Source organism: Bremia lactucae, linkage group LG13 (assembly GCF_004359215.1).
Source record: "Bremia lactucae strain SF5 linkage group LG13, whole genome shotgun sequence".
In the NCBI taxonomy this organism is placed as follows: Eukaryota; Oomycota; class Peronosporomycetes; order Peronosporales; family Peronosporaceae; genus Bremia; species Bremia lactucae.
Window position 1 is genome coordinate 1,334,057 of NC_090622.1, and position 55,615 is coordinate 1,389,671.

Consider the following 55,615-nt stretch of genomic DNA (forward strand, 5'->3'; position numbering starts at 1 on the left):
AACTCGCATGGAACTGCTTCAGGGAATACATCCCTGAATTCTATTAAATCCTCGTATAGAGGATTTCCCTTGAGTGACTCCCAAGATTGAGTACTGTATCTTTCAATCCGAGTCTTCACATCGAGGACACTTTCGTCCATCGATGAGCTGCTGAGAACCCGTTCGTTCTCTGCAAAAATTACCGCTGACCGAATGTCGGTTACGTAATCGTCCTCTGTGACGAGTACGCAGATCTGCTTGATTTTACCACCATGCAGATCTCTCAAGAACCGCTTAGGTTCTAGGGTTGGTAATTGAGTTATCTCCGAAGTTAATTTCGGAGGCGCATATAGATCAAGAGTATAAGCGCCTACTCTTAAACCGTTATTAACCTCAAGGTGATGAAAAATACCTCATCACCAGGTGCAGAGACACATAATGATTGTGTGTCTGGAGCAACTTTAGTCAAGAGATTTGCAAATTCTCTTCAGGTTGCTGGATCAGTAGGGCGTTGTGCCCTACTGACCCCGTCCTTTTTTTGGCGGTGGGCCTCGCTGTTGCGATTTCGCAACAACGTCGGACCCGCGACCGTTGCCCCTTTTGGCATCCGGTCCAAAATTTCGTTCAGTACCTTTCGGTTGTGGGCGTGGGGCACTACACTCATAAGCGTAGTGTCCTAATTTTTGGCAGCGATGGCATTTCTGCTGTCGCTTATTGCTCGAAAAACAAGTTCTTTCGCTTTCGACGTAAGAGAGGTCCATGGGTTCTCGACCTCCTAACCCGTGTCGTCTTGGAGGACGATACGATGACGAACTAGCTTGAGCCTAACTCAAGCTAAAGTCCTTCTGTTCCGCAACGGATATTGCTTCTTCAACCGTATCCAGTTCCAAGCGGAAAACAGGTGGGTCTTTACGGGACCATCCGTAAGACCTTGCATGAACACCGTAATCAACGTGTGTTCATGGACTGGGTTATTTGTTATACAACTCGCTAAGAGTCGCATGTGCTGGGCATATGCGTGAACATCACGCTGGCCTTTCTAAAGTCAGAAGCTCTGAACGAGCTCTGAACTCAGCTCTTGGCGGCTCAAACGTCTGTTTGAGTCGGGCTTTAAAGCCTCTAGCGACCCAAAGATGTATGAGTCGCGCAACTTAAGGCCCAATGCCCAAGTTTTGGCACGACCTGCCAAATTTGATTGAGCGAATGCGACTTGCATTTGCTCGTCGACGATGTGACGTGCCCTTATGGCATCGTCCAACTCGACAAACCATCTCAAGAGGGAGTCTTCTTCGACTCCCCTAAACTTAGAGATGTCAATCTATAAGTTTCGGGACGACGCGTTTGCGTCATCTCAGGTACCGGGGTCTGTACCTGTTGTAACCTCAACAGTTCTGCCTGTTGAGAGCCTAGCTGATTTAGCAAGGCTACCTTCTCCTTCATCTCGTCAAGTTCATGTTGTATGAACTTGGCGATGGTTGAATAGAGGGCATCTCTGTCCAAGTTGGACAGCAATGCCAAGATTGCATCGTTTCCTACGGTCGAACTCATTCGTTCAACCGCACTCCTTTCTATATCACTTAGAAAGGAGTAGCTTTCAGGGGAAACGTGATGCGTATTCCCACTACCATCTAACATGTCCATAGTAGATGTGGAATATGTGGTCCTTAGACGGACTACAAAGTGCTACCAGGTGTATCGGGGCACTATGACTTGTACTGTTTCAGTACAAGTCCACTACTTCTGCTTCAGTTGCGAGTGGTGCCTTACGTTATTTCACGTACATCAGTAGTGCAGAAAAAGAGTTCTCGTTATGGTAACTAGCTTAGAGAGAGTAAAATGAAAATTGTATTAGTATAATTAAGTATCTCTTTCTTTCTATCTGTTAACTCTACCTTAATTATACACTAATACTAAACATGCAATTGAAATCTTATCTTATCTGTCTCTCTCTTTTGTTTTCATCTACAGTTGATAAGTCTGCGGGATAAATAGATATAATCGTATTTATGGATATGATTTCTGAACATTACTATATAAAGTAATATCCTCCAAATATTATCTACCTTTTTGATAATATATTAATCAACAACCTTTAAGTGTATATTTCATGTAACGATACACCCCGTTACAATAATGATGGCTACAAGTGAAGCCCAAAAATTTAGAGGAGTAAAATCCGAACAAAAACGTATTTTGTATTGAGGTCAAATTTTTAATTCAAAACATACACAATTGGACTGGAATCGACATGGCGGTCTCTCTCCGCTTATACGTGGGCGGTCTACCGTCGGACATCACAAAGCAGGAGCTGCTGGAACGTTTTGGTCGCTTTGTAAATGCTGCGGCCAACTGTCATCTAGAAGACGTGGAACTTCCTATGCCCAAGCCGTTGGGAGCTATTGTGTTATCCCGTGGGTTTGCGTACTTGACGCTGCAGGGTACAGATGCAGCATTACAGAGCGAGAAACTTCAAAAGACTTTCCACCGTACCAAGTGGCGTGGCTCAATGCTCAAGGTGCAATTGGCCAAGCCCCATTATAAGCTCCAACTCGAGGCCGAATGGGCGCAAATGAAGGCAATGCGGGCAGCAAATAAGTGCAACAAGCCACTTGTTGCAGATGCCGATACAATTCAGCCCTTAAACGTAGCACTTCCATTTCAGGGTCGTAAAACGACGGAGTTTGATGAAGTTGAGGAGGTTGCACAGAATGAGAATATTCTTTATGAGGAGGATGTGGAAGCGTATGTGAGGCAAGTCGAGCAAGACATGCCGCGTGCAGTAGAAACAATGGCAAAGTTAACGAAAGAAGAGGTCAATGCTCGTCGTTTGGCAGCTATTGAGGCCAAACAACAACGAAAGCTTGCAGACAAGGCCGTGCTCGGAAATTTTAAAATCGGTCATGGCAATACCAAGAAAGTATGGTCTGATGCAAGTGATACTGACCACGAAGGCAAGAGTGATGGTGCCGTCGTGTCTAATTGGCTCGATTCGAGTGATGACGAAGTGGATGTTGAAGGCAAGACGTATACTTTTATGAATCCAGAGGAAGTTGACGCGGCGTTTGCCATTCGTCCAGAATTAATGGGTGAGAAAGGAAAGCAGCTGTTTGAGATGCAAAAACGATTTCAAGGAGATGCCCGGTTTCGATTCGATGCGCGCTTTGTTGAAGATGACGCGGATGAGTTCAAGGGCAACGACGAAGTGGATGCGGAACAGAGTGATGGTCTGACCGCATTGAGTGCGGAATTGAAAGTAGTTGAAGATGATATGGAGTATGCACTTGAGATGCAAGAGGATGATGCGACGGTCGCGCGTGTCGTGGCGACGCTCTTTCCGGGACTTGACGTGACGCGGCGACTGGACAAACAGCTCGGGGGCAAAGACCCGTTGAAAGAGGCTGCGTGGATGGGACAGCTTCAACGATATGATCCACGCGACGTGCATGCGTGTCATGAGTTTGAAGTAGCCATGACGAATAATGTCGTCAAGGATGACGCGACGACCACCGGGCGTCGGGATGACTATCCGACGGGGGGAGACCGATTCTTTTCGACCACTGGCGCTCTGAGTACCTTGTTTTCCCGTGTACGCGCAAATTCGGAAGATGGCGAGGCAGGAGAAGCTGCATTGGATGGTGTCGTGGGCCGTAGTCTGGCTGCTGGTGCGACTGATGGCACGAATGGGTTTAAGCTCAGTTCGCTCTTTGCGTTCCCTGAGGGTGAGGATGAGGCATTACTGTCGACGAAGAGCGAAGATGTGATCGAAGATGAGGCAAATGAGAATCAACCTCGGATGGGAGACTGGGAATTATCGCAACGAGTTTGGGAGGACCACGACGAGGATGCAATGGCGACGGACAGCGAAGGTGGTGACGAGATCGAAGAAGACGGCAAAGGACAAGCCGATGAAATGAAGACGCGAACGAGGAAAAGCATGGAGGATTTCCTCGCGTTTGGACGGACGTTTGCCGGTACGGGAGACGACATTGCTGATTGGCCTGAGCGCCGGAAAAAACTCACGCTTGACTACAAGCGCAAACGCCGTGATGCCATCAAGATGAAGAAGCGCACGATTAAACAGCAGCTCAAGAGAAAGACGGACGGGACGACCGGAATAGGAAGCACCGAGCGGAAAAAAGCGAGGGTCTAAGAGGGGAATAAATAAGGGTCGACTTGAGGTCTCCCTGTCAATTTTCTATTCACTATACGTGCAAAGTCGCGTCCGTAGCCGTCGTCTTGCTGGTTCTAGTTGCTTGTGGTGACTTGTCTAGTGACGTGGTAAACCTACGTCTGGACTAGGCAACATTGTCGATTGTTCTTGTAGGAACTCCGCTCGGCTGCGGAGATGAAGGAGTGTGCTGCAGAGGATTATAGTACGGCTGCTGATACGCTATCGTTGAGCCGTGGTGGTAGGCAGCTGCTGCGACTGCCTGTTGCTGTAATTGCTGATGCTGGAACAAGAGAGCGTTCATCGCACTAGCATCTACGGATGGCAACAACGATTCCCAACGGCGGCCTTCATCCTCATCAATAGTGCCCAGCGCTGAAGTCGCGGGATGTCGGGAAGTCGTTTTGTTTTTCTTTATAGACGACGACAGGGCCATCCCGTGCCAAGTTTGTCTAGGGTGAGTTAACAGATCTGGACGCCAGCCATCGCCACGACCATATAAATGCCAGCATTGCGCAAAAAATACCTTGCTTCCGTCTTCGTCTAGTAAATGTGCACTTCCGGGTTCCAAATTATTTTTCAGCAATGCAGCCAATTGGTCTCGTGCGAGTCGAAACGCACGCTTCAAGACGGGAAAGCCTTCAGCTGATACACTTCGAGCCAAATTGTTCTTCTCATCAAGTGGATCGACAATGTTGCAAACCCGGACGGGAAACGAATTACCTTTTTGACTCGTCAGCATCGCATCAAATGCTCCAAACTCGTCGCAAAGCGCGTCACGAATAGCTTCAATATCCTTCGCGTCCAGTTTTGCACAATGCGGCTTATACTTGAAATGCGTGTACTCGTTCGCTGGCATAGTCGCTAAACGACATAATGACACAGCACCATGCAATGACAGTGCAGACTCATGCCATGGAAACTCTGCAAGTCGATCCAAAAACAAATACAAGGCTTGAAGTGGGTGAATGAGCGCGTCACCGTGTTCATTGAAAAGTGCCATCACGATCGTGTTGACTGCGTACGTCGAGAAACCACCGTGACTTGCCCCCATCACGGTTTGTGGCAAGCTACTAAGACCCAAAGGTATGTTCAAACCACCAGTTTCTGCAGTTGCTGTCTGCACAAAGGAACTCGACTCATGTGCACACCATGCCTTGATGAGAATGAGGCTCTTTTTAAATAAGTTTTTGCGTCCAACACGAGTTGACATGGCATCCAGAAGCCGCACAGCGCCGAGTGCTCCCACTCGATTGGCAGTCAAGTCTACAGAGATATTGTCAATCGTGCACTTGACGACACGAACGTCAGCATTGATAAAAGTCACATTTCGAACGGTATTGGTCAGCAGTAGAGACCCGCTACTACTTCCACTCGCAGTGTGAGGAGCAGAAGGCGAACTTGTTCCACTTGCTTCGCCGGATCTGCCCATGTGTCCTAAGTCAAGCACCGTTCCAGCACCACCACTTCCCCCAGCGACACATAGAGCCTGCATCACAATGTAGTACCACGATGTTTCCAACGCTTGGGGTACTAGCAAACAAATATCCAGGTCAGAGCCTGGCAAATACGTTTTCATGGGGTAAGACCCTGTAGCAAAAAAAAGTGGTGCGGCTGCAAGTGGAAACTGTGCGGTGATAATTCGCTGGACAAAGGAAAGCACCTGTTGGCGGACGCTGTCAGCGGTATCACTTGGGCCAATCCATTCAATCAGCGCTTCGGCTTGGCGCGCACAGGCCTTTTGCACCGGAAACTGCGTTCTCAATTGAATTACATAACTGGCAAGGCCTGCTGCTTTAGCCTGAGAGCGAGCTTCTTTACTCGTGACATCCTCTTGGACACATGACTCGGTTTGTGCCACTAGCCTCCGCAATGAGATAATCTCGGCTTCTTTTTCTTCAAGCAGCTTTTGGCAAATTTTTAACTGCTGCTGTTGTTGCTCAGCAGCTTGCAAGGCCTGGCCATAGGCGATCGGCCGAATTGCTAGCGAAGGAGATTTTGATAATTTTATAGGTGACGTCAAAGAAGCCACATTTTCATTCGACAAAGGTTCCAAGCAGTCGTGCGATCGCTGATCTTCTGCTGCCGCGAGGTCATTTAAAACATTGTGAGCCCGCTGAATATCATCATACAGCGCTGCGCTCATTTGTTTGCGCTCGGCGCGAGCCAAAGCCTCATTGATCGCGTCCTTATCACGCTCATCAGATGCGTGTTGGAGAATAGCACGCAGTTTTTTTAACTGTCGTTTGCGCTTTTTCAAGTACTTTTCATCCATCAACACTGTTTTGGGCTGATTAGAAGGGTCTTTGCCATCTTCACTGCTTCCAGAAGCCTCGTCATTGATTTTTTCAATAACGGGGGCGTTTTCAACATTGCAGCACGACGACGGATTCTCAACCTCTTGACAAAAAGTCTTCTTGTCAGAAAGAGATATCTCTTTGTTCCTGGACAACACATCAACAGACTGTGGTGAAGTTGTCATTCCTTTGAAGTCGCTTACAGCAATTTCTTCAGCTTCTTCGTCCCACATACTGTCCCACGCTTCATCTCGAGTCATGACGTTGGTCACTACTATCGGACGTGGTCTCTCACAACCACTAGAAACTTCGTACGAGACTGTTGAAATATGATCACTACCTTGCTTCGTATCCCTCATTTTCTTCTCTGTGTCACTAGTTTTATCAGGCACAGGTTCTGAGAGCCTCTTGACCTCGTCACAGTCTATGATTGTCATCGTCTCGGTCCCTTCACCCTCCCCAGTCTCCTGCGAGCTCAAAGCTTTCTCTTCCTGCTCGGTTTTCAAGAGTTCCTCTTCGTCGTCTTCTAGCAGCACATAACCTGCAGGAGGTCGCTCACTCGCACTTGGCTGCAAACTCGTCGTTTTCTTCTTCTTTTTCCGCTTCTTCCGTTTACTCTTGCTACCCGAGACGTTTCCATTAACATTCACCCCGTCCGTCGCGTCAGCATTTTGCTCCAGCCACGCCAGTGCTTCGCGCTGTTTTCGCTGCGTTAGCATTACTCGACGCTCCCGAGTCTCTTGCAACTCCAACTGAGCTTCCATATTGTTCGCAAACGACGACAAGATCGTTTGATAATCCTCTTCCGCGGCATCAAACTGTTCACGAACGAGTCGTATGCGTGCCCGACAAAGTAGCGCTTGTGCAGCCACTTCACTTGTAATCTTGCCACCCGCTTTTTCATGCTTTCCCTTCCCGTATGCACTGACGTGCCACGTCCCACCGGACGCGAGCTCAAGCGTTACATTGCCCGTCGATGCAGTCTCCGCTTCCGATTTGTCGTAATGCGCGTGAATGATCGACGAGTAATCGTTCTCCGCTTCTTGTATTGCCCCGGATTCTTCATACAATTGCGCTCGGAGCTTGAGTCCATTGATAAAAAAACCATTGACGCGCAGTACGGCCGATACTTCGTCAATTGCAGCTTGAAGATCGCCACGTTGACGATACAAATTTGCTCGCGCCATGGATACAGTAAAATCGAGCGGATCCTCTTGTAGTGCCCGTTTAAAATCCGCCAGTGCTTCGTCGTAGCGTCCAAGATGCATTAAGGATTCCCCGTGGAGTCGCAATGTCTCGACATTTGTTGCATCAATGTCCAAAGCTTTGGAATAATCCTCCAGTGCCCGGTTCTCGAGTCGACGAGATTCAATACCCCGATAGGGCGTGGGCGTAACCGCCCCGTGTACCCCAGTCGTAACCTTTACTTTCCCTGTCCTTGTCGCCTGTCCCTGTTCCACAGCTGCTAATTCGGCATCTTTTCGTTCCCGTGCATATTCTTCAAACGCCATTCTTTGAAGTAACTTGGCTCGTTCCAGGAACACGTCAAGAACGCGCGTCGTTAATTCCGAATCTGGAGGTGCCACAAATCCCGCAAGTCCACCAACTCCTCCGGAGGCATCAAAATGCCGACTCTCTTCGGCTTCGTCTTGTAACTCAAGAAACCGGTCAAAATCCTGCAATGCAAGGGAATCCTGATGACAATGTAAATACAGCTGGGCCCGCTCGTAAAAGAGCTCGACATCGCGATGCCCACCAGCCGAGTGTTCTGCGTGACACAAATCCTCCAGCGCATGCGAAATATTGTTCATAGCTTTATACACTTTTGCACGAGCCAAATACAAGCTTCTTAATTGGACCAAGCGAGACGACAGACCATCGCTTTGCATGATCATGCCCTTATAGTCGTGGAGTAACCCTTGCGTTGCAACAAGACTAATGGCTTCATTGTAGTCGAGCATCGCAGCGTGATGCTCACCGAGAGCAGCGTACGCTTTGCCTCGTTTTGCAAACAATTCCGAGCTCTTGGGAGTCATTTGCATGACTCGCGAGAGATCCTGGATCGCACATTTATACTTCTTTACCGCTAAGTAGCACAGTCCACGTTGGTGGAAGAGCTTCACGATACTGCTCACCGTACTTAATTCGGAAGACGAGAGCGTCTCTATTGCTTCAGTAAAGAAAGGAATTGCAGCACCATACTGTTTTCGCTCCATGAGTGAGACCCCGCGCTCCGTAGCGCGCTCAGCTGAGCCACTAAACCGCCGAGCAGTTGGTGCGGTATTAAGGTGCTGCAAGTTACGATACTGATTGATTCCTGTGCGTAGAAGACGCGTGTCTTCATTCAATGAGTTGTTGCTATTAACATTCATCTTGACATTCATTTCCATCTTCAGTCGAGTGGCCACGGGGATCTGTATCCTCTTGTCCACCTCATCAAAGTTCTCCTCCTTCTTCTTACTACTAATTGCGGGATTGCGCGGTGTATCCACTTTCATAGCCTCTTCGTAATAGTATGACTGAGTATATACACCTGAACGTAGAGAAAGCGACGCACAAGCCCCACGCGCGCCTCGCAATTAAGTGGAAGGGGGTGACGTGTGACTGTGCCGCCGCTTGGCTGTCGATGCTAAAAAGCTTTTGCTGCTAAATTTATTTTAAGCCAATCGATATTGCGATTCGAATATCTTAGCCAATCATCGCACGCGGATACGCTACTCCATCGGATTACCTATAATTCGAGAAGTAGCAATGGCAGCACTAGCTCTGGCACGTAGTTTGCGCGTATGTACGGGGCAGCCGGCACCACTTTTAATGCGCACCTTCGCGTCCGCTACGGAGCCTAATATTCATCCTCGATTTTCTGTGGTGGATCACCCCGTGACGGCTGACTCGATCAAGCCCGAGGACTATTTTGCCATCATTAAGCTCGCGGGGACCCAGTATAAGGTGGTGCAGGGCGACATTGTGATTGCTGAAAAGATTAAAAACGCCAAGGTGGGCGAGATCATGGATATAAACGAGGTGCGTTCCAAGCGGCTCGTTGAATGTAGACCTTCGTTCATCTAACAGTTCTTAATTCTGTGCTACTTCTTTTGCAGGTTCTTTTACTGGGAAATGTAAATCAGACCATTGTAGGACGGCCTTTAGTGGAAGGTGCCAAGGTGCGCGCACGTGTCGAGGAGCAAACAGTGGATGCTAAAATTGACATTTTTAAAAAGAAGCGTCGAAAAAATTACCGCCGCTGGAATGGCTTCCGTCGCCAGATCACTGTTCTCCGAGTCACAGATATAGTCCCGATTAATGCTGAAATTGCGTAAAAATCGAGAGGAAAACGAACAAATAAATGGATTATGTAAATAGATTTTGTGAAAAGACCTTGTGTGGTAACTACGCTCTTTATCAAGCCAAAAATAGTTTTTTTTATAATAATATACTTAAACGTTACTTCAAAGACTAGAATGAATACCTTTTCGACTGGTCCTCACGCCTTCGACACTTCCCAAAAAAGTCAGCGACTATTCTTCCTCCGACTTCTTACGCTTCCTCCGTAATTATGGCCAACCCCGAGCACGACCACGCACATGACCATGATCACGCTCACGATCATGACCACGATCACCACCACGAAGATGCAGACTCAGATGACGAGATTCCGGGTCTCGAGGAAGCCCCAGACGCTACGGATGCCGAGAAGGGCAAGCACAATCGGTCCGAGAAGAAGTCACGCAAGGCGATGCAAAAACTTGGCATGAAAGCAATTGGTGGCATCATTCGCGTGACAATTAAAAAGAACAAAAACGTTTTATTTGTCATTTCCAAGCCAGATGTATTTAAGAGCACCGTGAGCGAGACCTATGTGATTTTTGGCGAGGCCAAGATTGAAGACCTTAGTGCTCAGGCCCAGTCCATGGCGGCCCAGCAGTTTAAGGCACCCGCTACGGAAGCACCCGCTATCGATGTGTCTGAAGCGGCGCCTGGTTTTGGTGGTGAAGACGACGATGTTGACGTTGACGAATCAGGTATCGATGCCAAGGACATCCAGTTAGTCATGAGCCAGGCTGGCGTGAGCAAGAACAAGGCCATCTCCGCTCTGCGCTCGAATGACAATGATATTGTCAATGCTATTATGGAGCTTACCATGTAATTTTTGGACAATTGCCATGGATAGACAGACAGCCATAAGAAGTAGTCGTGGGGTTCGGTAACTAAAGTACATTGTAAGTCATTTTGTTACTTTGAAATGTTTGCATGGTATAAATTAAAAAAAAAAATTTTTAGTGACCCAAAAGCATCAATATATATATAAGTTTAAGGTAGTCGAAGGCGACTCTCTTTTGAAATGAATCGTCGAGTTAGACGACGCCATAGAAGCCCGCCGTATTAGTGATGATGCGACGACGAGAGTTAAAGTTGGCCTGTTTAACTTAGCAGGACGTGCCAAATCTTGGGCCTTGGCGCTCAAGCGTTACGACCCATTAGTCTTGGGTCGTACCGGCACAGACCACCATTTACGCTGCCACGTGCCGGATTCAGGTCTCGAGCCGAGCTCCTGGATTTAAAGCAGTGCAAGCGTGACATTCACGCTTAGGCCCAACATACACGATGATTGGTCAATTGTATCGTTTGTCATCCAATTGATGATCAAACACAGGGAACTGTGTACATGAAAGGTCTTGTAGACGGCCCCGTCAAGTCCCATTTGTTCCGGCTAGAATGAGAGTCACCCGGCCAAGCAGTCTCAATAGCGGAACAGGTGGACTTCAGCTTGAAACAGTCTTCTATCCACTCGGGTGCATATCGTCGACCGAGACGACAAGAAAACGGAGGTCTAGAACTCATGGATCTCTCGTATGTAGAGAGCGAGAAACCTCGGTCTTCAAGTTACAATCGAATACAGAAATGTAATCGTTGTAAAAAGTTGGCCACTTCGCCTATAAGTGTAATGCCCCACGGCCAGTGCCTAAAAACACTGAGCGAAAAGACCGACCCCTCGCTAGAAATAGTGGAGGACGTGGATCCGACGCTTTATGCGAAATCGCAACGGCGAGACGATCATAAAAAAGTCGGGGTCAGTAGGTGCGGGGCACCCTACTAATCCAGCAACTTCAAAAGAATTTGCAGGCCTTTGACGGAAGTTGCTCCTCACACACAAATATTGTGTGTATCTGCCTAAGGGATTAGGTTGGCCTCATCACCCTAAAAATAAAACTGTCAAACAAGTTGTCACTTAAGTCACTAACCGATTGTGGGGCGTCAAACGATGTTATTCGACGCCAATTGCTAGAAGATCGTAGACTCAAATTTATTGAGCGCAATATCCCTCTAACGAAAATGACAGTGCGCCTAGCAACAGGCGTATCTGTAACAGTAAGCAAACGTATACATGGAATCCAATACACGTTTATGGAAAAACAGTACGATGATGGTTTCATCGTACTATATTTGGATGACAAATTTGGCATCTTGGATTACCATAGCTCAGAAAATACGAGCCATGTATAAATTGGCGGCATCAAGCCGTGCCGATGTCTGTCTCATGTTCATCAGATGGCCAACTGATGAACGTCATGGAGCGTCACAAGCGTGTGGATGTCCTACGAGTAAGTGCGATGGCCACACTTGTGGGTCGGTCGTTAGCATGACTCAGTGTGAATTCCCAAAACATTGTGGATTTAGATCGCGACGGCTGTGCACAAGCACAGGCAACGTCGAGGTTCGACCACTCGAATAAGTTGAGTGGTACGAAACAAGGATGCTCGCTTGAAAAGCTGCATCCAAGAAAGTTTGAGAAGCCCGTCTATAAGAGACAGTGCGAAAGTTCTATAATCGACTGGAGAGTCGACCGTAGAGGATCTCACTGTGATAGCGCAGCCATAGCTAGGGTTGCTGGGAAGGATACTTCCCAAATAATTGCTGTGGGAATAAGTCCCTGGATACCTGTGGTGAAAGGTCCCAGGTACCTTTGGAAAATGGTTCCAAAGAAAAACTGAGACGATCAATGTCTTAGTAGATAATTGATCAAGCAAAGGCGCTTATACACTTGATCTAGTAGCACCTCCGAAGAGATTACTCAATTGCCAACGCTAGAACCGAATTGGTTTTTGCGTGATCTACGTAGTGGCAAATTCAAGGAGATCTGCGTACTTGTCATAGATGACAACCATGTGACCGATATTCGGCAGGCAATAGTATTTCCTGAGAACGAACGGGTTCTCAGTAGCTCAAATTTCTCGATGAGAAGACTCGGATTGAACGTCTTCGTCCCAATTATGGAAGTCTTTGAAGACAAACTCTTTATATAAAGATATAATAGAAATTAAGGATTTTTTTCTTTCCTGAATCTGTACCGTGCAAGTTGCTTAAGAATGAAGGCAGTCGACACGAAATCGACCTAATCTCAGGTTCGTAATATCTGTAACATGAAGCAATGGCCATTGCCTCAATACCGATCGACAAGTTCTTTGCCGAACGCTTAGCAGCGAGCCATTTGAGGAAATCAACATCCCTACAAAACTCTTCGACCTTCTAAGTGCGTATAGCAACTAGAGGATGGCGGATTTTGTATGTTATTAATAAATTGAACACTGCAACTGTACCAGCTCAAACGCCGATACCACGAAAAGACGTAATCATTGATGGTATGTCAAAAATAAGAGTACTATTTTTTCGTCAACGGATCTGAACGATAATTTTCCTAATGCGTGAACAAGTTATTTCGTTCACAGCAGCAACCACCTCAAGCGGTATGATATGGGAATGGCTCACTCATGCCACAGAGACTTAGTAGTGCCCCTGCGGCATTTAACAGATGTGTAACTAATCTGTTGAGATCGGTGCGAAATTTCGAATCGAGCTATATAATGATGACGTCTTCGTCCATAGGAGGGCCATAAACGATAAGTAGAATGTTGAAGTACATTGTACTCACGTCAGAAAGGTTCTTACACTTATGCGTGAGCACAAGTGGTATACAAATCGGAAGAAGAGTATTTTCGCTGCAAGCGTAATACTACTTCTTCGGTGCGTCGTGGGTAAACCCGATGTACGCTCGGATATAGAAAATATCAAGGCGATTACCGATTGGCCTGTGCCAGTTGATGTAGTGCAACTTCAAAGTTCCTCGACTTAGCGGCGTAAACTCAATGTAAAGTGGCCATGGAACGCTGATTGTCAGCGTTTTTTTAAAGCGTGATGCAATTGTCAATGTTGTCGGTTCCTGACCATGAAATACCATTTTATGTGGTCTGTGACGCCAGCGATTTTGCAATTGGCTGTGCATTAATGCAAAATGACACGGACGGCGCAGAGCGTGTCGTCTGTTGTCAATCGCGTCAGCTTCAACCAGCTGAATTATGACAAGGAACGCTTTGCCATGAATTACGCACTGGCTGAGTTTAGGCTATATCTCTTCGAAGATAGACTGTTCATTGTATATGTGGACCATGCGCGTTTCTACTTGTGATGTATACAGATCACGCGTAAAACACGCATGGTGTGGAATGTATACGGCACGCCGTAAGCAGTCCACTCCTCCCGCAAAGAATGGCGACATGGTTGTCTTTCTCGCGGAGCATAACTTCTCGGTGAAATATAAACCAGGACGACTTAACATCGTCGCTGGTGCCTTTTCGTGCCGGCCCGATTTTAAGCCGGCTGCGCAAAACAACAGTGAGATAAGATCACTGTTGCAGCATTGAGGGTTTCGTCGTCAACATTTTAAGGGGTTTGTCAAAATTGTATACATCCTGAACAGATCGATACACAACAAGCATTAAATTACTGTATCACAAAGCTGTTGCTGGTGACACACAACGTATCGTCATCGCCACCCATAATGATTTGCGGTTATGCATCATGTATGAGTGCCACGACCCATTAATAAATGGTCATCATCTCCGTGAGAAGCTTTATCTCAAGATAAGTCGCGACTTCTACTGGCTACGCCAGTATGAGCTCGTATACGTGCTTGCGAAGTTTGTCAGCGGGTGAAGCCCAGTGCTTCAGCCTGTTACAATTTCTACCTGTTTTAGCAAAGTGTTGGTGGTCGGTATCTATGGCCTTTGTCTTCGGATTTTCTGAAGACAATCACAAGAATATTGGTATTCTTCTTTTGTTGATCGTTTCAGCAAAAGTGTACATCATGCCGCAGTGTCGGAGTCGATCACAGCAAAAAGTTGTGCTCGTGTCTTTGTTGACACGATATTTTGACTCCATGGGTTACCCCGCGAACTGATCTCAGATCGAGAACCTATTTATATTCATGGTGGAATTTTCGCAATTTGAGTTCAAATAACTGGGAACACAGTAGAAAATGCCAACTTCTGCTCATCCTAAAACAGATGGTTAGACGGACCGTGCAAACCATACGATACTTGCCGATGGTAGAATTGCCATCAACAGTTCAGGGCATGCTATTACAAAGCATACGGGAACGGCTTACTTAATCCGTGTATACCCACCCACCCACCTTGTTTGAGAGCGTTTTTTTTCAAGGGTGAAGAATCTCGCTTGAGCAAAGAGCTTTCTAGCTCTTGTTCATCAAGCATTGGCTCAAAGGTCAATGCGAGGGATACCGACCTAATTTTCTTAACATTGAAGTGGACTATCTCAGTAACACCAATAATGCTATTTACTGACTCTTAACGATGCTGAAGGACTCAGCATCCAGAACAATGATATTAGTGAACACAACAATGCTATCACCGAAGAGGAGACTGACGTCTCCGCTGTGTGATTTGGTCGCACCGAAAACAAACAAAAAATCGAGCCAGCAGTGATTTTCTGCTAGCTAGAGAAGCAGTGGTCCATTTCGTACAGGATTCCAGCGCTGATGCGGTGGACCGACAGAAACTGAACTCTGACAAAAATGGGAGAGCAAACGCTCTCTCCTTTAATGTTAACGACCTAATTCTAGTGTCTGCGGTAAAACTACCAAAACATGTAGTGACGAATGTGGGCAGTAATAAATTACTTCCGAAATATATCGGCCTGTTCCGTATACTGCACCGCCGAGGCAATGCATACACGGTCTAGCTGCCTCGTAGGATGCATACGCATCCTACGTTTATGTTGGGCGTCTTCGCCCTTACCATCAGTACAAGGTTTTTTTCCGATCCCGGATTTCACCGGAACAGTCTAAGGCGTCTGCGAAAGCCTGATGGTCTCGAGCTAAAGAATGATAATGTCGGGACAGAGTCTCGTTCTTATGAACCAGACGATTTACTCAGTCCTCCAAGAATAAGATCTTCTGATGACCTGTCACCAGATCGCTTTAAAGGGACTGATGTCTCCTTTCGTTCGCCAGCTGATAAGTCGCAACTTGCGCACAATTTCTCAACTGGTCGCGAGAAACATTATCAACCGTCATCGCTAACTCGCTGGGACGGGATCGCTCGTAATTATTGTCCTCCTGCAAATAGTAAGGGTGCAATCCAAATCACGATGTTTAATCGAGTTTGTCAAACGAGGCGAACCCGATTTTTCCTCCCCCTCCACATCCATAGAAGGATTCGAGTGTTGAGACGTGTTTTCTTGTTCAACGCCTTTCGAACTTCCGTGAGGTAAAAGGAGTACGAACGAGGTAACTCGTTCGTTGCTGAGGGTATCCACTTATGCATGATAGTAAGGAACCTCGTTCACAACTGATGATGGACGTTCCGGGTCTCGTTCGACAGTACGACTGACCCATCCTCCTCGACAGAGGGTCTTCGGAGAACGAGCACATTCCGCGCTCGTAAAAATTGGTGTTCTCAATCCGCTGACCATCTTGTAAGAGATGAGCGTCCTCCAATAAGGATCTTTAAGGTCTTAGGGAGCATGACCTGCGCCCTTTTAACAGCATGGACATGAGCCCCCCCCCCCGCGAGAGGCAAAGTATCCCTGCCTCTAGTGACAATGTCGCGTGCACCGACTACGGTCCATTTTTCGAATTGGTCACGGAAAGCATTCAGTTTGTCAGGCCGGGCCTCGCTGCCTATGCTTTGTACAAATGCTTCATCAGCTTGGAACCAAGAAGTGACATCCTTTGCTCGCTAAGAAGAGGACCACCGATGCCGGAAAAAGGCATCGAGGAAAATTTCCGTCTCATCATTACCAGGCTTGTGAAGTCTGGATAAGTCGAATAGCGGAATATGATATCGATTGTTGGTCATACCAAAACCAACGAGTTAGGTTGCCCTTAGAAAGAAACTAAGGCTTCTTTTCGCAAGCAAACCGCAGAACATTGCGGTCCGTCTACCGTTGAGTCATGTTAAATGTTAACGCTAGCATTACTCACGGAGTGATCCTTAGAACTACCTCGTCCTTGGTGATGTATACTAGCCCATCAATAGCATATGAAGTTGGCGATCACGTCGTTCCTAGTGATGCATACTGACATCACTATAGTTATCGTCATCCATGGAGTCATCAAAGATGACTCCACACCGAAAGGCTCTGACGAAGAGTCGAACAACTTCGTCATCACCTGTCTGGTTGACACGTTTGAACCCGTAGGTTTAACGGACGTGGCCCCGGTTGATCACGAGACCTTAACAGTTGCCGCCAATTCGGACGATGACGCCGACTCGGCCGAGTCACCTACAATAGGAGCAGCAGGGGAATTGTCACTGTCACCTGCAATGGAAGCTTATAACAAGCACCTTCAATTGGAGGAAGAAGTGATTTTTGGTAGACGCATTAGCGTCTATTGAAATATTTACATCGCTAATAGCTGCACTGATCCGTGCAGCTGCCAGCTTTGCTGCCACACAAGCGACGCGCAGGTTAAGTTGAAATTAAAGTAATTCGACAGGTGCTGATCTACAGAGAAAGACGAAATAGTACTATCTGTCACTTAAAATCAGTCAGTAATGTGACTATTGTTTAGGGGTGGTAGTGTAACGAGTGTCCCGCTACATCAATATTATTTCCTATTGGAGAAATAATAAGCAGTATTTTCTATGAGAAGAAATAAATAAAGAAGTACAAACTTATTATCTTTAGTTATCTTGACTAAATATTCCCAATATTACCAAAGTTGTTAATATTGACGCAATAAGTCACTTGTATTTTTAATTCGTTAATTTAGGTTTAATTCAACCCCGCCAATCGTTACAAGACACGATTAGGTTTCGCGTAAGGAGGCGCATTGCAGAGTAAGCTATTAATGTAATAAAGGCAGAAGATTGAAGATCGTTTCAAAATAACTTATTATTAATGAATTTTACTTTTCTCTATTCCAAAGCCTTGAATTTACCTCAAGTAGGTAAGAATTCTTAGCTACCTAGAGCCTTCCTCTGCACGTCGTGTACGTGACGTAGTCGACGCACCACACCTTCACTGTAATCAGTGTGGGTTGACTAGCAACGTTATCAGTACTAGCAAAGGTGACCCGTTATACTAGACATCATCCCTTTTAATGTAAATGCACCAATGTGCATCACATACACAAGGGTGGGTCACAATGTGAGCCACACCCAAGTGGTGGGTCCATCCACCACTTTGTGTATGTAACGGGGATTGTGTAACATAGGGCAACTTTAGCCCGTTACACCATCCCTTTCTCAAAAAACAAATTTTGTTTTGATATTAGTCAAAGAGGAACAAGGAACTGCGAGCTGCTTTACGCGCCGCCGAGGTCTCTCAGTCCTAGTAGCGACCTGTGTTCACATACTCGGCGCCAAAGATGCCACCTAGAAGGGGTCAAGCTGGTGAATCATCTACAAAGATGATCTACCTTTTTAATCACGCACGAAGCGCATGTGCCGCGTTAACACGCCGCCGTTGCTCAGTGCCACTGTTACAACGCTGACAGCTACTGCTGCTGTCACGTTAACTGGACTGAATGATCCATCCCACTTTCAAAGTGAGGATGTATATCCGTCGCTCATTGTCGACTACAATAAGTCGACACCGTTGTCATCACCTCATAGTACTAATGCGGACAACGAGCTAATGAGGAAGGATGATGGCGTTATATTGCCCATCCAAACATCACTCATTTCCTTTATCATGAAAATTACTGAGTTCTATAATGCTGTCTCGTCGTCTGCGCTGGCTAGCGCAGCGACCATTAGCGAGAGCACTACCACAGAGGTGCAGGTGCTTTTCCTTGGGTAAAAAAACAACATTTGCTCTCAGATCGTTAGTCATAATGGTTCTGATATTGAAAAGTCAGAGAAAAGGCTTCGCCGACGACACGTGAGCGTGTTCAGTCGGTGTCACAAGCCAGTCGTTTCGAACATGGCTATGAGACGGGTGACATGCCAATTATGCCCTCTCCATCTCAATGCCTCGTATTAACGAGCAAAAGCGTCGCTCCTAAAGCACGCTATTGTAGACGCTCATAATTATTATGGCGTCTATAATTCATGAAAGGCTCAGGAGAACTCGCTTGGACGTATTTTTCCAATCCCGGACGAGTTACGTTCAAATGAAACGCCCGACCAATATGAGGCGAATTCACGCGCCGCTTTCAGCCGTAATCTGATCCGATGAAACAGCGGTCGCAGCGAATTAATTTTGCCCGCTTGCGTGTGAAAGAAATCATGGGCGGTACTGTATCCCCTGTTACTTTTTACGCCATCAGTTTGAGACTAGCGAAGTTTTCTCAGCTGGTGCTATTTTTCGTCGGCAGTCACCATGCCAGGCGCGTTAATACGTATAATATCGATCGGTTCTAAAGAGTCAAAAAATCTTCGAGTATCCTTTGAGACTCTTTCCTCACGGAGCGGTGGGCAAGCAACCATCAGCATGGAAGCGCTGGTTCCCACCCGCATCAATCAATTCAGGTGGTGCCCAATAGAAGGGGAGATTTTGCCCACCCACTCGCGGCTGCCTTAACCGCGTCCATTCAGTCACAGGCGTTAAGGACTGATGAACAGCGGATTAAAGATCTCGAGGTCAAGTCTCGCGACTGGCGTCGGATCTTCATGATGTCCGAGCGAAGGATCGTCGGGTTGCGAACGCCTGAAACTTAAGCTGGACATCTTGGAGAAGTTGATGCGGAGAATCCCGCATTACGCGCGTGGTATCCCTCGCTCTCCGAATTCGTTACGTTCTTATGTGAAGAGAAAGTTAAAGGCAAAGTTTCCGCCTTCCTTATCTCCCCCATATGTTTGACGCTCGACCCAGGGTCGGTGTCACCATATAATTTAGGTCATCCAACTCGCCATGGACACCGCCGAGAGGTCGGTCATAGGAAGTAGTTGTCAATAACGAAACATTATTATTGTTTGAAGCACAAGCATTCCTTGCCGTGACTTCATACTGACCGCTGCCAACCCGGCAGGGTCACTAGGGCACGTTTCTGTCTTGGACATGATACCCTCGCGGGTTATTTACGAAACTGTGTCCATTTTTTGCACCGATCGTAGTGAGGGGCCCTCCCCACTAAGACTCGGGCTTTGCACAAGCGAGACTGACATCCGAGAATGGCGCAGTCCATTTATATGAAAGGTGTCTTAAACGTACTGGCGTGACACTGTTATTTATTGCAGCACCCACGAGGGGAATTGTCAGCTCCATTCTTTGGGAGTCGCTATCGTGCGCAATACATCCACCACGACCCGATTGGCACGTTTGTTCTGGCCATCGGTCTGGGGATAATCTGGGGTCGACATGTAAAGCTTGCCACCTAACAGCTCAAGCACATGACGCCAAGAACCAGACGTGTAACGTAGATAGATCCTGGTCCGATACTATATACTCGGGCATCCTGTGAAGTTGGTATACGTGGTCCAGGGACAAAAGAGCTGCCTCCGTGCCTGTGATCGATGTTTTACATGGTGCTAAATGCACCATTTTGCTCAGTCTGTCTACAAAGACGACTAGCGCCGTACGATTCTTGTGATCGGGCGGCATGCCAAACATGAATTTCAGACTTGCTGACTTCCAACAATCCGTTGGAATCGGTGGCGGCTTCAGTGGCGCACTGCTGGATGGTGCAGGCTTAATGCGCTGACACTGTTCGCAAGAGCAAATACAGTTTGCAACCCATCTATATTGGTGTGGCCACCAAATTCTTCTGACACTCGTGAGAATGTCTTTTCACTGCCCAGATACCCACTTGATGGCGCAGCATGGAGTTCGTGAAGGATCATCAGCTTGAGATCTGTGTCAAGAGACACATAGATTCTTAAGGATCATAAGGTGACAGCTGATGCCACAACAGGCCATCACTTTAGCTAAAGTGATTTAGCTTAGCTTTCAGGTGCGACGGAAGGCTTACCTTTCGTCCAACGAAGTTATCTAACAACAGGCGACAATGTTCATCCTGACTGTTGCTCTCCTATTTTGGAGGCCAATGAGTTCGTCGCGTGACGTGACTGCCAACGTTGACGACTCAACTTGTGCCTTAGCACGAGACACACTTTTCTGGTGTCTTGCCTCGAAGTCTGGTCTGCGCGATAACGAGTCAGCCAAGCCATACGACTTACCTGGCTTGCATTCAGCTTTGAAATTAAATTCAGAGAAGACTGTAAGCCATCTTGCCATTCTAGGCGAGAGGTGCGGGGAGTTTATTGCGGTCCGAAGTGATGCGTGAACCGTATAACAACAAATGGCGCGGTGCCCAACAGGTGCACTCGAAACATAACAAGAGGATACTTTATTGATGTAGCTACTTGTCATGCACAGAGTTATTCAGTTCCGCGGCTTCAAAAAGCCGGGACTGATAAGAAATGACACGGTCAACGCCGTCGTCATCCTTTCACATGAGCGCGCTACCGATTGCAAAATTTCTTGCATCGCAGACGACGCTTAAGGGTTTATCCGCGTCTGGCAATGCCAAGACCGGTGCCTCTACATGAGATTGCTTCACTGATGTGATCGCATCTTCTTGTCCTTTTAACCAAACCGATTCTGCTTCCTTTAAAAGGAGGACGCCAATTGTACGTCAACTTGCAAGCGTGCGTCATAGGGGTCCCTGAGATACCCATGCTGGGCTGCATCGTATGGACACATGGTGTTCGAGCAGAACAAGACAATGTAAAATTGGTAGGGAAATGTCCGATCCACGACATGTGAAGCATTTGCGCCAATTCCTAGGGCATGCTAATAACTTGCATAAGTAAGCAAGAATAATGCTAAGCGAGCTAAGCCATTTTCTGAACATCCAAATGGATCTCGGCTGATGCGTTGAGGCGGAGAGCATCTCAACAATCCTGTTGAGACTGAGTGACGGACTCCGCTGCAGCATGACTCTGTGCCTCGGACGCCTCAAAACTGCTCCAACTGAGCAACATTTTGCTCAGGAGGACTGCTCAAGAGTCTGGCCAGGGCTTGTTCACCAAGTACCTGCACATGTGCTCAGCCAACTCCCGATGATGATCGGAGAGATGGGGAAATGAGCCTTATCGATATTAAGGCTCATCCGCACATACACGGTCAGAGATGCGGGTCGTGGGAAGGATTTCTAGTGCTACCAAGTGTACGCTCTACTTAAGCACACACCCTAGCACTGCGAGGAAGCGGATTGACCGTCGTCTCACGTGAAGTGAGGTAGTCAGTTGGCGCCTAAGCGACCCTCATCTAACGAGCTAAGTACCTTAGTACAAGGGACGTCACGGGACCGGTAATCCGGTTCTACGAGCGCAGGACGAACCAGAAAGTAGTTTTTAGACTGATTTATATTTAATCGTATTTAATATTAATACCTTTATTTAGCAATCATTAGTGCACATCTCTGTCGATATGCACTTGAATGTATTGCGAGCGTATTATTCTAAATACCTCGTATCTTGGATGACGCTAGCCGTCATCCCTTGCATGTGAATGCACCCATGTACATCACATAGACAAGGGTGGGTTACAATGTAAACCAAACCCAAGTGGTGGGTCTACTTACTTCACTGAAGTTATTGATCATCACCTTAAGTACACAAAGTGCTTTTAACGGGAATTGTGTGACATAGGGCAACTTTAGCCCGTCATCGACTTTTTGTAATATTTTAGGACGTTGTAAAAATTTATCATTTTTTTGATTAGTTATAGGTTTTTGACTTGTTTACTAACTTGTTTTTTTTTTTATTACTTTTTTAGGTTCAATAACGGCTGGGATATTTGGTTTTTAAGATACTTTCTTCAATAAAGACCCTTCAGTTATAAAAATACCTATAATTTCAAAGGCAGCATTTTAACTTTACATTTCAAAAGCAATTAATCCTTAAAATTCAATTTTTTCCTGCAAATTCATTGTGCCCATTTAAAAGCTCGATATACCTTCTTAAACCGGACTCTTGCGTAATCGCGGCGCCAATCGATCTAAGAATGCCAACGCATCTTCCAACGTTGCATTTGGATGCACTTTATAATAAACCTGCAACACGCCAAGTGCTCTTGCAATAGCTTGACTCGCACCAGGGCCAAGACGCGTTTGCACCGTCTTGCCGTCGAGCTGCCGAGTGGGTTTAACCGTATCTGCAGAAGCCTCATCCTCTCTCGTGACGTACGTATTCGCAAGATCAAGATACGCCTGAAGCATCGTTTCCTGCAATAAGGCCGTCTTCTTCTCCACCGACTCGGTGTCAAAAGAATGAGCCGCAATAAGAATTGTTAATGCTGGTGTAATGACCGAGTAATATTGTGTCATCCACATAAATTGCTGAATGCAGTGGTCCACATCATTTTTTTCGACCGAATCTTCAGGATACGTCGCAATTGCTTCGATAATAAGCGCCACGCGCTTTCCTGCAGGCTTTGGCCACTTGACGTGCTCTTTTAGCATCTCAACGATTTCATTTATATTTAACGCGGCCACGATTGTTTCACGCATGTCAAGAAAGTCAAGGGAACACGCAATCAGTTTGGTTTCCGGAAGACTCGGAAACGTTGCGCAATGCAAGCTTCCATGCTCGTGGCACAAAATCTTCGGCACGGAAGTCACAAACAATGGCGTCAAGATTGCTGCCATGGATTCCACATTCGAGATTTTATATTTTGCAAGTGCCCAACGACTTTGTTGCAAATATTTTAAAATATGAGACGCGCGCTGCTGAATCAAGTCAGTCCATGGGCGAGGGGGATATTTTAGTGCCTCCCTCGAACCCTCGCTTGAATGACATGGTGGTGTACCAAACACCACATCCAATAGTTTAAACGTTCTCAAGAAGTCAAAAGCACGGGCCGGGTCTTCTCCGGCAAGCATCTTGCGCACTTCAATGCCAATGCGTTCACGACTGACTTTTCGAGTCATTGCGTGCACGATTTCGCGCTGACTTAGAAGAGCAGTTTCAAGAGTTTTGTCTAATGTGAATTGCAAGTCACATGCGAATCGTAGAGCTCGTAATACGCGCAATGGATCGTCGAGAAACGTTCGTTCCGGGTCTCGTGGTGTGCGAATGAGACGCTGGTTTAAATCCATGACTCCTTGACCGGTGAAATCCTCAATTTCACGGGTGTGGAGGTTATAAAAGAGTGCATTAATGGTCAAATCCCGTCGATTCGCATCGTCTTGCGGCGACGCAAACGTGACGTTCGGGATGCGACTGTTTAGACTATACGCTTCAGCTCGTAGATGCACGAAATCCACTGTAAAGCCTTGAATTGCAATTGTTGCGACTTCTAAATGTTTGGATTTGTTTGAATTGGCCTTCACGAGACCTACAGAGCTTGGTGGGAGCTTCCGATCGCGTTGGAATTTCGTGATAAAACGAGCAAATGTCGCTCCCATGACATTGTCCAGTGCAATGTCAATGTCATCGCTCTCAGCGCCACGCAATTTGTCACGCACCCATCCACCTGCAACGCGCAAGTGCGTTGTTGGAGCATACAGTCGCTGAATGTACTCGAGAAACGAGAAGAGCGAGTCTTCCGCCGGAGTCAATGCAATCGTTAGATTATTCGACGAAGGCTTCTCATTCGAACAGAGCGATTCATGCGCAAAGGACCGTATTGAAGGAGGAAGTATAGTCTGAAAAGGACTTCGACGGATGCAGGAAAGTCCTCGCACTTGGCGCGAAAAGAACGCGCACATGGAGATATTCGTGGCGTGAAAACTGCGCACTTAAAGACATTACGAACTTATGAAAAACTTAACTTTTGTACCAATCAACAAGAGCGTGGTTTGTTTTATCCACTCAAAATCATTTTACACATTCTACAGGAGCTACCAAGATCAACGCAACGGTACTTGCGCGCTACTCTCTATAGACACACGGACACTCCTCTCGCGTCGACGTTCACTCCGTGGCCGTTCCCTGCGGTCTCTTGCATCTCGATCCTCGCTTCCTTCACGCCGTGAAGGTCCATATTTCTCCATATTTTGACTTCGACGTCGATCCCGACTTTCTCGGCGATACGACGCTACAATTTGCGAATCGGTCAAGCCCGTACGACTTGCGGTACGTGGCGGATGAAGGGGCTCCAAAGACGCACCTAATCGAAGACTCACCTCGGAAGATGGGTACATCATCCGGTGACTGCTGCCCACGGATTGGTCCATTGCTGGCAGAAGGCTACTATTCTGGACATTACGGTAATTCGAATGTGCTTGCGAGACAATACTCCCGCGTTCTTCCATCACTCGCTTCGTGTACTCGGCGGGAACGGCTTTTAAATTGTCACGTGGTGCTTTTGCGCGCACGCGCCATATCAACGCAATGACAAACAAAAGAACCAGTGTACCTACTACAATGGCGCCAATGGTCATCCATGGTTGCCAGAACGCCGCGTCGAGCGTGTCTCTTGATGACGCCGACGTGGTCATGGGGGTCGAGGAGGCCACAATTGCAAATTTTTGACCAATCGTAGTGGCGGATTCACCAGCTTTGACACTATGACCGCGCACAATGGCTTGAACCTTAATGTACCCATCCGTAACCGTTATGCCAGCTTTTGTAATGGCTTCAAACACCGTGTCGTACGACACTTCGACCATTTCGACATTATTCACGGAATCCCGGGACCCGTTCCCCGAGAGAGGGTAATAAATGGCCGACGTATTGGCAATTTTTAATGTCAAATCTAAATCGTTTTGCAATGTTGTTTTACTCCCGACAGAACCCGGTGGATCTGTCCAAGCAATCGTAACCCGAAGATTCACACCTTCCGTCAACATGAAATGAAAACTTGTTTCCGCGCCTTCCTTCACACTCGGCTCGGAACCACTCGATGAATTTGGAAAGAAATAAATCGTATTTGTATTTCGATTGGCGAGTTCGGATGTCTGGCCTTTATCGCCGGCAAACGACACCAGATTTAATAGTGTCGGTTTACCGTACCCTTGGTTCACATCGGGGTACGATGTTAGTGTCTTGGCCGTAGCTTCCAAGGCTACACACGAGGTTACACCCGTACTTGGCTCCACAAGTCGTCGTGACATGGCTTCGCCACTATGAAGTAACAAAGCCTTAAGTAACGACGCGGGAATCACTTCCATGCCATATCGTGGATCCGCCACACCATGTTTCCACCATCCATCCCGTAACCATTCATAAATCAATACCGCCATTCCTGCAATCACAGGGGTGGCCTGTGATGTCCCTTGCAATGAACACATCGCAGACGATTTCGTCGTTTCACCTGGTTTTTCCGATTGCGCGGATGTAATCGACATTCCCGGGGCTACTAAGTCCGGTTTCTGACGACCATCTAAAGTCGGACCTATCGATGAAAACGATGCGACCGTAAGTTCGTTTAAGACGGACTCACATGGTGTGGACACAAAAGATGGCCCAGCATTTAAACTCGCGCCAACGGAAATGACATTTTTCGCGCCAGAAGGACTACTAATGGTAAATTCACCCTTATCGCCACTATTCCCAGCCGCTACAATAATTAAAATCTCGGGATGATCGTATAAATATTCATCCACTTGTTGAGTTTGTGTATTGTAATCATTTGCACCGGTACCCCATGAAAAACTAAAGATCTTGGCCCCCGCAGCCACTTGAGCTTTCATTAAGTTCGCCACTTCCCCCGGAGTTTCTAACGACACGTCACACCCACTGGTACCAATACAATGAGAGGCTTGTTTTCCAATGTCCATAAATGCAATACGTGCACTGGATGCAATGCCCAAGTCGGGATACTTTTTACTATACGAACTTCCAGCCACAATTCCCGACACGTGGGTCCCATGCCCACACGTAATCTCTGCAGCTTCATCGACATTATTGGCAAACGTTTGGTAATACACAACTTTACGAGCTTGCAAGTCTTCTTGGTCGTACATATCCCGTGATTCTTGGTCAAATTGATCGTGGTCAATATATAACCCCGTGTCTGTGACACCAACGACAATAGAACTGCCGGTAATGTTGTTTTCATGCATGCGGTGGACCCCCACGAGGTCTTGTACGTATGCATCCAGACGTCGTGATGGGTCCATTACGGTACGATCGTCTTGTGTTCGTACAAAAGAAGAACGTACCGTCCACGACGGATAAGGTACGATACTACTCGAAGTGACAACTTGCTGTCGATCGACCCACTCGACAGCGTCATCGTCAAGAATAATCGCGACAATTCGTGTCCATGTATCGTAGTCGTCCACGGCTGCTTGCAACAAGACACCTCCAGTTTCGGACGTGGCACTTTTCATTGTCAAGAGGTTTTGTATCCCCGTGGCGTGGGTTACTTGGGCGGCGAGACGTGCAAGCGTAGGCTGTGTCTTGGCGACATGGGCCAATCGAATTTCGAGTGCCGGACCTTCCATTGTCGTGTGTTTTGTTCGTGCAAACGCGTAGGAACTCTTGGCAAATGGCATGAGTTTTAAAATGGCCGGTAAAATTGTGACACTTTCAACACACTCGAGGGCAAGAATGGTGTCACCAACGGTACTACTCACATGGACAAGAAGTACCGTCGAAGACGCAGTAGTACTGTCACTTTGGGTTAAAAAGGGGGTATGAAGTTCTTCTGTAGAGGGCCAAATTGCTTTAATCTTTTGAATACACTCCAATTCCGAAGAAGACGGAAAAAGCTTGATAAGTGTTGGTTTCACCTCCACCACATCGTTTTCGTCAATTAACGCAGCTGAATAAGTTGATAAGAGCTCTTTTTGTAGAAATTGTAGTTGACACGCATCGAAGGTGGCGTTCGTGCCCGATAACATGGCGTCGTACGCAGTTGTAAATGCAGTATAAAAGTTGGCAAACGCATCGGTTTCAGGGTCACCGATCGCTAACGTCACGTCCGTGACATTGACACACGATACGACACTAATTATGGTCACGTCCTTGCCATCGTGGGCTGCATGGACGTCTCCTGTCTCGGCGGAGTCCGTGCTGCTGCTGTCTGGGAAGGTAAATGCAGGCCGGAGACGGCGCTCGGGTTGGTGTGTCCGGAGATAAGTGTCGCAATTACGGGGTACACACTCGGAGGTCGCACTTAAGTGACGGTAGGCAACTGCCACGTGCACACTACTACAGTGGTAGGCACAAAACGCGTCTTGCGAGACAAATTCAAGTCCCCTTTGGTCGATTATTTCGGAAGACGCACTTGGCTGGACAATGGCGGCCAAGACCAAGCTTAGGAAACACACCTGCATGGTCCGACGTCGCAAGATGTCTTGGGTCCGAAAGTCGCTGTGCTCTTCACTCGCTCGGTATTGTGCTATCGTGTCGAGGCACCATGTGGTCGCCACAAAGACCGCAGCACCTCTACCCCCTCCCGCGAGATGGGGTTTTCTTTGATGGGGCTACAATGTCGTGCAGTTGCAGGCACCCTTTTTCATACGGAAAAACCTCTGACTTAGAATGTTTGATTGTTGCGGTCAAGCGAGGTTTTGTAGAAGACGGGACACTTTTATTAGGTAATTGGTGGCATTCACACTCCATAGACGTAAAAGGCAGATGCACATAGACGGACGAGATGGTTTCAAACAAATATAAGAAAAAAGAAATGACCTTGGAAGAAACAATAAAAACACGTGTGTTCACTTGGAGACTTTCTTGTCGGACATGAATGGGACTTAGCTGTCTTAAATCTCATTGTTGACAATAACGGGAGAGAGGGACACACCTGCGTGAATATGATTATTCTGTCCACATCAGGATTGTTCGTAAAGGTCTCGGCGCGCTTCACGTGGTTGGGATGAGCAGATAATGTCAGGTGGGACGGAACGCGACTTTCGGCTGTGGAGAGGCATTGCTTCAAGTAACACATGAGTAGAGAGGATCAAAGATGAGAGGTTACAAGCAGTCTTAGTGTCTGAAAATCCTGTAATAGAACAAATTAAAAGAAATTGAAAAATCACTTAAATATTCATCATCGAAACGCAAGCGGTTTTACCACGTATACCGCGTGCATGTGTGGCACTTCATTGCGCAGTTCAATATGCAGTTTCACTGGCAAATTGTAATTTTAAATCGCAGGAAAGTGCTCCACATCAATCATTAACACGACTCCAACGTGGCATTGTAAAAGTTTAGCAGCCACCTGTGCAATAAGATTCAAAGCCGATCGATCGTAGTGAATGCAAAGCACCCGTTGTTTTAATCAACTTGATGCGACGCGTGCCATTGTGAGCTTTGGGCTGAGAAGCCAACGGAATGTTCTTGTGCGATACTCGAGTTGCGTGAAATTTGTACTCGTGGTCTCGCGTGCGATCGCAGATTTTACGGTTTGAGCCTTCGCGAGCTTCTTGATCACGTAGTTTTCAATGCTTGTAAGGATTCACCGCATGTAGGTCGATGTTTGGAGTGCTGATGACGTTTCGGTATCCTTCGTCAAAGAAGACGACAGTGGTAAGTTTAACAGACTTGCAACAAGCTTTTCAACCTCTTCCAAAGCGTGGCGACAATCTATCGAGTTACGTGACGAAAGCTGTCGTAAAAACACATCATTATCTTTCGGTCCTTTGCTGCCATTGGGTCCGTGAATTTCGAACATGTCGAATTCAATATTGAATCTTCTATTGGCGAATAGGACTCTACAAGAATCGGTCCCAAGTCTACCACTTATTCTTCGCTATCAAACGTGCACGCATCAACTCGTGTTTTACTTGCTAATACCGGCCATGCATGTTCATTTCTTAAGTAATGCGCGCTATCCCCGTGTAAGTGATATCTAACTGTCATACTTGGTAGTACTTTGTGACCGTTTGCGACCTCCGTAATTAGTAAGGATGAGTTCATGGTCAACCCCCCACGCTTCTAAATCAGTTTACATAGTGCTTTGTTGACAAAACTCAATAAGATCGGACTATTATGTGTAAATTTTTAATGACTTCACACGATTAAGCCGGTATAACAGTTGCCACGGGGCACCCTTCGTTAGTATCATTAATAGTACTGGTCAACATACACTGATTACAGTGAGGTGGGTCGCCTCGGCTGCTTCACGTACACGACGTGCATAGGAAGGTTCTAAGTAGCTAAGAGGTTTTAGCTACTAAAGGCTAAATACAGAGCTTCAGAATTGATAAAAATATTAAAACTGCATATATTTGTCAAGTTCCTACGTAACGATCGTCTATCTAATACAACTGTTTGAATAGACGCTAATGCGCCTACTGTGAGGAATACGTCCCCTCCTACTCTAATTGGAGGTGTCTGGTATATGTCATCTGCTACTCCCATTGCAGGTAGCAGTGACAAATCAACTGCTTCTCCCATTGTAGGTGACTGAGCCGAGTCGGCGTCATCTTCCGACTCGGTGGCAACTTAAAAGGCCTCCTTACCAATTGGGGCCACGTCTGTTAAATCTCCGGGTTCTGGCGTGACAACCAGATAGGATATGACGAAGTTGTTTGAAATTTCGTTAGAACCTTTTTGTGCGGAGTCATCTTTGGATGACTCCATGGACGACGACATTTCTGGTGATGTGAGTGTGCATCACTATGAGCGAAGTGATCGTATAGGTCGCTTTAGTAAGCATGATCCTGGTAAATCTTGTATGCATCACCAGAGACCAAGTGTTCTTAAGGTTCATTCGCAAGTAATGTTCGCGTTAACATTAACATGAGCCAACGGAAAAGGAATCGCGATGTTTTGCGGTTTGCTCCCGGAATGAAGCATTGCTTGCCCTTTAAGGGCAACCTGACTCGTTGGTCTGGTATGAACAACGATCGTAACCATATTCCATTATTCGACTCATCCAGGCTTCACAAGCCTGGTGCGGACGAAACGAAATTCTTCACCAATGCCTTTTCCGGCATCGGCGGTACCCATGTAAGCGGACAAAGGATGTCACTCCTTTGATTTGGAAGCATTTCTACAGAATATGCAAAGCATAGGCCGCGAGGCATGGCTTAACAAACTAGATGCTCTCCGTGAACGATTCGAAAAACGGACCGTAGTCGGTGCACGCTACAAGATGCACCGCTTGTCTAGCGAGGTGGGGAAACCTTGCCTCTCGCGGGGAATTCATGCCAGTGCCATTTTTAGAGTGCTGGTCATGCTTCTCAGGAGCCATACTCTCTGAAAGACCCTCGTTGGAAAACGCACGTCTCTTGTGAGATGCCCGAAGGGATAAATAATCTATATAACTTTTACGAGCGCATCTCGCGCTCGTTTTTTAAAGGACCCTCCTTCGAGGAGAATGTGTCTTGTTGTGCTGTCGAACGAGACCTAGAATGTCCATAATCATCTAGGAGCGAGGTTTCCAACTATTATGCGAAGGTGCGTACCCTCGCCATTGAGCGATATAACTCGTTCGAACCTATTTTACCTCACGATGATTCAAGAAGCGTTCAACTAGAAACCGCTTCTTTCCACTCGAATCCGTCGATGGATTCAGAGGGGGGAGTTGGGCCAGCCTCATTCGCCGAACATGAGTCAGCATCGTGACTTGAATTACGTCCTCTACCATAAACGGAAAGACATTGATCGCGTACGATCTCATCGTCGCGAGGAAGCGGTAAAGGTCGACAATGGTTTTGTGACCAATTGAAAAAATATGCTTAAATTGCGGTTGATCACCTGGCAAACAAATTGAAACCCACCAGACCTTTCAAGACGAGCTGATGACAGCTCGTCAAAAGATATCTTCTTTAGAGGAAAGAGGGGATCGCCAGGATTAGGCGAATTAGACTTTGACCCGAGACAATCAGGCTATGCGTCGGGACTAGTAAGCTTAGGCGGATGCCCTAGACCGTGCCGATTTTAATTCAGAAACCCGTACTGATGGTACGGGCGAGGACGCGCCCGACAAAAAATGTAGGATGCGTACGCATCCTACGAGGCAGCTCGATCGTGTACGCAATGCTTTAAGGTGCAATACACGAAACAAGCTGATATTTTATGCCAATGATCGATTACTGCCCACATTCGTCACTACCTGTTTTGGTAGGCCTGAATTTAATTAGCTTCGTTCGCTGAAATATCCTACTAATTGCAGCAGTTCCGCGATCATTTCTCTGAGTCGATGCACGGGATTTCGTACCATTTCGCAAGTTGGCCACAGTGGCAGTTTGAGGTTCAAACCGCTACTGTGCAATCAATTCGCCATCTTTGCAAAATTTTCACGCAACATCACGGATTTGGATGCATTCTCTGACATCAGGTCCCGTTTTAATTTCAATGGTGCTAGCAGAGTAGTGTTGTGTCGCGGGATCCTGGAGCGCTGCTCGGATCCTCTTTAAATGTCCTGGAGGTGGCGTCGGTGGTCATTTCTTGTTTACGTCGAGCTCGTCAACTCGCAGCGTGTTGTAGAGCCCGTTCGCGCACGACGCCATCAAATCCTCTTTGCTTTTAGTGTCGTGTCATGTGCGTTGTCGTCACTTAAGCTATTGATCTTGCTTGCGAGAGTACCTGGCCAGCTGCTTCTCGACTGCTTCATCCATCGTTCTTCGCTCGCAAATGCGCTACCATCTCGTCAGGCGACATCCCGAAGACAGCTGCGTTGCGAGCTGCATCCGTCGTAGCGCTTTTGCGTCCGTCGCCTGTTAGCTTTCGCTTAAGTGTTAAACCCGTTTGCTGCACGACGAGTTCCGTGGCTTTGATCGACTTTGCAACAGCTGCATTCAATCGGAAGGAGGTCTCAGATTGCTGCAAGCTTTGCTTGAGATTGTCCGTGCTCGTTTGTTTGGGTCCTGCGGACGATCTCGTAGAGATCTTCCCAGAAGATCGTACATTGCGGTGTGACATGCCGCCTTGCTCGCAGTGGCTATGGTGTGTCGAGTCGCCGACTCCGCTTGCAATTGTGTAAGTCGCGCAGACATCAAATCTGATTTTGTGCTAAGGTTGGTCGCGTTTCTTACATCGGGATCAGTTGTGTCGTTCTCGGTTGTACTCGCAATACGTTTCGATAAGTCTGAGCCTCGCAAAAGCTTGAGCTTAGCTATTGTGGCTGCGTTATTCGAGACTGTCTTGCGTCAGTCATCTTGAACTTGGTGCTGCCTGCAGCGTATCCCTCTTTGCCGCTCTGTGGCGTCTTCTACGCCTTGCTAGATTTAGATTAGCTGCTGAATTCAGAAAATTCCACTTTTAGTTGCCTTTGACCAAACTTCATAGTAAACTTGCTCGTTTTAAGACTCTTTCGGTTAATTTGACTTGTGCTTTGCTTTTTCTTACCATGATCGAACTCCTCGTTGGCATCTGTTTTTCGCTCGTTTCTCGTGCTCTTGCTGATCTGCTTTGTTGTTGGCGCCATGGTGTGACTTTCAGTTCCGTCATTCACCATTATCATAAACTTTGATGCTGATCTCAATTTCCATCTTGATAAAGGGGATTGCTTGTTACAATCGCACATAAATATCACAAAACTTTCATGCCGCTCTCATTTCCTAGTCGGCAGCCGTAAGTTGTATATTGAGCGGTGACTTGCATGCCGCAGAGTGTAAGCCTTATGCGTATAGCGTCAATACTATTTCCCGAGTGTTTAATGTACCGCTCATGTCTAGGTGACCAACTGCCAGTTCTTATCTAGTCTTATACACTGGCGTCGTGGCGGCGAAACTTTGTGTTCATGTTCGATGTCGCCGCTCTTTTGTTGCACCGCGACCAGGGATAATTAAGTTGCTACCACACAAACTCAAGCTATCCTCCACCGTGCCGAAACCACTTCAAGTCCAGGCATCGACGGGATTGGCTATGTCATCTAGGCGCCACTGTATCCGTCGCTGCCAATGGTCGTTGGCTTGTCGTATTCGAGCACTGCCGGGTATACGACATGCAGCGAGACTCCGCGGTAAACGATATGTATGTCAAGCCAGCTCAATGCAGCTGCCTTGTCGTGTAGAACAAGCGTGATCCGGCGAGTCGTAGCTGGTTTGGTTGTTGCTTGTCGTAACGAATTTTCGGTTGTTGCTCCGTGGAATTCATGATGCGTGCATCGTCTATGCTACGTACTCGGCGTCGTCGCCGTGAGCGTCCATGCATCGCGCGACTTTTTGGCACACTTCCGGGTACCCTAGCGGCTATGTTTGCACTTTTCGGCGCAAATTTAACTATTAAGCTTAATTATTGGTGCAAGTCACGCGTTTAGGCACTCGTCAAAAGTGATAGAATCGTTGTATAGTATAAGTTAATAAGCATAAGGATGATTTTTCTGACCCTTTAGAATGAAGGCTTCGTCGAAATAGACTACATATTTATCTGGATTAAATCTTAAAAATTGCATATTGAGAAACTTCTATACTCATTTAGCAGCGTCACTACCAGATAGCAACATTTATCACTTTAACGCTTTTCATATATAACAAGAGTGAATTAGATTGCCACTGCTTTTAGTACTTGATTAGCAAATTGGCAGGACCCGAAAGAAAGATACAATGATTTCACCATACTCAACAACTTACAATTTTATTATTTTAGTCCGATCCAATCCTGTTTAATATGTAGCGGAGCTACCTCGCTCCTAAAGTAAGAGAGGGACTTTCAGACTCAAAGAGTCACTTAGTTCTATTGAACTTATAAATTTGACAAATCAGGGAGTCGTACAAGCTATTAAATCATAAATAATCCTAGTTCAAGGGATTCAGGGGTTCGTAGAACCAAGTGGCGCATAGTACCCAAGAGGATATACCTTAGAAAGGCTTCTATCTCTTACAGATCAATGCGCAAGCCTAAGAAAGGGTAACTGCATTTTATTTAATTATTTAAATCTTAAAACCTTACCCTAGCTAAATCAAAATAGATTTTGGCCGCCAGAGTTATATCTGGCGGTATCACATTTGTAACCCATAATAAACGGGATTAGGTAACTAACTATTTTAAAATGAGATAAAAGGTTATTTTAACCATAAAGTTAACGTACTACAACAACTGTTCTCCAACCGATGTGTGCCCCATTACACCATCCCCCATCATACTATCGATACCGAGTGACAACATTCGCTTCATCTCCTCTTTGAGGTTGGAAACTTAACAGCTTACCGTTCGTTTTTTTTTTGCTTTGTCTCATGACAATCAAGCGTGAGTACAGACTCTAAGCACCTTCCACGAAGATAAGAGAATGGTGGACTTTGAAAGTCACTCTCCATCAGAGGAGGAGGAGGAAAAAGAGCGTCGTTCTCTCACGCCTTCTCTCCAGATGAGCGTCGGCGGGTCCCGAATCCGTTCCCAGGACGTGGTGCTGCTGATGTCTTGACTGCATTGAGCAGGACACGGGACCCTGAGCTCATAATTATTACGAATTCGCTCGATGAAGAGCAAGAGCGGATAATCCTTATAGCGGAAAGAGCTCGTCATCGGGCTGCCGAGATAGCGAAGCTACAGCTCATAGTGAATATAAATTCACCCCGCTTAGTGCGGGCGAGTGCCTCAAAGAGATAGCGGGTCACAGCTTGGCCACCTGGATCTCCGGTGACCTGACGAGGACGGTGGAGGAGATCGCTGCCCGTGACGCTCTTCATGAGCAAAAAATTACGCAAAAGGTAATGACGCAAAGCCATATCTGACGCCATTACGTGATCAAGCCGTAGGGCTTCGGTGACCTCCACGAGGAAAATTCCGATCGTTTTGTTTCCAAACGAAACAAGGAGTGAAAACGAAGTCTTATTTGAAAACTTGGTCCGTCGGCTCGTCGACTTCGTAATATTTGGAATATCAGAGAGTCTGCGGATAGAGATGATGTTCGTTTGGAACGGAAGCTTCGCTTCTATTTCGCTAAGCTTAAGGCCAAAGGCCAGTTACGTTTGGCGTTTATGCCACAAAACGAAGAAAGACCTAGCCAATATTTCATTGCTTCGGTTGACCGCACAACCATGGATCGAAGCCGCACTGAGGCTATAGATCCACCTTATCCCAGGTTTAGTGGTGGGAGGCGTCGTTTGACGCGAGTTGACCCTGAGCTTGGCGCTCAAAAACTTAACGGCGTACGGGCAATCTTGCCGAAGAGGTATTTCGGACTCCCAAGAGTTTTCAGAAGAGGGGTACCCTAGCCACTTCACCAGATACTGGTATTGACCCTTACGACGACGCCGCTTAAAAAGTTTCTTCACATGAAACTGAAGGTTATTCCACGCATCAAGCAGCGCGGGAGGGGGCCGAAATTTCGGCGGAAGCATTTGATGCTTTAGGCACGAGGTGCAACTTCTTCGTGAGGTCCTTGCTCGAGTCGAGAGCTCTTTTGAGACGGTTCAGAACCGTCTTTTGCTGCTGGACCGTCAGCAGCCTCGTTTAAGGGGCCAGCTGGATATCCTGGTGAGGTCGCAGCAATCTGCGGCACGTCCGCCTATCTCGGCGCAAGCACCTTCAAGTCCACGTGGAAAGGTCCCGATAGGCTTAAGCAAGCCAACGTAGAAGACTGGGTGTGTACGCAGCTTGCTAGGAAGGTTTAGCGTATAAGCTAGGCCCTTCTTGGCCACGACCATAATTGGTCCAATAAAGCTCGGGCGCAATTTGGTCTTGAAGACCGCGGACACAAAGTTGGTAGGTAGATTTTTAGGGTTTAGTAAAACTCGGTCTCCGACCATAAATGTATAATTACAGCTTCTGCCTTTCACATCTGCTTGTTCTTTTTGTCTATCTTGGCTATCAGCCGTTGTATCCCTTACATGTCTTAAGACACTAAATCGCGTCGCGAAAAATTCGCTTCCTTATTTCCAAACGGTAAAGGGCTGATACCAGCAAGCCTATCGGCTAATTCTCCCCCGCCAAGCTTTAAATCACGCAGTGGTATCGTAAATGGAACGCGTGGGTGGGTAAGACCGTTGATATAGAGCGAAGTTTAGCCTGTTCAGGCATGTACAGCGTTATTTTACGCAAACTCCACAACTGGGAGAATTGAGCTCCAGCGCTTTGGTGTCTGAGCACACACGCTGCGTAAAACGTCTTAAATGATGCAATTAACACGTTCAGTTTGACCATCGGTCTGCGGATGGTCCGCAGGGGACATGTTCAATCTGTTGCCAAGCACTCGGAAAATTGATTTCCTGAATTTGCCCGTAAAACGGGTGTCCCGATCAGAGACAATTGCCTCTGGCAATCCATGTTGCCGAAACATGCGATCATAAACAACTTAGCTGTACCTTCACCATCAATTGAATCCCGCACGGCCGCTAAGTGAGCCATTTTGCTCAATCGGTCAACATAGACCACTATGCCGAAGTTGCCGGCTAAATCTTTCGGTAGATCGAAAAAAAAATCCATAATAATGGAGCCTCAGCAACCTATGAAGACGGAAAGGCTCGCCAGTGGCGCAGCAGCATGCGCCGAGGGTTTAATTTGTTGGCAAGTTTCGCATATGCGAGCATATGGGCTGATCCATTAATAAAGTTTGGGCCACCAATAACTCTGGCTTACAGAGCCGTAGGCCTTTTTTCTACCGAGATGACCACCAAGGATAGTATCGTGTGCCTCATAGAGGATTCGGTTATTCAAATCCTCGTCATGAGAGATAACGACACGCGGAGGGTCCGCGATGTCTGAGCAATAAAGCAGCAGATTGTTATCGACAGAAAATCGATGTAATTTTGCACGCAAACGTGTCGGCAATTTAATACCTTAATCCGAGTTCCTTAAAGCTCGTAGCAGAGCTACACACTGTTCAACCTTGGCGTAAGCCGAACAAATTAATTCAGCAATAGGCGACAAGTTAATCGTTAAATGAGAAAGCTCATAATCTGGCCGGCGTGATAACGCATCGGCCAAAGCATTCTGCTTGCCGGGCTTATACTTCACCTCGAAGTTGTATTTCGCGAAAAAAAATAGCCATCGGGCCATTCTCTGTGAGAGATGGGACGACTTAATCGCCGTGCGTTATGACGCGTGATCTGTCTATGTCACAAACGGCTTAGAGCCGAGCAGATGAACTCTGAGTTTGACGAGAGCATACTTCATAGCAAGTAATTCTTTGTCACGAACATATAGATCTTTTTCGTAGAATTAAGCTGTCTTGACTCAACCGCAATAACACTTTCATGCCCATCAACATCTGTTTGTAACAGAGCACTACCAATGAATGGCAAAATCTGATGCGTCAGACGACACTGAAAGGCCAATTTGGGTTTGACAGTGCCAGAATCGGGGCATCGATAAGACTAACCTTCACTGCTCGACAAAAAATAATTTCGGTGCTAGTCCAGCACCATTCTGTACCCTTTTTAAGGAGATTAGATAATAACCTAGCCAATTAAGCGTAATTTTCGCTATATTTGTTTTAACAATTGGCGAGACCCAACCACTTACGCAAATCCTTTTGGTTTTTAGGAACCGGCCAATTTACTATGGCTCTTACCTTAGCGGGATCCGCTTTTAAAGCCTCGCTTTTCAGTAAAGCATCCTAAAACATAAATTACGCCTGCGCCAAATATGCATTTCGATGCATTGGCATACAATTTATTTGTATGCGAATGCATCGAAATGCATATTTGGTTTATACAATCGAGCAGTGCTCGCAAATGGTCCAAATAGCCATCCATATCCGACCGACGCTGCTCTGCACGACTATGGACATAAATGTCATCGAAATAAGTCTGTACATAACCTCAATGAGGGCGCAATAGTTACGATTAAATGTTGCCGGTGCGTTGAAAAGCTCTTGTGGCATAATTAGCCAGTCCCATACATGCCGCTTGGGGTGCTAACCGCTATAAGCGGGATATCGCTAGCTCGCATGAGCAATTGGTAGTAACAATCGACTAGTCCAACGAACTGTACATTGTACATCCCACCATATTGTTCTGAAGAACATCCTTTCTAGGAATAAGGGTTTGAGCTGGCATAGTGACAGCATTAAGCTTATTAAAAGCATGTATAATGCGCCATTCACCATTTGACTTTTTGACACAAAATTTCGGTGATGAAGTGAAGATTTATTCTCGCGTACCATACCATCTTCCTCAGCGCGAAAGTTCTATGAGCTTGGCACGGAAGGAATCGTCAACGACGTCACACTGTTCTTTTGTTAAAGGCCACTGTGCGGGTAACACAGTATTGGTTCCAGGAACCAAGTCGATTTCAAGACGGACACCTCTATCTGGAGGTAAAACCGATGGTGGGTTGGTACAAACCCTTTCTTGAAATTCCTCAACAATAGAATGAATCGATGGGATCTGTAATGACCGATGGCCCACTCCGCGCACAATGTACAGCTTTTTATGTTCTCCCGGACGGCTTCATCCAGAAGAGATGATGATTTTGACTAAATGTTTGGTCGATTAATCACCATCTCAGACAAGTCGCCAGCTCTTGAGGCTCGGCCACACTCATCAATAGACATTTCGTCTAGCTCTAAAACAGCATGTAACGAAGGGATTGCTTCAAGGCTAAATTCTCCTTCGATGCTACCGGTACACCATTTGCAAGCGTATGCAACTGCTCGCTCATATCACTTTCTGGCGTTATAGACGCTTCGCGTCTCTGCTGTCTCGAAGTCGAGACGATACGCCTTTTAGAGGCCGGGACTTCCAAGATTTAAGTTTCTTAACATTTGACCAGAGTTGATGTCCAATCCGACATTCGACGAGGAGTTGTGTAACTCAAAATTCTTGTCCAGTGATTGTTAACGTGTCACTTCACGTGCATCAGAGGGGTTTGACCCGAAATGCCCTGGCAACTTGCCAATAGTATCACAACAGACACTCAGTATGGTTCCACCTCGGCCCACCACGTTCGGTGGACTTAGATGTGCCACTCCAGGATATTAAACCCTTGATGACTCGCCCTAGGCCTATATTGCTTTCAGCATTCAGTGATTTTGAAAAAATTAATTTTGTACTGAAAATTCGTAACTGGAACGAGTGGTACTCGACGGAGTACGTACCCCCTAGTGTTTTTTAACATTTTACTTCATTATTTTAGACATTCCAATGTCTAGCACACTGACATATTCGGTCAGTGAGTCGCGCAAATAGCACTTTTGTTGCTTTGCAAAGGTGGGTCATGACTTCTAAAGCTTTGCTAGAAACATGGCGCGTTGCATTTAAGGTCTTAGACCTCCAATCTATCCATGACTCATGGTATTCAAGCCAGGCCATACCAAGAATGAGATCATATCTCGAATCCAAATCAAGGAAGAAACAGCGTTACACACTGTCAAAGTCCAGAAACTTAATACCTAACTTCAACGGAAATTTAGGAACGGTGACACGAGTCCCAGTCGCTAAGCGATAACTTCTCCTTCTCCCTCCTCAACGAGGCTTAGATTCATGGGTTCCGGTCCGTACGGATGGTACGGGCGGAGCCGACCAACGTAAATCGTAGGATGCGTTCGCATCCTACGTGGCAATTCTATTGTGTACGGCTCCGCCCGTACCATCAGTACGTGGCTTCTTCCGAGGACGGATTTCACCACCCTTTTCAAGAATCTCCAAAAGATTCGTGTGATCGTGATCCAGATTCTCATGTTGAACCTGAAGTTTCTCATGCCGGTTCCGAATATCCTCGAAACTACAATGACTGACGACATCATCTCATCGCGAACAGCATGATATTTTCGTTCGTACTCCAACATGGAGTACGCACTCTTCGAACGGTCTCCCAACCGCTCAATATGGTGAGCCTGCACCGTCTGCTTCAACGAGCGACGCTTGCCGCGCTCGTAGTCAAGTCCCTCCTCCAAATCATGGAGGAAGTGACCAATTTTTCGATCCTTGACATTAGATCCGACATACGATTCGGAGCTAATTTTCCCTCCTCCACCACATCCATTGGTAGATTCCGACGGACGTTTCCTTGTGGAACGTATCCAGAACCACTTTGATGTGAAGGGGCAGCGAACGAGTTATCTTGTTCGCTGGCGTGGTTATCCACCTTAACATGACAGCTGGGAATCTCGTTCCCAGCTGGTTGCTGACGTTGAGGGCCTCGTCCGTCAGTATGAGGAGACCCACCCGATGGTTCAGAAGGCCCATCGGAAAACACGCGCCTGGTGCTTGTAAATTGATTGCAAAACCTCAATCGCATCACGCATGTCAATAGAGATGCGAGCCCTTCCCCAGGGCGAAGAAAGGAAGTAAACATCCCATTTCGCTCGTTTCGTGTTGTCGACACAACGCGTAGAGGGATCACCCCACCCGAGACATGAAAGCCCAGCCTCACGTGACAACCGATGCAATTTATACTTTGCACCGTTTGGAGTTCGTTTCTCAAACTTAACGCGATTCGCGTTAAGTTTTTGAAACCAGGCCTCGCGTCCAATGTCATTGACATTGCGAATGAACGCGCTCCAGGCTTGCATAAGCGATACTTTATCTCGCTTATTGTTGCCACTAAACCAGCGATGCTTAAGAAAGGCATCGAGATAAAAATCTTCTCAGCCCGAAAGTTCTTCGCGCTGGGTTCAAGGCCATGTAGCTTTGTCGCAATAAATAAAGGATATTTGTTGTGAGGAGTAGTTTCTTCAGACAAGCTATTGATTAGACGTTCTGGCAAAAGCCACGGCTTCTTCTCAGGGGCGAGATGAGACATTTTACTGTCTTCACTCCCCTGAGTGGTACCCACTGAAGCAGGGGTACCACAAGAACTTTTATTACGATGGCTTACGCCATCGTCATCACCTTGCACATAACAGGTGCAGGTGACCGTACGGGAGACGGAACGGGCGATGAGGGATCATCCTCATCGTCGGATCCAAATAGACTATTAACTCGTCTATCAGAATGAGCCCTCTCATTCGAAGGCTCATAGTCAACCGCCTGACGTCTATCAGGCGACTGTTCCATTCTCCCCAAGTCGGCCATTTCGTCCGACTCGCACTCATAATCGACCTCTAAAGAGGGGTCGTACTCACGTGGTGAATCACCACGTGCACTCGCAACACCAAGTGTTGTGCGAGTGGAAGACACTACGGTAGACGGAACGTCTACCGCAAGAGATAACAATGCGTCACCCGCGGCTGCACGAACCGCAGCCGAAGGTTCAACACTATCCTCACCCCGCATGAATTGTTCCTTCATGCGATGGAATTTAAAATGATGGATCTGACCAATCAAAATCATTTTAAAAATTAAGTGGTCATTTAGCGACCACTCCACCTAATGACATTCAGAGTGATTGTCGTTTAAGGGAGGGGTGATGTAACGGGGTGTATCGTTACATGAAATTAACAATAAAAGATTGTTAATTAATATTATCCAAAAGGTAGATAATATTTGGAGGAAATTACTTTAAATAGTAATTTCCTGAATTCTTATCCATAAATAGGTATAGACCATTATGTCTATTTATTCCGCAGACTAATCAGCTGTAGAAGTAATCAAAGAGAGTTACGAGATAAGATAGATAAGAATTCATTTACATGTTTAGTATTAGTTTATAGTTAAGACAACATTTACAAAGATAGATTAACAAGACACTTAACTATATTAATACAGTTTTCATTTTACACTCTTAAGCTAACTTGCCTAAAGAGAAGTCTTCCTCTATACGTACAGTGTACGTCACCTAACGAGAGGCACCACTCACATCTGAAGCAGTGTGAAGTGGACTTGTACTGAAACAGTACAAGTCGCAGTGCCCCGTTACAGTACACTTGGTGTAATTAAGGGGATGGTCAATTACTTAATTACAGTAATAAGACCCAGCACTCGGGTGTGGTTCACATTTGCGACCAACCCTTGTGTATCTGATGCACAGGTGCATTCACATTAGAAGGGGTGACGGCTAGCGTCATCCGTTACGCGAGGTATCTGGAAAGATACGCTCGCAACACATATCGACTGTTATCTATAGAGATGACATTTTAATTGGTAAAAATAAGTATTTATATCTAATGCGATTAGAATATAAATCAGTCTGGAAACTACTTCCTACTTGGTAAGTGCGCATGAGGAGCTGGATTACCGCTCCCGTGGCGACACTTTACCAAAATAAGCCCTGGCTAGACTCCTGGGTAGTCCTCCTGAGAAACATGTTGCTCAGTTGGAGCAGTTTGAGGCATTCGTGCTCAGACAGCGGAGGGCCGCGTCCGAGGCACAGGGCCATGCTGCGGCGGAGTCCGTCACTCAGACTCAGGATGAGCTGAGGCATGAGCAGGCTCGGAGCGAGGCTCTCAACAGGACTGTTGAGATGCTCTCTGCCCGGCCGCATCAACCGAGGCCCATTCGGATGGACCCGCCCAAGTTCGATGGAACTGCGGCGCACACGATTGTCCACTGGCTTTTAGCCGTGAAGCAATGCGGTGTCGCCCAGCTCATCGAGGACGACAGCCGGATGGTGTCGTACGCCATGTCGCATCTGCGCGGTAAGGCCTCAGAGTGGACTTACTCGGCGCTTATGGTGGACAGAAAGGCGTTCCCTACATGGGCGATCTTTAAGGAAAAGATTCGCGCCATGTACTAGCCGCCGAACAACGAAGTGCTGCTTCAGGCACGCTTCTTTGGAGCGCGACAGGCGAAGCGATCTCTGCAAGAGATGCGCTTGCTGTCGGCGTCCATAACCGTAGGTCCGATTCCGAGCACGTTAAGGTGCCCACATTTATGAATGGACTACGGCATGGCCAATCGCGACAGGCCCTTTTCAGTAAGGTGCCGTCAACGATGGAAGAGGCAATCCAAATTGCCTTGGTTGAGGAGCAATCCTACAACAGTGCCTCGGCGACAGCTTCGTACTAGCCGTCGGCCGAGAGGTCAGATGCCACTCCCATGGAGTTGGGCAATGCATACGTAGTCTGTTATAGATGCGGCAAGCGCGGCCATATGATGGCTCGTTGCTATGCCAGGGTCCCTGCTGGGGCGAAAACGCCCGGCAAGAGGACTCCCTACCCAAAGGGCGATGGCAAGAACCAGCGTGCGAGACGCATGACTTCTGCATCGACCACTAGGGGTCGGAAAATGCAGGAGCGCAGTAGGGGTGGAATGCCCTACTGACGCGGACTCTGAAGCTACCCCTGAGTTCAGAGTTGTGGAACAATGGTAGCATAGTCCCTGAGGTCTCGAAATTTCGAACCTCAACCCTGAATTGGCGCAAATCCTTCACATGCCGTGGGATTGGCCACTCCTTTACTGATTTTGCCTTGTCTGGGTCTGCTCGTACACCATGTGTACCAACGATGCAGCCCAGTACAGGTATCCCAGGGACCTCTATGACACACTTTTGCAAGTTGACGTTCAATTGGGCATCCTTCAAAGTCTGCAACACAGCGTCTAAATAACGCTTGTGCGACTATATTGCATTCAGCCCGTCCTCGGCCCTACTATGAACGAATACATCGTCAAACTAATGGGACGCGTAGGCACGGTGCTGACGCATCACGTGAGCCACCACTGGTATCATTAATGGAACGCGTGGGTGGGTAAGCCCGTTGACATAAAACGAAGTATAGCCTGTAAAGGCATGTACAGCGTTATTTAACGCAAACTCCACCACTGGGAGCATTGAGCTACAGCGCTTTGGTGTCTGAGCACACACACTGCGTAAAACGTCTTTAATGACGCGATTGACACGTTAAGTTTGACTATCGGTCCGCGGATGGTCCGCAGTGGACATATTCAATCTGGTGCCAAGCACTAGGAAAATTGATTTCCTGAATTTACCCGTGAAACGGGGGTCCCGATCAGAGACAATTGCCACTGGCAAACCATGTTGTCGATGCATGCGATCATAAACAGCTTAGCTGTACCTTCACCATCAATTGAATCCGGCACGGCCGCTAAGTGAGCCATTTTGCTCAATCGGTCAAGAATGACCACTATGCCGGAGTTACCGGCTAGATCTTTCGGTAGACCGAAAACAAAATTCATACTAATGGACTCCCAGCATCCTAAGGGGACGGGAAGACTCGCCAGTGGCGCAGCAGCATGTGCCGAGGGCTTAACCCGTTGGCAAGTTTCGCATGTGCGAACATATGTGCTGACCCATTAATAAAGTTTGGGCCACCAATAACTCTGCTTTACAGAGCCGTAGGCCTTTTCTCTACCGAGATGAACACCAAGGACAGTATCGTGTGCATCATAGAGGATTCGGTTCTTCAAATCCTCATCATGAGGAAAAACGACACGCGGAGGGTCCGCGATGTCTGTGCAATAAAGCAACAGATTGGTTTCGATAGAAATTCGATGTAATTTTGCACGCAAACGTGCCGGCAATTTAATACCTTAATCCGAGTTCTTTTAAGCTCGTAGCAGAGCCTTGGCCTAAGCCGAACGGATTATTTTAGGAATAGGCGACAAGATAGTCATTAAATGAGAAAGCTCCTAATCTGGCCAGCGTGATAACGCATCGGCCAAAGCATTCTGCTTGCCGGGCTTATACTTCACCTCGAAGTTGTATTCTGCGAAAAAGGATAGTTATCGGGCCATTCTCTGTGAGAGATGGGACGACTTAATCGCCGTGCGTGATGACGCGTGATCTGTCTATAACAAACGGCTTAGAGCCGAATGAACTCTGAGTTTGACGAGAGCATACTTCATAGCAAGTAACTCTTTGTCATGAACATGGTCGCTCTTTTCCGCAGCTTTAAGCTGTCTTGACTCGACCGCAATAACGCGTTCATGCACATCGACATCTGTTTGTAACAGAGCACTCCCAATGGTAAAATCTGATGCGTCACAGACGACACTGAAAGGTCAATTTGGGTTTAGCAGTGCCAGAATCGGGGCATGGATATGACTATCCTTCCCTGCTCGAAAAACCTTATTTTTGGTGCTAGTCCAGCACCATTCTGTATCCTTTTTAAGGAGATTAGATAATGGTCTAGCCATTTCAGCGTAATTTTCGCTATATTTGTGTAAACAATTGGCGAGACCCAACCACTTACGCAAATCCTTTTGGTTTTTAGAAACGGCCAATCTACTATGGCTTTTACCTTAGGGGGATCCGCTCTAAAGCCTCGCTTTCCAATGAAGCATCCTAAAAAGGAATTTCGTCTGCGCCAAAAATGCATTTAGATACATTGGCATACAATTTGTTTGTGCGCATGCACTCGAGCACTGCTCGCAAATGGTCTAAATGGTTTTCCGTATCCGACCGACCCTGCTCCGCACGACTATGGACAAAAATGTCATCTAATAAGTCTGTGCATAACTTCGATGAGGGCGAAACAGTTGCGTCACTAGACGATTAAATGTTGCCGGGGCGTTGGAAAGCCCTTGTGGCATAAGCAGGCACTCTCACAACATGCCGCTTAAGGTGCTAACCGCTTTAGCGGGATATCGCTAGCTCGCATGAGCAATTGGTAGTAACCATCGACGAAGTCCAATGCACTGTACATTGTACATCCTAGCATATTGTTCTGAAGAACATCCTTTCTAGAAATGGGGGTTTGTGCTGGTATAGTGACAGCATTAATCTTATATTAAGCATGTACAATGCGCCATTTACCATTTGGCTTTTTGACACAAAATGTCGGTATCGAGTGAGGAGATTTGTCTCTCGTACCATTCCAGCCTCATGCTTTGCAAGGAAAATCGTCAATGACGTCACACTGCTCCCTTAGTAAAGGCCATTGTCTTGTGACACTGTATTTGGTTCCCGGAACCAAGTCAATTTCACGACGAACACCTCTATCCGGAGGTAAAACAGATGATGGAATATTACATACCACATCTTGATATTCCTTAATCAAGGAATAAAGGATCCGTAGGATCTTTAAGTATCGATGACCAATTTTGCGCACTAAGTGCAGCTTTTGTGTCATCCAGGACAGCTTCGTCTAGAAGTGACGATGAGTTTAACTCAACCATAGGTCGAATGACCACCATCTCTGATAAGTTGCCAGCATTTAAGGCTCGGCCGCACTCATCGGTAGACTTTTCGTCTAGCTCTGAAAGAGCATGTGACGAGGGGATTTCCGCAAGGCTATCAACCCCCTCAATGTTACCGGTTACACCATTTACAAGCGTATGCAATTGCTCACTCAGTATCACTTTGTGAGGGTATACATGATTCGTGTCCGTCCTGTCTTGGAGTGGAGACAATACGCCTCTTAGAGGCTGCGACATTCACGTCCCCAGGTTTTTCAGCCTGTACCGATTCTATACAAGACATGGTGTCTACAAGGAGTTAGGTAACTCAACTTCTTATCCAGCGAACGGTTACGTGTCGCTTCACGTGCATTAGGAGGGTTTGACCAAAATTCCCTGGCGAACTGCCAATAGTATCACTATTGACGCTCAGTATGGTGCCACCTCGGCAGACCACACTCGGTGGACTTAGACGTGCCACTCCACGTACCTCAGGGATATTGCAACCTTGAGGTCCTGGTGAACCGCCAACAGTGTCACTACTGACACTCAGTATGATGCCACCTCGGCCGACCATACTCGGTGGACGTAGACGTGCCACTCCACGTATCTCAGGGATATTGCACCCTTGATGATTCGGCCTTAGGCCAACAATGCTTTCAGCATTTAGTGAATCGTTATTATAACGAGTGTCACTCGACGGATTGCGTGCCGTTCCTCTCATTTCTGCTGAGTCGGGCTCAGAATTAATGTTTTTAACATTAGATTTTATTATCTCAGACATGCCAACGTCTAAAACACTGACAGACTCATTCAATGATCCGCGCCAATAGCGCTTTTGTTGCCTAGCAAAGGTGGGCTCATGACTCTCCAAAACTTTGCTAGGAACATTGCGCGTGGCGCCTCAGGTCTTAGACCTCCATCAATCCATGGCTCATGGTGTTCTAACCAGGCCATACCAAGGATAAGATCATATCTCGAATCGCAATCAAGGACGAGACAGCGTTCCATACGGTCAAAGTCCAGAAACTTTGTACCTAAGTTCAATGGAACTTTGGGAACAGTGACACGAGTCCCAGTCGCTAAGCGAACAGTGGTTGTATCACCTTCATGCGCTCTAAGCGCCTCAACGTATTGTTGACTTCCTTCAAGGGAAAGGTAACGAGAATAATTGCAAGACGCTCCTGAGTCAATTAAAATTGACCACGGCTTATCAAAGCCCTTTACAATCGCTTGAGCGACTAGCAAGCCAGGCTTGTACTCTCGCCCCATTGATCACCGAGCTAATTGGGGCTGGGTTCTGTTTTTTTCACCTCCTTAAGGTTTGACATAGCCTAGCTTCCCAGTAGGGCGCCCCGCACCTACTGGGTATTGACGTTTTACCGCACCGTACCAGATCTCTGGTATAGGTCGGAGTTGGAGCTCTTTCGAGCTTTACGCGAATTTCGAAGAGGGCAGGCAGGGCGTAAATGTTTCGTGCTTCCGCACATATAACATCTACGGATGATCTTATGCTGTTACACAGCTTGAAGAGCCTTCTCCTTCCTCAACAAGGCTTAAACCCATAGGTTCTGCTCTATTAGACGGAACCCATGTGTTCGAGAGCTTGTTCGGTAGACAGGCGTGCTAACGCGAGCAGACTTAGAATCAAACTCGGCGCGTAGCGCTATGGCAACTGCCTCTTCGAACGTAGCCGGATGAGATCGGAACAATTCCGTCCGAGCAATGCCCTCATTGAGACCCCCCATATAGATGGTCACTACAATTACTTCTTGCACCGGGTCTTGATGCATAGATGCAATGAGAGTTCTCAACTCCTGGACAAAGTCCCCTAGGTATTTTACCCTGTCGAGTCGCTAGGAGCCGTGCTTGTATGCGAAAAGCCTGATCAGGCGGTGCAAACATGCTGGTCATTTGCTGTTTCAGCGAATCCCATGAGGGAAAAACGTCGTTTATGGACGTGCTGCACGATAGTGCCCACTCCATGGCTCTACCTTTAAGCTTGGAAATGGCCATAGCCACCTTTTGCCGTTCTGTTAAGAAGAAAGTGGAATCAATGGACATTTCCATCTGCTTAATCCAAAGAGGGAAATTTTCTCCCTCTTTTCCCTCAATGTCTTTACATTTACAGTTAGAGGGCGAGCCCTCGGCTCTGAGTCAGGTACAGAGATGTACCGGGTTGGCATAGATGCCGCTAAGTGGTCCTGTGCCTGACCGATTAGGGAGGCTTTGTACCGCATGAAGGCTTCAAACCTTGCATGCAGGATCTCTGGTCCCTGAAAGATAATAAATTCCATGTGGTCAAGCCCAGATAAGGTTTTGAGCTTGTCATAAGCGGCGCGTTGCGCTTCTGACAATTCTGGAATCTCTTCCGTTTTCGTGGGGGTTTCGTCTTGCAAAGACTCAACGTAGATTGACTACGAGTGCTACCAGGTGTAGCGGAGCTACCTCGCTCCTAAAGTCAGAAGAAGACTTTCAGACTCAGAGAGTCACTGAATTCTATTGAACTAATGGGTTTGACCATTCAGGGAATCGTACAAGCTATTTAAGCTGAAGGAATCCTAGTTCAAGGGATTCAGGGATTCGTAGAACCAAGTGGCAACTAGTGCCCAAGAGGATATACCTTAGAAAGGCTTCTATCTCTTACAGATCAATGCGCAAGCCTTTTAAAAGGCACTTAACGCTTAAAGATCAAAATGGGAACTGAACTTTATCTAATTATTTAAATCTAAAAACCTTACCCTAGCTAATTTAAAATAGATTTTGGCCGCCAGAATTATATCTGGCGGCATCACATTTGTAACCCATAATAAACGGGATTAAGTAACTAACTATTTTAAAATGAGATAAAAGGGTATTTTAACCATAAAGTTAATGTACCACAACAACGGTTCTCCAACCGATGTTGTGCCCCATTACAATATTAGAAAGAAACTTGTAGTTTTTGCCAAGCCAAACCCATCTATACAAAATTTGTGGCTATAGCGAACAATGGAGAAGTTTGAAGTTATTGTTTCGAAAGAGGCAGGTGAACCAAAAAGTCAATTACGTTTGATCACGTCGGCAGACATTACAAATGAGTGGACAAAAGTGCAGCCACGATGATATCTACGCTGTAATGATGTCAATCGATTGTAGTGAAACAAATTATTTTGGCTGCTCAATGTAAACAGTCTGCATACTGAACTGGTTAAATTGTAGCAAATATAAAGGTGCTTTGGCTGGGCGCATAATTTATTAATTTGCGTCGATATGTTGCATCCGAGGCTTTTCACGAATCCTTGTCATCATCCAGCGAATATGCGCTATATTATGCAGTTGTAAAGGCTTGTTCGTGACCCGATCTTGAAGAATAGTCATGTGTTCCCATTACCATGTTTCCTCGAAAATGGCGTGGGACCTGGTTAATTCGTGAGGGCTGCACAATTATCAAAAAAGTCATGAATGTCTTGAGTTGCATTACCGTTGAAAGGAAATGACGTTTTGTTTGCTCACGCGTCCAGGTGCTAGCTTCCGCTGACACTAGGACAACGACCTTCACCTTCGTCTGGAAGTCGGGTCGTTTGGCCACGTTATTCAAGAAACAAATTGTCGTACTTGTCAAGCCAACAATAATTTTTGCCTATTATTGGTTAACTTTAAACGAAGTGGAGGAGTACATGACAGTGAATTATATTGGCTTAGCAGGAAGGAATAGAGCTGATACTAAGTCGATTGAGTTTGCGCTCATAAAAGCTTGTCAACTAAAGCATGATTATATAAAGCTTAGGATGACATTTGTACGTCAATTGCAATTGTAAATGAAGTCATGGTGTTGAGAGCTTGACCCCGCAGTCTCAAATAGATCTCATGAATTAGGATTAAAATGTAGTGCTAAATGCTACACGAGCCATTGTATCCCATACAATGTGGATCGTGTAGCTATTTTACTTAAATGCGATCTCACATTCTCGCACCACAAATGTTTTTCATTATAAAAGCAGCCTCTCCGCTGAGAAGTACAGAAGCCGGTCATGTCATGAAGACGGGAAAACACTTCCTACAATCACAACAACGTACGGAAAAATGCACTTCAACGAAATTGTGTCGTAGATGTCGCGTTAGCAAATTATATGTATTGCACACTTTCTCGGACTCGAGTGTGATGTGAAAATAACATTGTGACGGAAATAATATTTCCTGCTTTAACAATGGTAGTGGCCAACAAAAAAATATTGGTAACTGCTCCATTTCCAATATTTTTGTTGACACTTGCACTACCGCATCTGCGAAGTAGTAATGCTGCCCCTCAAGATTCGGCATACAAGTATACTTTTACTCAAACGACATGTTTGTTAGAGGCAAACGAAGATGCAATAAAGTTGCTGATGCGTCCAAAAAGGTTTCTGGGATTATATAAACTTGCGCTACAATTTGTCAAAGAATTGCTAAATCAATAAAGAGACTATTTGCATAAAGCTCCACTTGAAATGCCTTCATATCTTGGTTTCAAATGAAAGAATGCATCAGTAGTTTGGCTTTCTCCCTTAACTCACCTTCCTTGTATGCTAATTTACGAGTCTTTGTTCAACGATTGAAGCGTGGCGGGTTCGCTAAAGAGCTTCAAGTGAAGAACATTGGCACGTGAAAAGACTCAAGTTGACACATTCATCCTTGTAATGATATCTGCAGTACTTCTATTAAAAGCCTTCGAATAACTTTTTTCATAAAGTATGCCCACTGGTCAATCAAAAGAGAACGTGTCAGCGGCCGACCAGTCCACAGCATGAATAGCAGGAAGTGATCGTCCAAGCGAGACTCGGGTTGGCTTATTGCGACGAAATCTTGTCGTATTCTTGGAACGTTTGCCGGAGCCCTTATTCGTGGGGTATTCCTGCTTTAAAAAGTGCGTGACCGTTCGCCACGTGACGTTTACAACTGTGTTTTCAAAGAGCCAAATCCATGACCTACCTCTTGATGAATTGAGACTTTGCTGGCGCGTTGAATGGAACGATTTCTAGTTGCCTCCTTGGTCACTGCGAGTTCATCATCACAGCCAACTGGAGACTCGAGAGGGTCTTTGCTTGACACTTTACTGGTAGACGTGCAAGCTGGATTTTCGTAATTGTCGATGATAGAGAGGGTTCCTTCTGGAGTAACATGTGCAGCAATTGTCTTTCCCGTCTTTTGTGCGCGCTTGCGTCTCTTAAGTCGAGGTTCGCGGGCTCCCTTCGTGTGCTGTGGAAGAGAGATACGAGCAGGTTTGACCTCTCTTGGTGAGGTCTCTTGTCTCGTAGAGGCTATTTCTGGAATCTCTTTGTGACTTTGAAATGACTCGTCCATTAAATTCATTCTAGGTGCAAGTTGACGTCGAACAGCGCTTTTTACTTGGTTCGATACTGTTCGTGTCAAGTTCGGCTTTGTCAAGCAATTTGCCGCAAATACATTCGGTAAGAAGCGCAGAATAAGCTTTTCATTGTACTACATGAGATTGAGCGTAATGATACTGACCTTGTGAACCTCAGGATTGTTTTCGCTTTTGCTGTCTTCAGACATACGAGCCTCTTTCAACTCATACGTGTGATCCATCGCAAGCCTCAATGGCGTCATCTCGTTTTTTTTACTTGTCAGTGGAGGCGTGGGCGTTGCTCTCTTCTCCGTCTTCTTCTTTAATTTCTTCACAAGTGCGTCGTACAATGCACCCTAAAAAAGACAATGGTGGTAAATCAAATACGACTGAAGTGGCACTTTGATGCATTACAAATCAATAAGCAATATACTTTCTGTTTCATGATTTTGTCATAATCCTTGCGTGTGTCGGCTGCCAAACCTTTGTATTTTTCATTAAGCTGTATGGTTTTACACAGCAATTATTAAAAAGACGGATTTTTATGCATGCAAATTGACTGTGTCAAAACTTACCTCTAACGTCTGACGAGCAACCGATTTATTCACTTCGTCTGTGGAGTTTCTTACCCAGCCATCAATCTATGTAAAAAAACTTGTGAAATCGGGTTAATTGACGGTCCTTCGTAAGTGTAAAGCGTACCTCCTTGCTTATTTGTTCTATAAGGCCGTCTGCGGCGTCGACGGCAAACGAGCTCAAAAAGTTGTCGCGAATTTCGTTTACGTGATTGGTTACGGCAATTTCGGCCATTGCAAGTTTGCTTTGCATTGGCTTGCAAAGATCGTTCTGCGTGTCCTGGATCTCGGACTCTAAGGCTGCGCAAGACGAACGCAATTCCATAACTTCTCTCTCGTGTGCAGCGCTCTGTTGTTGTATTTGGTCCCCGCGACGTTGCTCTTCCTCCAGCATGAATTGCCCACTTTGTACTTCAACATCAATACGCTCCTTGAAAGCGACAACTTTTGCCATTTCGTCTTGCATTGCCTTAATTTTTGCTTGCCATTCGTGGCAAACTTTATTTCGTTGAGCTACTCGTTTTCTCACAGCCGCCACCTTTTTATTTCTGGCGCTGATAGCTCGTTCCGTTACCTTTAATGTTTTCCTACCATCTTTGATCTCTTGATCTAAAGAACGCATTGCCTTACTGTGTTCTTCACAAAATGCTCGAAAAGCTGACGACATTCATCGTTAGTTTGCGTTGCAATCATATCCCGAACAGTGCGGTACCAGATTCGTCAGCAGCGTAGGCTTTACTAGCTTCGCATTGTTCATTCTTCAGGTGAAAGCGGTGGCGTTCCAGCCACGATAACCGCTCTTCTTTTGCCTGTACAAAGGTTTATATAAGCGAGAAAAGTGTTGTCTTCATCTTCAATTCGGTACCTTTATATTTGATTGAGTTATTGCCATTAGGTCCTTTTCTTGCTTCCGCCGTAAAGTCAGCTCACGCTTATAATATTTCACACTCGTCGCATTTTCCTATTGCTCAAGAAAGCTCATAGTAAGTACTGCAAGACAAGCATTAGATCAAGAATTCAAACGAACATTTAGTTGCTGCAGGTGTATTTGCAACTCTGTTGCTGCCTGTAAAACTTCTTGATCGGCCAGACAGGTCGCCTTGACAGTAAAAAGAAGCAATACATTCTTAATCCAGCAGCTTTAAAAGCTAGTGCCTCGCTTCTATCGCACCCCATCACTTCCAAGAAGTTTCTCAAGATCTCGCTGTTTACTGCACATACGTATTTAATTCTGAATACTGGATGGAGCCATGTAGCTATTCCGACCTTGTAGCATATTCATTTTCAATTGCAAGTTGACGTAGCTCTTCATGGGCCATGTGTTCACAATTCTGCCATATCTGCTTCGTTATCAACCAAAGCTAAGAGTGAGGCACTCCTCCAAGCTGAAAATTAGGATATTTTTTATGACGCACCTTCTGGAAATCCTCGACTTCCGTTTTGCTGGCTTTCAATGCAGCTTCAAAGTTTATCAAGATTGTCGCTTGCTGTTGAGCATGTTGGCTGACTGAACGGAGGTATTGGTCTTTATCGGTGAGCTCATTCTGAGTACTCTAGCTCGTTTTCAGCAGCCAGTGATAATGCAGTCATTAGAGCGACGATATTGAAATCAAGCTTATAGTACTGCTGTACCGCATAATTCCACTGAATTGAGCGGATGTCTTCGCGCACGAGAAGGAGCGTGCATTGAGCTACATATAGGAGAACATTGATCCCGCGTCAGCATTGGGAGCTTGTTTTCTTTTTTAGCGCTTCTACCTTCGCTGAGTTGTTCCGCTTTCGTGTACAGAGTTCTCTTGTCTCGGGAAGTCTGCTCTTCAAGTGCCATGCATCGTTGCTCTAGCCCAGTACGCTTGTCCACCAGTGCAATTAAAACACTATTCAGCAAATGACATTTTTCAGCTGTAGCTTCCAGCTCGTTTGTTCCTTGAGCTTTGTAGCGTCCTTGTTGAATTTCTTCACGTTGCGCTTGATAAGTCTCCAGCCGCGTTCGAAGCAGTCCCAGTTTCTCTCGCTGTAGGCGATTCCTCTCTCTATAAGTAGCAGATTGCCCTTCAAGTTTAGGCAACTTTACGTGCACGGTAGCCTTTTTTGGATTACGTACTGGAGCTGGCCATTCGCCGTGAGCAGATATTCGTGGCTTTCTCGCAAAGCGCCGAGCATCTCGTTGCGCTGATGAAATACCTGTTCCAATTTCGTCGCTTCCATCTGCAAACCCTTCTCCCTTTTCGCCACGCTATTCGCACACATTTCACCTTGTTAACGCCAACCAGGCTAACGTTGCTTATTCTCATGCCACGTACAGACCCAGCGACATCGGAAGAAGCGTCTTGGCGCCTTGCGATAATGAATCGTCCTTCATGGCGGGTTGTTAGATCCAGCTTTATCGGACGAAATTGCGAATGCAGTTTTCAAGTGCGGACTCGGAGTGATGGTCACTTCAACATTCTTTCGTATGTACAGATTAACAAAATATCGCCTTTTAGCTTCAAAATACTACTAATTAACGCTTTTGTTAAAAACTTGACAATATGGATTAAGCAAAGCTCATCGATGAATAATAACAAGTTATCGTGTCCGTTTAGTAAGAGTCTTGCGGACTTGATCAAGCGATCTCAATAAAGGATCAGGGGGACTTCAGCCTAAAACAGGCGTTCGTCCACCAAGACGACAGAAGCTAGAGGTCCAGATCCAACGGACCTTTGTTTTTTGTTGAGAGTGAAAAATCTCGCTCTTCAAATTACAAGCAATTGCAAGGGTGGAACCGCTGCCGAAAAACAAGCCACTACGCCTATAATGTAGTGCCCCAAGCCCAGTGCCAAGAAACATGAGCGAAATAATTGACACCTCGCTAAAAATAGTGGAAGACGCGGGTTCGACGCGATTGCGAACCATAACTGTAACGGGGCACTGCGACTTGTACTGTTTCAGTACAAGTCCACTTCACACTGCTTCAGATGTGAGTGGTGCCTCTCGTTAAGTAACGTACACTGTACGTATAGAGGAAGACTTCTCTTAAGGCAAGTTAGCTTAAGAGTGTAAAATGAAAACTGTATTAATATAGTTAAGTGTCTTGTTAATGTATCTTTGTAAATGTTGTCTTAACTATAAACTAATACTGAACATGTAAATGAATTCTTATCTATCTTATCTCGTAACTCTCTTTGATTACTTCTACAGCTGATTAGTCTGCGGAATAAATAGACATAATGGTCTATACCTTTTTATGGATAAGAATTGAGGAAATTACTATTTAAAGTAATTCCCTCCAAATATTATCTATCTTTTGGATAATATTAATTAACAAACAACCTTTTAGTGTTAATTTCATGTAACGAT

The 55,615-nt window shown here is 46.3% G+C and overlaps 11 protein-coding genes across 11 annotated transcripts; 4 read left to right on the forward strand and 7 right to left on the reverse strand.

Moving 5' to 3' along the window:
- Positions 1–2,227: 2,227 nt before the first annotated feature.
- On the forward strand, positions 2,228–4,459 carry CCR75_007705 (uncharacterized protein; the record flags this gene model as incomplete). The annotated part of the gene is made up of 2 exons (XM_067965763.1): positions 2,228–4,123; positions 4,304–4,459. The coding sequence occupies 2 exons, from the start codon at positions 2,228–2,230 to the stop codon at positions 4,457–4,459; spliced, it is 2,052 nt and encodes a 683-aa protein (XP_067818970.1).
- CCR75_007706 (uncharacterized protein) lies at positions 4,275–8,942 on the reverse strand (the record flags this gene model as incomplete). The annotated part of the gene is made up of 1 exon (XM_067965764.1): positions 4,275–8,942. The coding sequence occupies one exon, from the start codon at positions 8,940–8,942 to the stop codon at positions 4,275–4,277; it is 4,668 nt and encodes a 1,555-aa protein (XP_067818936.1).
- A 253-nt stretch (positions 8,943–9,195) lies between these two features.
- On the forward strand, positions 9,196–9,900 carry CCR75_007707 (uncharacterized protein; the record flags this gene model as incomplete). The annotated part of the gene is made up of 2 exons (XM_067965765.1): positions 9,196–9,468; positions 9,546–9,900. 2 exons carry the CDS (start codon positions 9,196–9,198, stop codon positions 9,762–9,764), a joined length of 492 nt encoding a protein of 163 aa, XP_067818972.1. The 3' UTR covers positions 9,765–9,900.
- Positions 9,901–10,000: 100 nt separating this feature from the next.
- CCR75_007708 (uncharacterized protein) lies at positions 10,001–10,591 on the forward strand (the record flags this gene model as incomplete). Its single annotated transcript, XM_067965766.1, has 1 exon — positions 10,001–10,591. The coding sequence occupies one exon, from the start codon at positions 10,001–10,003 to the stop codon at positions 10,589–10,591; it is 591 nt and encodes a 196-aa protein (XP_067818969.1).
- Positions 10,592–22,651: 12,060 nt separating this feature from the next.
- CCR75_007709 (uncharacterized protein) lies at positions 22,652–24,400 on the reverse strand (the record flags this gene model as incomplete). Its single annotated transcript, XM_067965767.1, has 1 exon — positions 22,652–24,400. The coding sequence occupies one exon, from the start codon at positions 24,398–24,400 to the stop codon at positions 22,652–22,654; it is 1,749 nt and encodes a 582-aa protein (XP_067818934.1).
- Positions 24,401–24,541: 141 nt separating this feature from the next.
- Positions 24,542–27,916, reverse strand: CCR75_007710 (uncharacterized protein; the record flags this gene model as incomplete). Its single annotated transcript, XM_067965768.1, has 1 exon — positions 24,542–27,916. The coding sequence occupies one exon, from the start codon at positions 27,914–27,916 to the stop codon at positions 24,542–24,544; it is 3,375 nt and encodes a 1,124-aa protein (XP_067818922.1).
- Positions 27,917–29,043: 1,127 nt separating this feature from the next.
- On the reverse strand, positions 29,044–29,259 carry CCR75_007711 (uncharacterized protein; the record flags this gene model as incomplete). The annotated part of the gene is made up of 1 exon (XM_067965769.1): positions 29,044–29,259. The coding sequence occupies one exon, from the start codon at positions 29,257–29,259 to the stop codon at positions 29,044–29,046; it is 216 nt and encodes a 71-aa protein (XP_067818923.1).
- A 2,692-nt stretch (positions 29,260–31,951) lies between these two features.
- Positions 31,952–32,517, forward strand: CCR75_007712 (uncharacterized protein; the record flags this gene model as incomplete). Its single annotated transcript, XM_067965770.1, has 2 exons — positions 31,952–32,075; positions 32,096–32,517. 2 exons carry the CDS (start codon positions 31,952–31,954, stop codon positions 32,515–32,517), a joined length of 546 nt encoding a protein of 181 aa, XP_067818706.1.
- Positions 32,518–32,766: 249 nt separating this feature from the next.
- On the reverse strand, positions 32,767–32,991 carry CCR75_007713 (uncharacterized protein; the record flags this gene model as incomplete). Its single annotated transcript, XM_067965771.1, has 1 exon — positions 32,767–32,991. The coding sequence occupies one exon, from the start codon at positions 32,989–32,991 to the stop codon at positions 32,767–32,769; it is 225 nt and encodes a 74-aa protein (XP_067818707.1).
- Positions 32,992–51,031: 18,040 nt separating this feature from the next.
- CCR75_007714 (uncharacterized protein) lies at positions 51,032–52,943 on the reverse strand (the record flags this gene model as incomplete). The annotated part of the gene is made up of 6 exons (XM_067965772.1): positions 51,032–51,248; positions 51,326–51,835; positions 51,866–52,057; positions 52,135–52,203; positions 52,277–52,342; positions 52,404–52,943. The coding sequence occupies 6 exons, from the start codon at positions 52,941–52,943 to the stop codon at positions 51,099–51,101; spliced, it is 1,527 nt and encodes a 508-aa protein (XP_067818920.1). The 3' UTR covers positions 51,032–51,098.
- Positions 52,944–52,965: 22 nt separating this feature from the next.
- On the reverse strand, positions 52,966–54,638 carry CCR75_007715 (uncharacterized protein; the record flags this gene model as incomplete). Its single annotated transcript, XM_067965773.1, has 9 exons — positions 52,966–53,085; positions 53,304–53,375; positions 53,448–53,487; positions 53,543–53,616; positions 53,692–53,829; positions 53,909–53,967; positions 54,035–54,309; positions 54,381–54,512; positions 54,580–54,638. The coding sequence occupies 9 exons, from the start codon at positions 54,636–54,638 to the stop codon at positions 52,966–52,968; spliced, it is 969 nt and encodes a 322-aa protein (XP_067818921.1).
- Positions 54,639–55,615: the final 977 nt, after the last annotated feature.